The following is a 72,089-nucleotide window of genomic DNA, read 5'->3' on the forward strand; positions in this document are numbered from 1 at the left end:
CTCTCTGAATAAGAATCTGTCAAGTTCTCAAGATTATATATTATTTATCAACTGTCTATCACTCTGATATCAATAATGCATTAGAATAGATAATTCAGACTGTAAAGAATTATCTTTATAAGTTCTGTAATTACTTATAAGATAATTGACATAATCTTCTTCTATACATTGAAGTCACTACTAATGACTGAGATGTCATTTCAACAGATATAAGCTCATTATTTCTTATATATAGATATCATATGAAGGTATTGAATCTTCTAGAGATCACACATTTCATACTGAACTCTCACAGTTCAATTCAGATCACTGATAATATAGTAATAAAGCTCTGAAATACTTGTAATTAAGCAGAAGTCTTTATAATGAGTACTAAAGATAATTAAGAGGATTAAACTAATATTCACTGAGATCTCACTGAGTAATATATGATAGAAGACCTGATGTGATTAAATCTTAAGAATATACAAATCTCACACTCATCTCATACACTGAATTACTGTTATATCAAATATAAGATGATAGAAGTTCTAGACAGTTATAATTACTGTCTTAATATATTATCAGAAATTCATGATATATTTTATACAAGCTTACTCTGCTGTATTATCACTGACCTGTTCTCTTCTCAACTGACTTTTAACTGACAGCTGTTAGAGATTATAGAAGAAGATAATGAACTCAAGTGAGAGATTGAGAATATTCTTAATAAGAGACTCTGCAGCTGCAGCTGATAATATCTTGTAAAATAAGTCAGCTATAATTATCTGATCTGAACTCTGAGCTTCATATTATTCAAGACAGCAGCTCTTAACTGATGAGAACTACATGTCTGCAACTCTATATTACTTCTGAAAAGAGAGAACTAGTGTAGCAGACTGTGTCTGATCAATTATATAGACTATTCTGTTACACTTCACAGATTCCTATCATTTTAATTCTAGGTTGCTAATTCTCAGCTGAAAAACCTACAGAATTTCTATTCTTTCACTCCGAAGCTTCATCGCGTACACATATAAATATTCACTTTAATCACTGATTTTCACACTTTCTCTTTCTTTTCTTCTTTAACATTTTTTACTTTGTTATATAAGATCTATATATTATACTGATCTATTCGGTGTAGGCTTCTTACAATTCTTATACTTTCTCTTTCTTTTCTTCTCTAATGTTTTTCACTTTGTTATATAAGATCTATAAATATTATACTGATCTATTCAGCGTAGGCCTCTTACAATTATGATGACTTAAATAGCTGACATCTTCATTTATTTATAAGCTATGATTATTATCTCAACTCAGGTATTACTTCTTATTACTTATTTTACTGTCAGATACAGAGAGTATGACAATTACAAAATTTAGTAATGCTTTTTTAATTAATCTCATATCATCTGTAAATATCATACTTCTTCTCTTATTTGACACAGTTACACTTGAACTGCTTTCAGACTGCAGTCTTGAGCGTGTGAACTGCTAGAGTAAGATACTATTTAAAGCTTATTAAGCTTAGAAGAAAATCTTTGACAGTTGTTAAGTCAGTTACATGAGCTATATTCACTTTTTGAAGTGAAGTTCATATCTTTAAAATATCAAGATTTAAGTGAGAAAACAATCTCATCATTCTGCAGTATCTGAATTCATATGTTAATTATCTTTAAAAGGTAGTTCTGAGTTAGAAAGAAGCTGAGCTTTAACAGTTATTAAGTCAGTTACATGAGCTATATTCACTTTTTAAAGTGAAGTTCATATTTTTAAAATATCAAGATTTAAGTGAGAAAACAATTTCATTGTTCTGCAGTATCTGAATTCATATATTAATTTTCTTTAAAAGATAGTTTCAGATTAGAAAGAAGCTGAGCTTTTATAATTATTATAGATTCAGAAATCTTTAAGTCATAGTCATTGAGAACTTTGTCAGTTGTGTGAGTAAGATTGATTTTTGACTCTTCAAGTGCTTTGTGATATTCAATCAGATATATGATAGTAAATTTGATCATTGATACAGTTTAGAGCTCATTAAGCTTAAAAGAAAATCTTTGATAATTACACAGCAGAATTGAAAGAATAGTATCTCATTGATCATTTAAAATAAAGAAAAAAAGTAAAAGGAAAAGAAAGAAGATATTAAGAGAAAAAAAAAATAAAAATAAAAACAAAAATAAAAGTAAAAATAAAAGTAAAAACAGTAACAGTAACAGAATATAAAGCTACTTCTTAATAATCTCTCTGTCAATCTTACAGTTAACAGAATCCGTCACGTATAAAGAAAAACTCATTGACAACTTCTTATTGAAAAAATGACTTGTATTATACAAGTTAACATTGTGATCTACACTAATAATAATCTGAAGATCTTCTTTAACAAATGATTTCAGTGTATAATCATGATAGAATCTGATCAATCAGTTGTTTATTATCAGCATACTCTGCAACTTCTTCATAATATGATAATAATTATCATCATCTTCTTGCTTATAATACATCATCTCCCGCGATCTTCTAATATAATATTTCACAATAATATAAGACTCTCTGAGAATCTATAATAATATCTATTAACATTTAAGCTTTCTCTAGAAATATAGTGAATATACAGCACAGTATATTAAATTATGAAAATAACAACTATTGCATATCTTTCTAACATCAGAAACAATATATTTATACAATAACTTAAATTCAGTCATATGAAGACAGCATGTGCAGATCTTCTCAGACTTTGTTACATAGTAAGTATCATAATAAGCTTTGAGAATAGTGAACTTAAGCTCATGAATAGACATTCTTGTTTAACTAAACTATTTAATTAGAGATTGATTTATACATTATCTATAATTAAGATTTAACTTACTTTTATTGTATTAAAGAATAGATGAGTGAGTGAAGCAGCAGAAACAGTAGCAGAGACAGTGATAGATAATGTGATAGAGAAATTTTCACATTAATAAGTAGATTGTTACTGATTGAAAGAAAGATGAAGAAAATGAAGTGAGAAGTTTATATTTATACTTATAATATGAGTAAATAATACATGAGTAAGTTAATAATGTCTAGATAAGTATATTTCTATTCACTTCTATAACTCTACAATTCATGATTGATTCAGAAGTTATTAGAAATTATAAGAAGTTTATAAAAGATTTATTATAAAAGATATCTAACTACTTGATAGTATTATTTTCTATAGAGAAGTTGTCTCTTTCTCTCTGAGAAGAAGTTTAAACATGGTTAAAATAAGATATCTTTGTGAATACAATATCTGTGTTTGTACTTCATTCATTAAATAATGTTTATTTAAAGAGAGTTTAAATATCAATACTATTATTATTACTTCACTGCTTGAATGAAGTATGAACTTGAGCAGTTATAGATATATGAACTTGTGAACTTGAAGAAGAATGAACTCAGAGACTTGAAGAAGAAGTGAACTACAGAGTAGTGAAAACACTGACAATAAATATAACTAGAGTAGCAGAGACTTTAACAGTAGTAATAGTAGCTGAAAGAGCTGTAGAGGTCTTAGTGAAGATCTTATTAAGTTACTGTACTTTTTTTACTGCATGTTGAGCAGTTATTCAGGTCAGATTATTGTCTTTCATATATTATACAGCTGTGAGCTGCTGAGCTGCTGTCATTTTACTGATTAAATCACTACTTAACATTTCAGTAGATACTGTAATCTCTGCTATTCTCTTCCTGTTTCTGATTATCTGATGTTGATGTCTTTCTATGAGAATAGCTTCATACACTTTATTTACAGCTGCAATTTGACTTGATAGAAAGCTGTGAAGCTGATCTTTAAATTTATCTTAATAGCTTCAAGTCTGAAGAAGATTGACAGTATCACATAATTTATTTCAATTGAATTCAAAGATAGATGTCTTCTGATGTAAAAGAGCAGCTATCTATAACTGACACTGAGTAGACATAAATTGTGAAGCTGGTACTGAAAAGTCTTAATTATAATAATACTGTTTCTCTGTAAATTTGATACACTAGTTCTTAAGTTCTGACAGCAGAATGATACTGTGACTATTATCTTGAGATACCTTGATAGTGTTTGTAGTAAGTGACTATTTAAATACAGATATATGCCTTGAATTACACCTGCTGCAGCATTTCTTCACAGAAGTATTCATTCTATTCATATCAAATGAGAGTTGATTCTTTTCAAGATAGATCAGAAGAGCTTTTCAGTAGCATAAGTTATTGATAATTCTCTTTCAGTTAATGAAGAGATTGACTCATCTTTGCATTTCATTCTTTATTCATATCTTCACAGTGATTATTCTACATTGACTTTAACTCTGACTTGTTATATTTGATGCAATACTTTTAACATCAGATATGTTTGTCAAGTTTATGAACTGTAATAGCTGACTAATCTGATATTAAGTTCTTTGCTGAGATCTTTATTTCACTAATAGTTAAGAAGATTAAACAGCTTTCTTTTCATAATCTTCAGAGTCAAATGCTCAGTAGAGAAGAAGAATCAAGACATGACTTTTTCAATCTGATTCATGACTCTCTTACTTATATCATTGTTAAATATCTGTAATATTATCTCTCTTAATAGATAATTCTTATACAACAGTACACTCAACATCTGAAATATTTATACTTATACTCAGTGAGATTATTATCATCATAATTTGTATTTTCAATGTTAATTTCATGAACTTCTTAAAGTGAATATTCTGATTCACTTCAGATACTTGAGATGTAAAATACTGAATAATATTATTAATGAAAGAGATATTAGTATTATTAATATTCTATCTATTATTCTGACAGATCTGAAGAAGTATTGATTGAAAATATTACACTGCTTATTCAATCTTAACATGACTATTAATAAAGACAATAATCTTTAAAATATATTAAGATATAATCTTTGCAAATGCCTGTGCAGTGTCTTGAGTGAAAGTAAACAGTTTTATTTTTCTGTCTTTCATACTTTTCTTTAACAGATCTGTAAGAGAGATAGTAATTTATAAATATATATAGATAAATCATGTGTAGAAATTTACAAATTCTAGAAACATCTGTATCTCACAGTATATTTATAACACTGATCAGTTCTCAATAATAAAGACTTAGCTTCTATTCATTGAAATGCTGTTTATCTTAATAATATAATCTAAGAAATCAATTTTCTGCATGTAGAATGAGTATTTTTCAGTGTTTATATAGAGTTAATACTGTCTCAAGTAACTTAACACTTCTTGAATATAAGTATTATATTCTTTCTCTGTTTCTGAGAAGATTAGAATGTTGTCTAAGTATACTATATAGATGATATTAACAAGGCACTACAGTATCTCATTTATATAGATTTAAAAGATGACTGAAGTATTACAAAGATTAAAAGATAAAACAAGATATTCAAAATTACTGTATTTAGTATAAACAGCTGTTTTTCAAATATTGTCTTTATTAACTCTGATTCTATGACAGATATTCTGTATATCAATCTTTGAGAATATCTTTGCTTCAGATAATTAATCAATTATCTTGTTAATTAATAATAATAAATAGTGATTCTTAACTATTATCTTATTAAGATCTCTGTAGTCTATGTATAGATATAGTCTACTGTTCTTCTTAAGTACAAAGAGTATAGATGTCTCTGCTATAGTCTTTAATAAGTATATTTAGTTCTTTGATTATACTTTCTCAAGATATTTGCATAGAACATTCAATTTCTTTATAAACAAGTTGTGAAAAAGTCTGTACAGTGCTATTACATCATGTTCAAGATAAATCTTATATTATATATTAGTATCAGAAAACTTCACTACTTCTCTTTCTAAAAAGACATTCTTATAATCTGTAAAGAGATATTATATATATTCATTTTTAATAATGAATACTGCTGCTAGTCTTGTAGTAAGAGTAATAACTTCTTCATCTATTTTCAAGTCTCAGTTATCTACTATATAGTATATTAACTCTATCTTTTTCTCAAGATTCTTCTAATAAAACTCTTCAGATTTCTCTATTACTATCTCTTTATTAGTAAGATAATACTGTTATATTTGAGTAACTTAGTTAATGAGAGAATTGTTTTCTCTTAATTACAGAAGATCTAAAATAACATTCTTATCTATAATATTAACTATATAAAGAAGTAGACTACTCTTCTTAAAGATTTCTTCTAAGTCTGTGATTATATACTTCACTTAAATTATATTCAAACAGTGATATTTTATTTTATTAGTAAATTTTATATAATTTGATAAGTCTATCTTCTTTCAACTCTTTATCAAAGAAAAGAAATAGAATATGAAGTTAATATCTACTCTGAAGTTAAGTAGGCATCTTATTAATATCTTCTTATTCAGAGTATTTATTATAATTATAATATAAACTCAGAGATATAAGAATTATTAATTCTTTATTTCTTTCTCTTTCTCTTTTATAAATACATTTATTAGAAGATAAGTTAACTTTGAGAAAATATCTTCTTAGTTTCTTTTCTTCTTCAGCTTTGTATAATTACTAGTATAGTAATTATCAGCTTTACAGTTAAAATAGAGATTTTTATCAAATTCTTTTTAATATTTCTTTATAGTGAGTGAAGAATCAGAATACTTAAAATTCTTCTTTACTTTCTTCACACTGAAGCTATCACAGTGCTGTTTAAATTCTATTATTAATTACTTAGAAGAGATCTTATTAATCTTTTTCTTAGAGAATTAATTATTTAAATAGATTTAAGAAGTCAAGTTAATAACCTTAATATAATTAATTAATAAACTCTAATACTGTAATATTATTATCTGTATCTTATAAGTCAGCTTTATAAGATAAAGCTATGTTTTTAATTAATTCAAATCATTGATTAATTTCTCTTAATATTCTTCAAATCATGTATTGAAATCAGAAGAATTCTTATTATCTTATTAATATAATAAGTTGAACTGCTGTGTTACTATAAAACTGTAGTTATAGTAGTCTTTAATTTAATTCAGTAAAAAGTTCTTAAATTCTTCTTAAGTTATTACAGTATTAATATACTTAAGCTCTCTCTTCTTAGTAATTTAAGTAGTTGCAGAGATATCTTCAAGAAGGTTAACAGTGTATATTACTTATATTTTATAAGTATTAAACTGACTCAGATTAAGGCAGAATTTCTATTCAAGAGTATAAATAAAGCTGTAAAATTCAGATAATATATTTCTTTTATATCTTAGAGAATCTCTGATCTTAATCTCTCTATCTTTATAATAGATGTAGATGTGTAGAGACTACAGTAATAATAGAGTAATTAAAGAGCTTATATTAAAATATATAATAAGTTCAGAAATCTTAAATTTCTGTTAAAGTAAAGATATACATACTCTAAAGAATGATGTAAAGTTTCTCTCAGAGAGTAAGATTACATCAGTTTCAGTATAAGTGTATAAGATTATATTAGTCTGTTAGAGCTTAATTAATTTAAACTTATAATCAGATAAAGTAATTTAAATTATAATATAATAGAACTGAAACAGTAACTAGTTAATAGTATTATATAGAGATAGTTATTTAAGAAGCTGTATAAGTAAGCTTAACTATCTTACTTAAATAGTGAGCTTGTAGACTACAGAGTTATTGTAAGAATATTATAGATATAATACTTAGTATACTAAAAAGATTGTATAAGAAATACAGTAACTCTTATATATATTTCAGTAGAAGAAAAATGAATCACTGACTTCTTAAATAAGAAGTCAGTATCTAGCTATTCTATATAGATAATAAGTGAATACTCTTCTCTTATTTCATTAGTGAGAATAGCTGAAGTAATATCTTAGTAGTATCTTACTATTAAGAAAGAGTAATCTACTAATGTTATATAGAAGTAGAGTTCTTATATTTATCAATGAAATCTTTCTATAATATATCTGAATGATGTAATAGAGTAGTTGAAAACCGGTTTAAATGAGATGAAATTATCTGTATGAAAGTAATAAGCCGTGTGAAACTGTAACAGAGTCTTAACACAGCTGAGAGTATGATAATAATTAATAAATTCAATAATGTATTATCTGTATTAATACACTTTATCACTGTTATTAATCTGCAGAAGTATAATAACTGTATAATAAAATTTATATCTTTAAAGATAGTTATAACTTATTATTTATATTCTTCTTCTTCTTGAAATTCAATCTTATCAAAGTTATAGATATCACAGTGAAAAAATTAATATTAATTAAAAACAGCTTTATATTAATTAAATTAGTTAATAATGAAGCTTATATTCTTATAAGACACTTTTTTTAAATTCATGAGTTTTTATTTAACTTATTTATAATCTGACAGATATTTAATGAATTAATATATTTATATCTTACTTACTATAAGAGATGTAGTCTCTGAATCTGTATAATACTATCTTAATATATAGTTCACAGTAGCTTTAATATACTTGATAATAAGTGAGTAAAAATTAATATTTAATTAATGAATTTATATCTTAATTATCTCTTTCTAACTGTTATTTAATACTCAATTCAGCGAAACTCTTATAGTTCTTAATTTCTTCCTATTAATTCTCTTATATAAGATAATATATAAGACTTTGAATTCTCATATTATTATTATTATTATTCTTTCATTATACTCATATGCAAGCGGAGCTTATGATGAGTCCTTGTGTGATGTTAAATACAGGCTAAGTGTTGATTATACAGAAGGAAATACAGGTGTTAAGATCACATCAAGATAATAAGAACATAGAAAATACAAAGAAGTGACAATTAGATACATGCGATAATAACTTCCCAGCCCAGGAACATAGAGCGATTTATTGAAGCGATTTGTACACCTCTGTATTTATTAGAAACCTGAGGTGCTTGGGTTCCGGATTTAATGTATTCCCTGCGGGTTTCGAACTCACACGCCTTGGTTTCCCACGCCAAGGCGCTACCGGGTGGCCGCCTGGGGCTTTGAATTTTAAATTACTTTTATACATATTAACAGCTCTTTGCAACTGCTTCTCAGTGTAATTAGAAGATTTAGACATGATTATAATTAATAATGATTATGTGAAAGGTGTAAAGCTTGTGTGATTGAAAGGTTGCTAGCTTGTGAAAAGTTATATGATGGAAGAATTAGTAAGCCAGATCATGTGACCTGACACCCCCACTCACCAGAGTAACTATACACGATGCTATATACAAAATTCACCTTCAAATCAAGTACAAGTACAAAAAATGACTGGAAAATGTGTAGTAATGAAAAACCAGTCATGATATACATCATTTTTTATCCCTCTATCTCTCTATCTTCTTTATATTCTCTTTTCAACATGTATATTTCAAACAGTTGACCTCTTTAACACAGGCCTTGTAATAATACTTTCATTCCATGGAAGCTTTGACGTGTGTGAGGTTTTTCAGGATTGGAAGTGCAGCAATCTCGGGATCGGTGAGTAGGTCTTCAAGACTGTCTCTCACTGAAGCTTCCCTCACTGTAGTGATATTCCTTGTAGATGTCAGAGAATCATCAGATTCAACTGTGGGTTCTGGGGAGTTCAGTGTATTCTGCACTAAAAAGGTAGGTATTCTCGCGGAGATATCATAGTCAATCCACCAATTATTAGTGAGTATGAGAAATAATGGACACTCAGATTGGATTTCCTCATCAATGAACAGATCATCAATTGATGAATCAGGAATCACTGCAGTCTCTTGACGGGCCGCAGTCAGTAGGCCTGGTGTCGCTGAAGGAATCGCCGCAGCCGCATTGAGTAGAACCTTCAGGTTGTGCGTTGTAGCTGTTGTAGCTGTTGAGGTGGTGACAGAATGATTGTTGACATTCTGTGATTGATCCGTAGAGAATCTCTGTTGACGGAGTTTTTCCAGTTGTAGTTCGAGTTCTAGAACTCTACGCCTCTTCTTCTCTATCTCAAATGTCATCTTGAGATGTTCCATCTGTTGGTCTGATATTGCCCCGCCCGAACGGTAGACATCTGAGTGTCCAATATTCTCATCAAGAGAACCAGCTTCATCAAGCTGTCAAGTAGATCGGGGGGCCGGCCTGACCGTGTCAGAAGCTGTATTCAAACGAGCTTCGAATTGAGAGGGTGTTTCAACAATGGAGCTTTCAAAGGCTTCAGGAGGATGTCCACTGGCAGAGCATGAGTGTGAAGAATCATCATCATCAACTGCAACTGACCCAGTGGAAAGAACATGAGATCGCGAACGTGTATGTGAGCGGGATTGTATTGAATCTGTCATCTTCATATTTGTTTATTGAATCCTTGTCAATATTGTTCTCTTTTTCTTGCTTTTTTGCAAATGTGGTGTGTTTTCTGCAAGTCTCTTTTTTAAGCGAGTAGTAGTATTATTGATCATCAAGATCTCAAACACATCAATACTGATAGAATAAGATGATTTTAACTTCTGATGAGCATATCGAATGAAGCAGTAGTTTAAATAATGAGTATATTGACAAGGAATTCTGAATTGGCAGCGATTTTGCGCAAAACAGGTCTCATAACCTGTGAAAGGTGTAAAGCTTGTGTGATTGAAAGGTTGCTAGCTTGTGGAAAGTTATTATTGACCCTTACGGCCGTTGCGGTTAGCGATCCCACTAGATCACGTGACCCATCACTATATTATGTTCCTGTAGATAGATCTATCAATACAACCTTCAACTATTCTACAGATTATAGCCTGAATGATATGTTTTTCTTTTTAGAACATTGTATCAACATTTTTAATATGAATAGTTTATCTTTTTGAGAAGACTCTCACTCTTTATTAGAGATATTTCATTTTCTCTGAATCTGTCTATCAGTAGATTTATATACTTTATATTTTTAAAAAAGTGTATTCTTCATTGTGAAGAATATCACTTTTTTATTTTTTTTTTTTATATATCTAGAAGAAGCAGAGTCATCTTAATATAAGTGATACATCTGTTACTTCAGAGTTCAGCTTAAGACTCAGAATCACACACTTCACTAGATAACTCATTGATAGAATAATTACTTATTATAAGAAGACTTCTGACTTATAAGATAAGACTGAGATCAGTTTTCATCAGAGTATGAAATTTAATAATGAGATAATGAAGAAGTTTCAGAATAAAGAAAAGCAGAGTTAATATTTATCTACAGAATCTGTTTATTTTAATTTATTAAATTCTTCACTATTTCTCATCTCTGAAATGCTGACTTTTAATAATGATTCAAATCAATCTATCTATTACACTGCAGACAATCTTATGAATCTTATACAGATAATACTACAGAATTAAATGACTGTGACTGAAATTACTTAACATCTCACTACATCTGTTTCTGTATAAAGAGACACTATAAGAAATGAGTTACAGAAATATCAGAAAAAAGTCAAATATGTACTAGATATCAAATCAGTGACTACATTTAATAACTTTAATTATGAAGTCTGACATATTAATATATTAGCTGATGCAGAAGTTATTAATGAAACTGACATTCTATTAAGAACTTAATAAGAATCTTCTTTTACACATCACATTGACTCTGAGAAGTGAAGAATTCATTTCAAGTCTCTATATAGATGTATACTATTGAGTCTTATTAAAAACATTCAAATTACTATTGAAATCTTAAAAGCTGATAATACTGTGACTCTGTGAGATAAGATTAATATTGAATATATAATATCACTGATAGAAGAATGAGTTAATATCTTCAAGAAATTGATAAAATTATAAGTTAAGAAGAATGATTATCTTACTTTTCAGAGATATTTTCACTATCTTATTACTCATCACAAGAAGCTCTGTCAGAGTACTGAGAATGTATATTATGATCTTTTTCTTAACAATCTACAAGATTATCAAAGACTGTTTATCAAGACATATTTGAATGAGTTTTTTTTCACTAATCAGAGACTCATTATCAACATTGATATTAATGATTTCATGAAGTAACTGATTAATTGTACATTTAAGAAGATCATCACTGAGTGAAAAAAGCAGTCTCAGACTGATTCTGTGACTGTGAAAAAGAATAAGAATAAAGATGAGAATAAAAGCATATCTGTATGAAAGTGCACTCACTGCAGAAGACATGAATATACTGTTGACAGGTGTTTCATCTTACACTCTGATAAAAAGAAAAAGAAGGATGACAAGAAGAATGATAAGAAGAAAGAGAAGAAGAATGACTTGATAAGTTCTCAATCAGCAATAAATGCAGTAATTACAAAGATTGAGTTCTATTTCTCTTTCACAGTCACTGAAAAATCATTCTCTAGATCTTGATATTTGAACACATGTATAAGTCTGAATATGATGAATGAGCTTCATTCTTTTTCAAATATCAAACCTTTTAATGATAATATCTCTGTCAATTCTGTGACTGAGAGAACTGAGTTTATTAAGAAGATTGAAACTGTCATCTTGAAGATTGAGAATGATAATATTAACTTGCAGAATATTCACTATATTTCTAATATTACAGTTAATCTGCTCTCATTCATGAAGCTTGAAGATCAGGGATTTCAATTTACATTGTCTTTCACTATTCTCTTATTTTTCATTTGCAGAGCTCTGAACAGTGTTATTTTCTATACAGTTTGAACTGCTCAGAACAACATATATAAGATTGATGAACAGAAGTTCAATGAGAATCTCAATCATCTGAACAAGGCAGTCAAGTATATTGCAATGTCATATGAGTACAATTTTAACTGAAAAGTTAATCTTTCTGTGACTACTGCTACTACTGTTAATAACATTGATTTTACAGTTCTGAATACAGGTCTCAAGAATACAAGAATATCAAAGACTCTTTTGAACTGACACTGTGATCTCAGTCACATTCACACTGATGCTATAATTGCTATGACTAAGAATTCTCATACTGAAGTCATAATTAAAGATTCTAAGACTAAGTTCTTTTGTGAGAAATGTGTCAAGATAGATATAATATGAGATTATTCAAAAACACTGATGCCTAGATCTATTCAACTCATTGAGAAGGTTCATATTAATCTTGTAGATAACAGATATATATTGAAAGACCTCTCTGATCATCTCTTAGAGTTCTGTTAGAGAATCAAATACTGAATGCTTATCATCTGCAATGCAACTCACTATCATTGAGTATATTTTTTAAAGTTCAAGAATGAGGCTGTTCAATACTTTGAGTTATGACTCAGATTCATGAGTAATCTTGACTATACAGCCTCTGCTTTTCTATAGATTAATATTGATGATATTTTCTGATTCACATGTATACACACAGTTATAAATTCATATAATATCAAATGAGAATCAACAGTATTTCATTCATCACATCAGAATGATGTTTCTGAATGTGAAATTCACACTATTATGAGACAGGTTAGAGCTGCTCTTTTGAAAGACAATCTCTCTAAGAAGTTCTGAGCAGATGTTCTAGAGACAGTGATTGCAATAATTAATAATACTCTCACATCTACAGTTCTTTACAACTTGAAATTTTGATTCTCTACTGTAGAGACTTCTGTGATTTCAAGCTCATATAAGATTTCTTGATGTGCACTTATAAATATCTCACTGAATGTGAGGCATTTTCACTGATTGAGTACAGAGGTTTTTATTCACTTGTATAAATCTCAGCAGTCTGTGAATAAGCTCTCTTCACATGCTGATTTCTATTGTATCATTGAATTCAGTGACATATTAATATATCATCTATAACATTCTGAATCTGACAAGATTATTGTCAGTAGTGATGTGAGGTTCTCAATCACTGAAAAATCAGAATCAGTTATTATATCTGTAGCACTCACTAATAATACTGGTAAATCAGAACCTGATATTCATCTGATTAATGATGAAGACACTTCTGATATTGATAATCTGAATTTCACATGATTGTGACCCGCGAAATCGCTGACTACTTATACTTTAAGTCTTATTACAGGCAATCTTCTGAAGTTCTACAAGAATGTCATATCTTGATCAGAAGAAGTAGAAGATTATTGAAAGAAGTTTATATAATGCAAGATTACTAATCTGAAGAGATGTAATACATGAAGTTTGATTTCTAGATCTGATATTCTGAGAGATGAACTGATTACTCTGAGCTGTTAAGTGTTTCTTGAGAAAGATAGATCTGTGAATCTGAATACTAATTTTAATAATATTCTTAGAAAATCATATTGAGTGATTTATAATAACTGACTTAAGAAGAATTCTAGAGAAGAGATCTATACTTCTGTCATCACTGATACTGTTAATTGTATTCTTTTTACAATAGCAGTACTATGCAGTTGAATACTCTGTTAAGTGAATATAGTAATAGTATATCTGTATAAGTGTCTCACTAAGAAGATCTATATAAGATAACTCACTGAATTTGAGACAGATTCACTGAAAATGCTTGTCTATGTAATTGAGAGTAGTCTATACAGTCTGAATTCTGTGATGAAGATCTGATATAATTACTTAACAGCTCTGTTAAGCAATCTTGAATTTACAGTCAGTACTTATAATCTGATACTCTGATATCATACATTCAGATGTTATCTCTATATAATAATCTACATTGATGATCTCAACATTATATCTGAAGCTTCTGAGAATGCTGATTGACTAGTAAGTATACTCAGTGAGAAATTGAAAGTCAAGAATCTATGCCAGTCAATCAAGTATTTGAGTATAAAGATTAATTGTTCAGATAAGAAAATTGATTTAATATATTATTAATATATTAAATATCATATTAAAGATTTCTATCTTGATAATACAGCTGTTATTAGAATATCAATGAAGAATGAATTCTGTATTAATAATTTCTCTATATCTGAAAAAGAGACTGATTTCATAATTCAGTGATATTAACATGATGTGAATTACTTGTAATATCTTGCAGTTAAAACATATTCTGATATTACTCATACTGTCTTACTACTCACTCAATGAAATGTTGATTCAACATCTCAATGTTGAAAGACTCTATTATATGTTATATGTTATTTGAAAGAAATCATAAATCTGAGCATTTTCTACAGACATAATCTGTATAAGAGATCTGTTTCTTCTATTTCTACTAATCTTTTCATTATCTCTGATTTCTCTGATGATTTCTATCTACTCTTTAACTACTCAGATTCTGATTAGATCAGTCTCTTGAATAATGATAGAAAATTAACATTCAGCTGCATTTTTAAGCTCACAGATAGCTCAATTTCATAATATTCAGTGAAGTAATCTTGTATATTACTAAGTTTTAATAAGGCTTAATATATAACTCTTAGTAAGATGATCTGTGAGATAATATAAATCTGAAATCTTATGATTAAGCTTGGCTTCATTACTACATCTCTGATACAGATTCTTGCTGATAATAAGAGTATTATAAATCTTATAAAGATAGCAGTTATTACAGTCTGAAGTAAATACATTGATATATGTTTTCATTTTTCATGTTAACAGTTGAATCAGAGAGTCATTGATTTAGAATACATTCTCAGCACTCAGATAACAGTGAATAAACTCACTAAATCTCTAAACACTGTGATATTTGCATGATTCATGATTTTACTAGGTCTTACAGATATAAAAGTTGAAAATGTTTAATTTTACATTTGTATTTAGTTTTGACAGACTATCTTGATGATTTGAGTGTTTTTGTATGTGATTCTTGTTATCTCGAGAGGGGGTGTTGGCCCTTATGACTGTTGCGGTTAGCGATCCCACTAGATCACGTGACCCACCACTATATTATGTTCCTGTAGATAGATCTATCAATACAACCTTCAACTATCCTACAGTTATATGGTGGAAGGATTAGTAAGCCAGATCACGTGACCTGACAGATTATTTGAAGATGAAGAATGAAGATATTGAAAATATTTTCTGTACAGTGTGGTTTTCCGTACACTGTGGCGCACTCACTACAGAGAGTGAGTAAGCATGGCACGGTTACTTGATTTTCAGACAGCTATTGCCCTATTGCGATCTGCATAGCAAGTGGATAGGCAATGACGGAAAGGTTGGCTCGCATTTCTGATAAAAAAGAGACCTTTCCAGCCTATTCCCCCGTCTCTTCAGAAGGCCAGGTAATAAATTGGCTCTTCGGTCCCAAGACGGCAGGTGGCCCAGCAATAGTTTCCTTGACCTTTGTTTCCACTGAATCTGGCCATGCTGAACTAGCACCGTCATTTGTAAGCCCGTCGGCGGGTGAAACTCTCGTCACATCGAATGAACGGATATGCGGAGTATATCCATGGCTGGACCGGTGCTGCTTATTTAGGGATAGCTGTGGGTTTTTCACAGCCACTGTGATATGCGGCTCATCTTTGACATATTTGCCCCTGGTTCGAGTTGACGGATGGATGTAGGAACTATGGCGGGGAAATAAGCTTTACTGATTCTATTTTTGAGTTGATTTAACTTACCGAATGAGGACTCTGGTGGTATTTGGGTCTGTTTGGATAGCTGTTTCATATGCAGCATGCATTAGCGCTCGAGCGATAGTTTCGTTTTTGGGCCGAGCGATCTTCCATATATACTCTATTGTCTGCGAAGCCATAGCTATCTGACGTTAAGCAACTGGAGAGCAAATTGTACGAAATCAATAGATGAATACGGCGGGGGTGAGGAGGATTGGGGAGGGTTAAAATACCGCGTCAAGGAAGAGAAAGGATGAATTTTTGTATGCAGCTTCTTCAGGATATGACTAATGATATCGATAAGAAGCGTTACGTAGGTGGCTAGTGCTAAGAAAGGCCATTTCAGATTTTCGCTTTCCATCGCCGATTCCCTAAATGCGACATCATGATCTCCAGCCACAGACACTTTCCTATCAGCGGATTGAAATTTTTCTTATTCCAATTTACACAAAACCAGCACAGGCTTCACAGGTTTTCATTGACTTTGGCTACGTCTCTACATAGGGGTCACACGTCCATGGCTCGCTCCACATCCCCACCATCCGCTCAGAATATATACCATCCGGGGGTAGATCTGGAAGATTTTGAAGGGTATACGCATGGCGGATTCCACCCAACCCTTATCGGCGACACATTTTGTGAGGGACGCTACACTGTGGTCCACAAGCTTGGCTTCGGCGGCTACTCAACTATCTGGCTTGCACGAGACCGACGAAACCAACGATATGTATCCCTGAAAATACTGACTGCAGAAGCATCACGAGAAAGTCGTGAGGATGAAATACTTCAAATATTAGCGAAGGGTGACTCGACCCACCCTGGGAAGAGATTTGTTCCTTACCTGTTGGACCGATTCTCTTTCGAAGGTCCCAACGGACACCATCGGTGTTTGGTCGGAGAGCCTGCTGGTTGTAGCTTGGCTAAATCTAAGGAAGATAGTACGAATCTCATGTTTCCACGGGATGCGGCAAGGTCGATTGCTGCTCAGTGCTTTATGGGAGTGTCTTATTTACATGCAAATGGTGTATGCCACGGAGGTAAATGAAATCGATGGTAGAATCCTAAATTTTTGACTGCAGATACTTATGCAGAACAGATCTTCATCTACATAACTTACTCTTGCGTGTCCCAAACTTCGATAGTTTGAGTGCGGATGATTTATACAAGCGTTTTGGAAAGCCGTACGAGGCTCCAATTCGACGACTGGACGGGAAACCTAACAAGCCACACGCACCTCCACATGCCATTAATTGCATGGCTTGGAATATGCCTGCAAATGAAATTGCAGAACCAGAGATTGTCATATCTGATTACGGGACATCGTTCATTATATCCCAAACACCCTCTCCGACGCTTCACACACCGATCCTTTACGCGCCGCCGGAGGAATTCTTCAACGAAACCATCACTAAACCCACAGCAGCCGACATATGGACGCTTGGGGTTAATTTATATGACGCCATGGGCGAGCGTCCACTTTTCGAAACTTTCGCTTGGGACCCAGACGATATTATCGCGGAGATGATCAATACGCTTGGGCTACCACCCCAGAGGTGGTGGAACACTTGGGCCAAGCGCTCTGAATTCTTCGAGGCGGATGGTTCATGGGTCACCGATTTTCGGCGTATTTGTGACCCTATTTTCCGACGCCTTCCGAAGCGCATCTGGGATATGGGCCGTGGCGACACACCAGACACCTGTGAGTGGGACGTTCCTGGCGGCGAGTTTAATGCATTAGAGTGTCTTTTTCGGGCAATGTTGTCATTTGAACCGACCCAGAGACCGACCGCCGAACAGCTCTTAACATTTGAGTACACTGTGAAGTGGGCGATGCCGGCGTGGGAAAATCAGATGAAGAGATCTTGTACGCATTCCATGGAGAAGAGATGACGAGCCACGGGTTTTCATGGTCCCATAAAAGCATATCAAGCCTGGTGTGAATACATTCTCATGCTTTACAGCATTCAACAAAGCCTTCTAACTTGGAATGTATATTACATGAATGCAGAGATTGCTTACAGGCGGATGGCTAATAATTTTCAACCAAACCTTGAGCATGGGGTTCACTTTTCGGAGCAACATTCACACTTTATCTCCTAGGCGGGTGAGCGATTACGAGGGTTTTTCTGGCAGGTTCAGCCCTGGAACTTATAATGTTCCGTACCGAAGAGAGGCCTTGTTCGTTCATACCATACGGGAAGAACGTAGGGTTAATTTACAGTGATTACACTGTGGATCCACCATTCCACCCGTGTCACGTGTCGCTGATTGTAACACATGTTTCATCATTATATTCAGTAACATGTCACTGAATATTAAATATCAAGATAATATTGAGACAGTGCAGAACTTTCTAATATTATCATGATTAGACTGACCGTGTGACCGTGTCTGAGACCAGGACCAGATTTTTTGATAGTCTCATTACCAATTCGACTGATCCCATTACATGGTTTTAATATTAGATAGTAGTTTCATACTGTTTCAGTGAGTCTTACTGTCTACTCTTGTCACATTTTTCAAATGAGATCATGATTTCCACTTCTTAATTTAAATTATTTTTATTACTTTAAATGACTTTAAATCTCATTTGAGTGTTATCAAAAAGTGTTACTTTTTAAAAAATTAAAAATAGTCTAAAAAAAACTGTAAAATGTCTAAAAATAGTAACTTTATATCAAGAATGAGACTAAATGAGATTAAATGAAATCACTTTCTCATTTTTTTCAAGTTATGATTTCATTTTAAGATCTGATATATAGTTACTTTACATGTTTTTTTAATAGATAGTCTCAGCAGAATTCATATCAAGAAATGTATGAGATCAGATTAAATGAGATTAAATGTGAAATTCATGATCTCAGTGATCAGTCTAATCATGATACTACTTAGTAATTATGTAATTAATAGATATTATTATCAGAATACTATTAGAATACTATAAGATACTGTATACTATTCTGTCAGTGAAATCAATATTATTAAGCTAGTTAGTTATCTATTACTCAGTATAATAATAACTATTTATTAACTATCTATTCTATTTAAAGAAATAAGATATCTTAATTATAATATAAATATCTTATTACTCAAGACTTATATATTAAATAATTATTATTTTTATAAGAGATCTACACTGAATAGATCAGTATAATATTTATAGATAGACTGACTACTGAGATTATAAATTTCATATTTAATTTCATTTAATCTGATCTTATACATTTCTTGATGTGAATTCTACTGAGACTAATTATTAAAAAAACATGCAAAGTGACTATATATCAGATCTCAAAATGAAATCATAACTTGAAAAAAATGAGAAAGTGATCTCATTTAATCTTATTTAGTCTTATTGTTGATATAAAGTTACTATTTTTAAACATTTTAAGGTTTTTTTTAGACTATTTTTAATTTTTTAAAAAGTAATACTTTTTAATAACACTTAAATGAGATTTAAAGTCATTTAAAGCAATAAAAATAATTTAAATTGAGAAGTGAAAATCATAATCTCATTTGAAAAATATAATAAAAGTAGACAGTAAGTCTTACTGAGATAGTATGAGACTACTATTTAATATTAGAACTGTGTAATGAGATCTGTTAAATTAATAATAAGACTATCAAAAATTCTGGTTCTGATCTCAGACACAGTTACATACTCAGTCTATTTATAGATCTTATATAACAAAGTGAAAAATGTTAAAGAAGAAAAAGAAAGAGAAAGTACAAGAATCAGTGATTAAAGTAAATATTTATACATATATATAATGATGTATGTAATAAAGCTTCAAGGTGAAAGAATTTACATATGTTCATAGTGACTGAGAATCAGTGATTGAGAATGACTGAGAATTGAAGTATATATATTTAAGAATAACTGATTGAAACATACATGTTCATGATAGCTGAGAATCAGTAATTGAGAATAGAGTGGTAAAAATCTATAGAGAGTAACAGAATAGTCTATATAATTGATTGAGTACAGCTTATCACATTAACCTCTCTCTTTCAGAAGCAGTTTTCATCAGTCAAGAGCTGCTATTTTAGATAATACAGAACTCAGAGTTCAGATCAGTTAATTATAGTTAACTCATTTTATAAAATATTATCAGCTACAGCTGTGTAATCTCTTATTAAGAATATTCTCAATCTCTGACTTAAGCTTATTATCTTTTTCTATGATTTCTGATGACTGTCAGTTGAAAGTCAGTTAAGAAGAAAGCAGATCAGTGACAGTGTGATGAAACAAGCTTGTATAAAAGACATTATGAATTTCTGATAGTATGTTAAGATGATAGTGCCCCGGTGGCCGAATGGTTAATGCGGCCACCCGGTAGCGCCTTGGCGTGGGAAACCAAGGCGTGTGGGTTCGAAACCCGCAGGGGATACATTAAATCCGGAACTCAAGCACCTCAGGTTCCTAATAAATACAGAGGTGTACAAATCACTCCAATAAATCGCTCTATGTTCCTGGGCTGGGAAGTTATTATCGCATGTATCTAATTGTCACTTCTTTGTATTTCCTATGTTCTTGTTATCTTGGCATGGTCTCAACACCTGTATTTCCTCCTGTATAATCAACACTTGGCCTGTATTTAACATCACGCAAGGACTCATCATAAGCTCCGCTTGCATATGAGTATAATGGAAGAATAATAATAATAATAATAATAATTAAGATGATAGTTATAGCTATCTAGAACTGCTATCACTTTATATCTGACATGATAATAATCTAGTGTATAAGATAAATATATGATTTATATATTTTTATAATTCAATTATATAAGATATTCTATTTTATACTGCTCTGCAGAATCTTGTCAGATATTAATTTAATCTTCTTAATTTTATTTTATAGTTCTTATAAAGATCTCTGCTCAGTTACAAGTATCTCAGAGCTCTATTACTATATTATCAGTGATCTGAATTGAACTGTAGAGATTCAGTGTGAACTGTGTAATCTCTAGAAGATTTAACACTTTTATGTAATATCTGTATGTAAGAAAAAATGAGCTTACATCTGTTGAAATAATATCTCAATCATTGATAGTAATCTCTGTATGTAGAAGAAGATTATGTTAATTATTTTAGAAGTAATTACAGAACTTATGAAGATAATTCTTCACAGTCTCAATTATTCACTCTGATATACTATCAGTCTCAGAGTAATAAGTAGTTAACAAATAACATATAATCTTAAGAACTTGACAGATTTTTATTTAGAGAGTGCTTATGATTTGACAGCTCTGATCTGATACTATAGATTATAACAATTTATACATCTGATAGAATGAGGTCTGTAGAAAAGCTTTGATAACTTATTTAGTATTTATCTTATTACAAGGTTTCAATATTATATCTTTACTCAATTAATTCACAATGATTAGAATGTTTCTACAATTCTTACTTATGAAAAGATTAATAGTGAAGTCAATTATCATATCTCATCAGATTCTATCAGAGATATTAAGTGATTTCAGCAGGTCTTTTCTATAGTTCTTTTATAAGATGATGAAAGAATAATAGTTGCAGTTTCAGACAAAACATCTGATACTATTTAATATCTCAGATGAGTAGAATTCTCAAGAGATTATTTAGTACAGTTATTCACAGTCTGAATAACTAATCATATATGAATCATGCATCTCTTGTATTATTCAGATATGTAAGAGTTCAGAGTGAGAGACTCAGTGTTATTTATAAAATTGTAAAGTGTTATTATCATTGATTAAATATTATAAGATGTCAGTTCTTATACATAGTTCTGAGAGAAATCAGAGTGTCTTTTATTATACTGCTTCAGTGAGTGCTTGAAGAAGTTTATCAGTTTAAGCTGCTGTATATTATAATTTATCTATGGTTCGGAAGAATGTACGACTGTCGGATAATAACGCGGCCGCTTCCGAACTTGCTTACAAATGTAAAGGGGTCATAGCGGCCACTAATTAATTTAGCAGATAATATATAAGAAGTCAGTGTACGTCTGTAATCATACACTGACTTAAGCAATCTTTGAATCACATCTGATAGCATGTCTAAAAATCAGTGAGAAGTGCAGACTTCTTCAGAGCATGATAATTTCATCTATGAAGTGATTTATAGTTATCATATCAGTGTAATTCTAGAACATCTCAAAAGATAGTATATAAAGAGTAGTGAGCAGAAGAGAATCTGATTAATACTACTTCACTTATTAAGAAAAAACTTCATACTCAGATGAATGCCACATATACAAATGAATAAGATGTGAGAAAGAAGATGAGAGTGATGAACCAGATTCAAAGAAGTCTGCTTTCTACTCAAAAGAAGAATAAAAAGAGAGAGTGATCATCACTGAAGTCATATAATAATAATAGAAATCATATAATAATATAGTGATATAACAATAGACATTATACAATTAATAAGAAACTACTGAAATGAATATCTTCTCTAGTTAATATAAACAACATTCTTCTCTGCTATCTGAACTGAAAGATATACAGAACCTCTCAGAGAGTTTACTTAAAGTAGTAAGAAAAACAGCTGAAATCACTGAACTGAAATCAAAGCTTCATACATGTATGAGAATTCTAAACAAGATTGAGGCCTTGCATACACAGTGACAGGCTGAGATGAAAGTTAAACAACAAGTGATATTCACAGTAGATTAAGTATTCATTATAAAGAGCTTCATTAACACAATCACTATTATCAATAAGAATAGAGAAAACCAGGTCTTAGATCTGCAGTGAGAGATCAAATATTTACACAGATAGATAACTACACTGAATCTGAAGATTTCATCACAATTATTCATAATCTCTTTAGAAGTGTACATATCATCAGAGATCACTGTACAGAATGAGAATTATTATTATTATTATTCTTCAATTATAGATGTATACAGTCAGAGACTATGATATCTACCTGAGAATCTTTAGTTCTCAGGGTTTTTCCTATATCTATAGAGTCAACTATTATACATTTATCAATTTCAAATATGCAAAATCAGAAAATTCCAGCTCAGAATACAAAAACTGTTTACAAATTACAGTATTTCAACACCTTCTGATAGTTTGAAATCATTTGAAAATATTATGATAAAAGAAAAGAGAACATAGTCTTAAAGATAGACATATTAAATAGATAGAGAAAAGAATAGAAGGAAACAAGTACAGTAAAGAGAGACTATAACAAAACAAAATTATTAAAAGATGATATATAGCTGTTTTAACAGACTATATCTAGTCAATTTCTACTGCTTCATATTCAGATACTTCTGAATTCAGTCATTTTCTTGTAGCTGCTCTAGTTTCTGATAGAAAGTCTATTAAGTATTTAGTTCCTATCTCAGTTGAGAATAAGAACCTCATATTTAATTGATTTAAATCATACTTTTTCTTTAATCTGACTCTGAGACTATTGTATAATGCACAATGCATTACAATATACTCAGGATTTTCATTCACATTGCAGAATGAGCACTCTGTTGAATCAAATCTATCATCAAATCTTTGTATATAAGATTTGAAATAACCATGTTCTAGTTTCAGCTGAATTATAGATGAGAATATTTTCTTTTTACATTTAATTGAACAAGATTTTCACTTTGGTTTTATCTCAAATCTTGAATAATGTATACTCTTCTTTTGTTTCTGCCAGCTTTCATTTCACTTATTTAAACAAGATTCTTTTATATTTCTCTTTATGAAAGACCAGGACACTGTTTTTTGAATAGATCTGCTTAATTCTGAACCCCTTTTTACAGCTGAATCAGTCAATTCATTGCCATGAATATTCATATGAGTAGGAACTCAATGCAGATAAATTATCAGTTTTGATATTCTTCTCTTTTGAATTTTCAAAACAGAGTTTAAAATCAGTTCAAGATTTATTTGATCATTATAAATCTGACTATTTCTAAGTCTTTTTAAAGCAGCTTGACTATCAGAGAATATTCATGTCTCTTTCAAATCATTTTCTCTTTTATAAGATTTTATTTCAATAAGTTTGAAAGCTTTCACTATTTCAAATAGTTCAGCATCAAAGACTTCAGATTCACAGCCTAAATTTCAGAAATCTGAGATAAAATTAATATTATCTTCAGTATAAGTAATGCCTGTGTCTAATCTATTCAAATTCTCATTTTTTGAGTCATCTGAGTAGATCAGAATAGAGTCTTTTATATTAATTGTAGAGATCTTCTTCAAATGCTGTTCATATTCTCTCTCTTTAGATAGTTTACTTATTTGTAAGTCTATGAGAGATTCCAGCTTTTCTCTTCAGAGAGATATCTTCTCATGTTCAATTTTCTCAACATTTAATGAAGAAAATTGATTCTTAATAAGTGAACATAGTCTATACAGTTGAGAGAGCATTTTCTTTAAAGTATTATTCTCATTCCAATTAAGAAATCTATTCCAATCCAGTTCATTTCCTGAGTTAACTGATGAAAATGAAGAAGAGACTCTTTCTCTGATTATATGATTTGAGCTCATTTTCATGACTCTCAGAGCATAGTTCATACAGGCCTTTTCAAATTGAATAGCAGAAGATAAAATTGAAGCTTCAATTTCCATTGCTTTAATAGAAGATGACTTGAATGCTTTCAGAATTCTTCTCAAAGCTCTGTTTTATAGACTTTGAAAGAGTTCAGTGAAGTTTCCTTGATTATTTCATCAAACTTGAACTTCATAATCAGCTACTGAGATAATACAGGCTGTGTATAACTGTCTCATAGCCTGAAAGAATAGACCTCTCTTAGTATTTGATAGTCTGATTATACTATTCAGTAGTCTCTCTGCCTTGATGATTCTTTGTTGAATATGATATTTAAAATTCAACTTGAAGTTTAATCATACTTCTAGTCATTTGACATTTAAACCGGGTTTAATCTCTTTATTCAAAAGAGTTAGACTTAGTTCTTTCTCATTAAATCTGGAAAAAAAGTGAATTAGCTCAGTTTTATTCATATCAAATTAAATTAGATTGATATCTGCTCTAATAAAGATTTTCTTTGCTGCTTTCTCAATCACTTCTAAATTCTCTTTGATTGTCTTTGAACTGTAGAGTAGATCAATATCATCTACATAACTTAAAGATCTCACTATTTTCATCTCTCTATTCTTGAATAGATATGCAGTGTATATTGCAAATAAAACAGATGAGATTGAAGATTCTTGTAATACTTCTATTTTTATCTCAGTTTAATCTTGTTTTCTTTCATCAAAGAATAGTTGTATAATTCTTTTAGATATCAAACAATTAATTCATTTTATTAGAGAAAGTGGCAGTTTTAACATCTTCAAAGTTTGAATCATCTTAGACTTTGACACATGATCAAATGCACCTTTTATATCAATAAAAACTGCAGTTGAGACCAGGTCTTCATACTTTGCTACTTGAACATCATGAATAACTGAGAGAAGAGTATCAATTGCAGAACATTGTTTTCTATCTCTCATTTATTCATTAAATAGAAGAGAATCACTAATAGAGCTTATAAAAGATAATCTAGTAGCTATTATCTTTTCTAGAATTTTTTTCAAACAGTTCAACAGAGATATTACTCTATATGACTTAGAAATTGAAGTCTTTCTATTAGATTTTGCAAGGATTACTCCAGTAGCTTCTCTCCAGCATTCAGAATGATAATCATTTTTTAAGAGATTGAAAAAGAGCTCAAAATATTCATTCTTCAAGTAGGAATATGTGTTTTGAATAATTGAGTGATTAATTGAATCAGGCTCTGCAGCAGTTTTAACTGAACTTGAGAAAATAGCTGACTCTAATTCATCTTGAGTAAGATCAGGTCATTCCCAGTCATTTTTATCAATATAGTTAAGAAGTGATATATTCTCTTCCTCTTCCTCTGAATCTGATGAGTATTGAAAGAGAGTTCTTATAAAAGCTTGACATTTTTTCTCAAAAGAGTTTGCTGTATATAATTCATTCTGAAATTCATATGCTAAGGTTGAAAGCTTTGCTACACTTCTTGTTTTAGTATAGTTGAAGGCTTTGAAAACTTCTTTTTCTTATACTTGTTCAAGAAATTTGTTCTAGTAATCTGTTTTGACTTTTTTAATATCTGAAAAATATTCATTTTGAATAGCTTTGAACTCTTCATTAGATATTAAGTGATTCTTTCAATCTCTCTTAGCAGTGACTAATTGCTTTCTTTTAGAAGTGATATTCTCATTTCATCAAGATTTGAAATACTCAGAAGACTTTTTCTTTTCAATATTTTCTTCAATACTTGTTAGAAGAATAGATGTAATCAGCTTTACTCTATTCTCAAGCATTTTATTTAATATATCTTGACTTTGATTTCAATAGAGCTCACTCTGTCTTTCAGATTTCAGCTGTTTTACTCTTTCTTCAACTGCTTTTCAATCAGCTTTTTCAAAGTTATACTGATTAGAGAGAAGAGGATTTTCACTTCTTTGTTTTTCACTCAGTTCAATATCAAATTGAATGATTCCCTGACCTTGTGATTCGGAAGAACGAACAACCGTCGGATAATACCGCGGCCGCTTCCGAACTACTAGCGTACGCGTACGAGTGTAAAGGGGCCATAGCGGCTGCTAATTAAATTAGTGTACAATATTACAATATATAAGAAACTGGCGTACACCTGTAATTGTACACTGGCTTAAGCAATCTTTGAATCACATCTGATAGCATGTCTAAAAACTGGTGAGAAGTGCAGACTTCTTCAGAATGTGATAATTCTATCTACAAAGTGATTTATAGTTATCATGTCAGTGTGGTTCTAGAAATCTCTCAAAAGATAGTGTATAAAGAGTGGTGAGCAGAAGAGCATCTGATTGATACTGCTTCACTTATTAGAGGAAAACTTCACACTCAGGTGAATGCCACATATGAGACGCGAACAGATGAGGTGTGAGAAAGAGAATGAAAGCAGTGAACCAGATTTAAAGAAGTCTGCTCCCTACTCAAAAGAAGAATAAAAGAGAGGGTGAACATCACTGAAGTCATATAATGATAACAGAAATCATAGAACAATATAATGATAGACATTATACAATCAATCAGAAATCACTGAAATGAATACCTTCTCTAGCTGATACAAACAACACTCTTCTCTGCTATCTGAATCAGAAGATATGTAGAACCTCTCAGAGAGTTTACTCAAAGCAGTAAGAAAAGTAGCTGAGACGGCTGAACTGGAATTGAAGCTCTGTATACATACAAGGATTCTAAATAAGATTGAGGCCTTGCATACACAGTGATAGACTGAGACAGAAGCTAAACAATAATTGACATTCACTGCAGATTAAGCATTCACTATGAAGAGCTTCACTGACATAATCATCATTATCAATAAAAATAGAGAAAATCAGATCTTAGATCTGCAGTAGAAGATTGAATATTTACACAGACAGATAACTACACTGAATCTGAAGATTTCATTATAATTATTGACAATCTCTTCAGAAGTGTACACATCATCAGAGACTGCTATGCAGAATGAGAATCTGAGTATGAAATATATTAAGTCAGAAGATCTGCTGAAGTTATCAAGCTTCAATGATGACTAAAAAAATAATACTCCAATCAGCTGACTAAGTCAGATGTAATTATATTATCAGATTGAATATGAACTCACAGACAGACAGTTAATGAAATTTTAACAAGTCTTAAGATCTGCTACATTTCTATATAGAAAAGCAAAGTCATTATAAATGACTGATGAAAAGATAAATCTTGCAGATCTGAAGTGATATTCATTCTTATAAATATGAAATGAGTTTTTCAAATGAATCTTGCATAACTTTGAGAAAGTGAATATGTGAGATAAGTATTATGAATACTTCACTGAGTGTAGATAAGTGAATAATCTTATATCATACTTCACACACTTCAGCTTACACTATCTTGTATTAAATGAAGAGCTTTTAATATCTTTCTGTTTATAGATCTTCATTCATGATCTTATATCTGAGTTGAGAGTGAAATGAAAATGCTTAATCTCACAGTCAGACACAGTGAAGAAAGCATATAATATTCTCATCATACAGAAATAAGTGAGTCAACTGTGACAGAAAATACTGCAATTGAGTATATCTCAGCAGAGAACAGATAATCAGACTTCTATAACACAAGTCACACATCTGAATGTGATGAATCTAGATCTGAATGTCATTGCTAAAGCACTGAATTCTCTGAAAAAGAAATCCTCTGAGTGAAAATCTTGATATTATGAGTATTAAGCTTGCTTCAACTGCAGATGTCAAAATCATGATATAAAAGATTACACTCAGTATGCACAGTTAAGAGAAGTAAGAGAGTCAAAAAACTAGCAGGATCAGTGAGCTTAAAGACACTCACTGATATTCTATGAAAAGCCTTCAAAGTGAAAGAGATGTCTGTGTTAGATGACTCTCTGAATTCTGCAAATGTAAAGAAGAAGCAGGCTTCTGAATGAGATGCAGATAAGAATGATAAAGTGAACACTCATCTCAATGTCTTGAGACCTGAAATGTTAATGTATAGAGAGCACTTGAATAAGAATTAAGAGATGGCTGTAAAAGTGTTAACAGATACAGAAGCTTCTATATAATATATTGATAATCATATAATCTGAAGATTGAAAGAGGTCTGCTGAGTGAAGAATTCCTGATACATAAGATTATCTGATAACTGATATTTGATATCATCTGTAAGAGTAAGAGTTTCCTTGCACTTCAGAGAATGATCTTGCTATATTTGAGTGCAAGAGCTGCAGAATGTGAAATACAATCTTATTCTCAGACTCAACTGATTTCAAAGGTTCAATTCACAGATTCAATGACATACATGTCACATACAGTTGACTGATAGGAAGAAAATGATTCATACAATTCTATCAACTGATATGAGAAGGACATTTCACGCCTCTGATATAGAAGGATTAAATCTGCTTATATATTAATAAGCAAAGAGAACAATCTGTAAGACCTTATTCAAAAGCATTCTGTATGTCATACAGAATCTGAAAGCAGAGAAAATCAAGATAAAGAATATACAGAAGAATAAGTGTATGAAGAAGCTTCTGAAGAAGCATGAGAAGGTCTTCTGAACAGATCTTTCATCAGAATTGCTGTCAGAATGAGGATTTGTACATGAGATTAATACAGGGAATGCAAAATCAGTCAATCAGAATGCATATTCTCTGTCACAAACACATCTTGAAGAACAGAAGTGTCAGATCACTGACCTTCTAGAATGTGATCTTATACAATTCTCATCAAGCGTGTAGGGCTTTCCAGTTCTCTTTGTGAAAAAGACAGATGAGAAGTGATGAATATATATCAATTATCAAGCACTTAACAAGCTTATAATCAAGAATGAATATTCACTGTCACAGATTCAATAACAGTTGAATACAGTTGAAAACACCTAATATCTATTAAAGATCAATCTTCTCTCAGAATACTGACAGATCTGTGTAGATGAACTGTCAGTTCTGCAAACCACATTTAATACACAATGAGAAAAGTTCAAATTCCTGATAATACTATTCAGTCTGATAAATGCATCTATCATCTTTCAAACAATGATGAATACAATTCTTTATAAACAGAATGAAACCTCATGTCTTGTATATCTCAATGATATTCTAGTCTTTTCAAACTCATACAATGAATATCTGAAGCATCTCAATGAAGTGCTTATAACTCTGACAGAGCATAAGCTCTACATCAAATCAATCAAGTGTGTGTTTGAAATGAAAGAGTTGAAGTTTGTAGAACATGTAGTAGATGATAGCTGTATACATCTCATCTCAGAGAAATTGAATGTTATAGTAAATTAGTCACAGCTGAGAAATGTATATCATGTACAACAGTTTCTTAAGTTAATCTCATACTACTGCAGATTCATCAAGGATTTTGCATGAATATCTGCATCACTCTCAAATCTCTTAAGAGAAACAGATGCAAATCTGTGAAAGAAGAAGTTTTATTCAATCATCTGAAATGCTGTATATGAAGAGGCTTTTCTCACACTGAGAGAATGTGTAACAACATTCTCAGTGCTTATTTAATCAGATTATAATAAATCTTTCTACATTGAGACAGACACATCTGAATGAGCTATTGAAGACACTCTTCTACAGATGAGCAAGAATGGCAAGCTGCACTCAGTGATATATGATGGTAGAAAACTATCAGATATCAAGCTCAATTACTCAGTGTATGAAAAGAAATTGCTAGCAATCAAGCACACACTGACATTGTGAGATAGATATATTAACAACAGACATACAACAACAGTGATCATGAATCATAAAAGCCTTATCTATCTACAATCAATGATAAAATCTTCTAAATACTTAGTATATTGAATCTCAGAGTTTCAAGTGTACAATCTTCATATTAAATACTGAAAAGAATCAGACATCATGATATCTGATGCAATCAGTCACAGACTCAATTTCATGAGTGAGGATTCTGCAAACCAGGTATAAGAGATATTTGTGTTAAATGTGCTGAGAGAATGCAAGGAATCAGAATGAGTGAACACCATGATCTCTTACTTAAAGAATGACAAGATATCAGATGACAAGCATCTCATAAGAGTAGTAGAAGAGATGCTTTCAAACTTCAAGCTGAGTAAATTGAGAAATGAAAACAATGTTATGCTTTATCATGATCTAGAATACACAGAAGCTCTCTATCTAGAATCTTTATTTAGACATAACTTAGTAACTCACATGCATAAGGAATTCAGCCACTTAGAAAGCCCTGAACTCATGAGTGTACTTGAATCAAGAGTATACTGGTCAAGCATGACTGAGAACATTCAGACATACACTTATAAATGCCTGAATTGCCAGGTCACAAAAGAATCTAAGAAAGGATTAGAACATGAAGAAGTATAACATCAGATGAAGTGTAAAATACAATTATTCAAACAATGAAAGATGAACCTCATAGACATATTACTGTAAATGTCAAATGAAAATTGATGAATAATCACTGCTATTGATTACACTACTGACTGGCCAGTTGTGAAAGCAGTTTCAGAGGTGACAGAGAAGATGATGATGAAGTTTCTACATAATGAGATCTATGTTAACTATGAAATGCTGTGTGAGATTCTAACTGATAACAGTGTGAATCTCATAGAAGAAGCAGTGAGGCATTTCATGAGCCAGTTACAGACAAGACATCATAGAACAACATCATATCATCTGTGAATGAACAGAAAGATGAAACACTTAAATGAAATCTTAAGCAACATGCTGATGAAATATCTAGTGAGTAAGCCTATGAGACTATGAAATGAATATCTCAGGCAGGTGCTATTAACTACACAGATTCAACAGCATGCAGTCTTCAAGCATTCACTATTCTACCTGTTGTATGGATTGCATCCATGTATTCCGGAGAATGCTTCGGAAAAGGTGGGGGAGAGAGCAGTTGCAGATGCAGCAGAAACAGCAGTTACAGATGCAGCAGTAGCAGTTGCAGATACAACAGTCACAGACACAGAACCAAGATTGAAAGAGATCAGCCACACATATGCAAAACCTAATGAATTACTTCTGAATCAAGCAATTCAATCAAAAAGAATACAAGACTCACTTGTTAAGAAATTGAGTCTCAAGATGAGAACATGAGTTCTCATACACAATAAGAGTTCTGAGAAGTTTCAACTTAGATGATTTGAGTCATATAAAATACTCAAATCACATTCTCTGAAAATGTACACATTGAAAGAATCAGAGAGACAGATCTTATATAACTTAATCAATGATTCACAACTTGTGAAAGTAAAGATGCAAGATCTGAGCAGATTATGATTATTCACAGCACTATCATCAGCATTGAAAAAGAAGAAGCTTATAATTGAAAAGCCTCATGAAGTAAGAGAAATCATAGACACTTACAAATCAGATGATCTTACTTATTTCAATCTTTTCATAATTATAAGAAAAGGTTGAGAAGAAATGAAGAAATCAGATGAATATCACACTTCAATAAGTAATGAGACTGTAGCTGATTATATGATAACATGCTGCAGACTAGACTGACCGTGTGACCGTGTCTGGAACCAGGACCAGAATTTTTGATAGTCCCATTGCCAATTCGACAGATCCCATTACACGGTTCTAACATTAGATAGTAGTCTCATACTGTCCCAGTGGGACTTACTGTCTACTCTTGTCACATTTTCCAAATGGGACCATGATTTCCACTTCTCAATTTAAATTATTTTTATTGCTTTAAATGACTTTAAATCTCATTTGAGTGTTATCAAAAAGCATTACTTTTTAAAAAATTAAAAATAGTCTAAAAAAAACCTTAAAATGTCTAAAAATAGTAACTTTATGCCAAGAATGAGACTAAATGGGACCAAATGGGACCACTTTCTCATTTTTTTCAAGTCATGGTTCCATTTTAAGATCTGATATATAGTCACTTTACCTGTTTTTTTAATAGCCAGTCCCAGCGGGATTCACGCCAAGAAATGTATGGGACCAGATCAAATGGGACCAAACATGAAATTCATGGTCCCGGCGGCCAGTCTACTGCAGACAGCAGACACAATATAATAAAGAGCAGTCTTAAAGTAGCAGACTTGCACATGAGTCAGATTACAGAAGAAAAAGGAATTCAGAGTTGAATTCAACTGTTTACATCAGTTCAATCACAGAGATCACAGAGGACAAACTATCTGAAATATTCACAGACATATGAAACCAAGCTATCTCAATCTCTGAAGACACTCAGAGATTGAGCAAGATTAGTTTCAATGAGCTGTTCACTGTAGTGGTCTGAGTGAGTGAAGAGAGACAGTATAATGCATGAGACAGAATTACAAAGATGAAAGCTGCTGAACCTAGTCACTGAATGCTGTATTATATAGAGGTCATGTAAGAGTAGTAGCTAGCAGATAAAGAAAAAGTGTAAGAAAAGAAAAAAGATAATGAATTGATCATCAACTGTAAGAATCAGCTGTAAAAGACAAATGTTATCATACACATCTTATTCATTTTCATACATCACATATTTAATCTATTTTCAATGTCACACCATCTGAAAAACATCAAAAACCAAGGAAATCTCAAAACTTGAGATCTGTAAGAGATTTGAGAACTGTAAGCTGCTCTTACAACAACACTGTACATGTCTCTGATTTCTCTATCACTCTGTGTACAACATTAATGTTATTTATCACAAGATTGACTGGAATGCTAATATAGAAATGCATATATATATATGAAGAGAAATTGAAGAAGAGTGCAGAATCTGCAGGATCAGAAGTCAGAGTAGAGAGAGCAGAGACAGAAGAAATAGAAGAGAGAGATGCAGAACTAAATAAATAACAGAAGTCACTCAGAGCTGAATGCTTATAATCTGATATACACACAACCTTCTCTGCAGAGGAGAGAGAAGAAGCAACAGAAGAAGCTTGAGAGTGAAAGAGAGTAGTCTCAGTAATGTTATTATCTTTGATTAAAATGACCTCTGGTGCTGGAGTAACTAAGAACTATTATTAGCATATAAAACTGTAAAAACAGAGATAACAATTACTGAACAAACATCTACTGATCTTAGAATTGTACATGCAATTACAACACACACAAGACTTCTCAGAAAGAGAGAGAGAGACACAGAGAAATGCAGAAAGTAGAATACAGCATATGAATAGCTCATTTTCATAACAATATCTCAGACAAGATATATGAGCCTCATATCTGTGAGTGTAAAAGAGTACAACATTCACATTTCTATTTCTGAAAACACAGATATCTTTTGCCTGCACTATGAAGTTGAATGACAAATGTTAGAGAATAGACTGATACAGATCTATCATTCTGAAGAAATTCATTAGAGTGAATATTTCTGTAATATTGAACTTTACAGTTGTAAAAAGTTTCTTAATATCTGTGAATATCATGACTTTGTACACAGTAAAACTTATAATGATTTTTTCTAAAAACAGAAAAATCAGCATCTGAAAGAAAAGATGAAAAAGAAAAAGACTTATAATCTTAATACTGTTGAGAGAGAAGATGATTCTCTGATATGAATAAATAATTATCTTATCATGAATATTTAAAACAAATATAATAATCAGTGTTCATGACTGAGCTTTAGATAGTTGTATCATATACAGTCTTCATACAATAAATTATTCTAGAGATTGACAAGAAGAGTGAGAGTTTATATACTGAGAAATGTGATTCACTGAGCCTATGCAACATCTCCTTGAAATGAGAAGAGCTAGTAAGAAAGACAGAGATGATAAAATCAGAAGTAGCAGAAGTAGAGGTCGCGGAAACAGAGGTAGTGAGAGTGGGAGAATCAGATACAGAGATAAGTGTAGAAGATTGAGAGAGAGCAGTAGAGAAAGAAGTGATAGAAGAAGCAGAGAGAAATACTAAAGACTTAGTTATATATAATACAGACAATTTCTTCATTATTATATTCTTTAAGTTCTCAATCAATGATTCAACATTGAGTTCACTATCATCAGCAGATGCAGATCTGTCAACATATGAAGATTCTATATGAATAAAAATAAACATATCAGCATCTGCATTTATGCAAAATTGTGTCAGAAAACATGATCAGAAACTCACTGAGAAGAGAAATAATTAAGAGTGTATGAGAAGATGAAGAGAGCATATGAGAAGATGAAGAAGATATGTTATTATTCATGATAATATGTTGTTCTGATAATTATTAGAAGATAAACAAGTTCTGATCATATTTTACAATGTGTTACACTTACTGCTAATGAACTGCTTGATATAAGCACTATAATAATGCTTGTTATAAGAACAGAGAGTCATTGTCAGAAATATGTACAATGTGATAGATGAACAGATAGAAAGAGTTGAATAGAAGAAGAAGTAGAAATCTTAAATAATAATAACATTTGATGATGATGAAATGAAGAAGATGATTGAAGAATGAGAAAAGTGAGTGAATGAGTGATGTAATATAGTGAAAGTTTCTTTGTAAGAACATACACAGAATGCTAGCTGAATCAGGAATAGGTCACATGATCATGAAATGCTAGTGGTGAGCTAATCCGCATGAAGCTAGGGTGTATAACATGGTCACATGGGCATGACTGAATCTGGTGAGGGAGGATGTGGTTCAGAAGAATGAATGACTGTTGAATAATACCACAGCCGCTTCTGAACTACTAGCGTACACATACAAGTGTAAAGAGGCCATAGCAGCTGCTAATTAAATTAGCATACGATATTACAATATATAAGAAGCCGGCGTACACCTGTAATCGTACGCTGGCTTAAGCAACCTTTGAATCACAACCTGATCCTGAGGTTTCATTTGAATCAATAAATCAGTTTATAAGTCTTTTTTCAATTAGATTTTATGACATGAAAGTTAGATCTATAATAGATTTCTGTTTCATGTCTTTTCTAAAGAATGTTTGTTGATCAGACTTGTTAACTAAATCTATTGAATGCTCAAAAGTTCATTCAACCAGTTTATCTGCTCTTACTGCTCTTGTGCACTCTGAGTTTCATCAGGGATGATGTGCATTGAAGTCTTCTTGTGGCGGGCTGCGCCCGATCAATCATATAGACTATTTCATTACACTCCATAGGTTCTTCCATTCCCGATCGCCGATCCGCGGCCGCTACGAACGCGCGTAGCGTACGCTCCGATTCTCGGCCATTCCTGATTGCTGATCCGCGGCCGCTATGAACGCGCGTAGTGTACACTCCAATTCTCAGCCATTCCTGATCGCTGATCCTCGGCTGCTACGAACGCGTGTATATTCTTCCGCCCTGAAGCTCCACCACATACACCACCACATACGCGTATAAATATTCACCTTGATTGCTGATTCTCACACTTTCTCTTTCTTTCCTTCTCTAACATTTTTATCTTTGTTATATAAGACCTATCTATTATACCGATCTATTCAGTGTAGGCCTCTTACACTATAAAAACATTCATTGTCTCCTTATTAGGAATGATTATTCATCAAGAGATATCCGAATGCGTAACAACACGTAAGAAATAGAGAAACAGTCACACAGTTAAGCGGACACTCAGATGTATAAGAATATAATTACACTTCTTCAGATTTCACAGATATCATACATCTGACAATTGATATAATCATGTCTAACAATAATATGAAACTCTTGAACATAAGTATAGATACAGTGCCACAGTGGCTCTGAGCAATATTGAAACTATAATAACAATAAATAGCTGATATGCATGCAACTCAATAACATCAATATAAAGAGATTCAATGATTATCATAACAAGAAACTCATGCAATCTCAATATCTACAGAATTAAATATAAAAGTGCTGAAAGAATGCTTAGATACTCTTATATATTTCAATACTTCTGACCTCACTCTCTACTCATCATGAAGAATGAAGATGCTTATAAAACTAAGTATAGATGAAGATGTCATCAGTTTATTAATTAATCAAGATTGATATATCAATGAACAATTGAAAGATTGTGTGAAACAGAAGTTTTATTCATGAATAAAAGTATGTGAATCAGTGTTATAAATATCTGATAATATTATAAGATATCTTGATATTCTGTTCTGAGACACTGCTATACAATAGAAAGTATTAGATTAATTACAGAGTATCTGACAGAGAAATACTTCTCTTACAACATTTATCTCTGACTTCAATATTAAGATTCTAGAAGCAGATGATCAGTCTTGAGAGAATTGAATAAAGATTAGTATGCTTAAGAAGACATTGACTTTCAAACTCTTACAGACTCTTATGAGTGTAAATAAAGACTTAACTTATGAAGACTTCTGCATACAGCTTTAGATAATGAATGACTATCTTATTAAGCTCAAGAATATACAGAACAGTGGCAGAAGACATTACATCTCAATAACTTATATACCTGCACTGAAGAATAACAATAATGCAGATGCTATGAATTGAGTAAACTTGAATATCTATATATAAGCAAGAATCTTCACTGTCTGAACAGGCTTCTGAGTTTCTGAGATCACTTCTGAAGAAGTCACTGATTGATATTAATATAGAGTGTGTATCAACTGTAACTGATTAGAACATATTGCTTTTAACTGCTGATCAATCTATGTGTCTTCATATTTAAGAGAAGAATCAGTGCCTTCTCATTTGAAGAAGAAATCAGTGTCTGTTCATGTCAACCATGTTGTATTAGAGAAAGATTCAGAGAATGACTATGAGAATGTCTCAGTGAAACAGAGAAAAGATTAGCTTCTGTTCAAATTCATAAACAGAAGCTTGAAAAGGTTGAATGATAATAATTTGAAGAGAAGATGATAATAAATGTACTTCTTGTATTCACTGTGATTAATAACATGTATAATATGAAGGTCATGATAGACAGTGATCTATGTCACTATGTAATGATAAAATCTTCAGTTGTAAGATGTCATAATCTTCAGTGTATTTCTCTATTAAAATCCTGACTTCTCGCAGGATTTGATGATTCAAAAGACATTTGTACTCATTACATGATGAAGCTGATCATAGATGTAGAAGAACATCAATATGAAGATGTCTATGCATATGAAGTTAATAATCTTGATTATAATCTTATATTAGAACTTGTCTGACTATCTGAACAAGGTATCTTATTGAATGCTTGAAACAGAAGCTTGATATTCTCTAACAATGATAGAGTTTATGAAGATGATATTCACAAGATTATGAATCTGACACAGATCTCTGTCAACATGTATGAAATACTCTGAAAAAGAAGTCATTATCAAAATCACTGACAGAGTCACTGATAGTAAGATTATATATCAATCTATTTCATCAGTCTGACTGATATTAAAAAGACTCTAGAAAAGTTATTCTGTATTATAATAATAGATTCTTGTATAAAACTCTCTCAACAATATCATGAATATCTAGATGTCTTCTGATAAGATAATATTATAAATATACTCTTTTTATAAGATTCTGAAGTGAATCACAGTATCAAGTTAGAGAAAAAGAATGATAAGAACTCTGAACTGTTATAAGACCTTCTTTATAACATGTTCTGAGATGAACTTCTTCTTCTTTAAAAGACACTCAATGATCTGTTGAATAAAGAATTCATATGTGTTAGTAACTCTTCTGCTGCAGCCTCTATTCTCTTTGCAAAGAAATCAGGTGAAGAACTCTGATTCTGTATAGATTATCAAGATCTGAACAGATTGATAAAGAAAGATTCATATCTCTTATCTCTCATCAATGAAACCCTAGCATGAATTGAGTGAGCTCAATAATTTACAAAACTAGATATTATCACTGCATTTCATAAGATTTGTATTACTGAAGAAGATGAATAGCTTACAGCATTTCAAACATATTATAATCTCTTTGAATGAATAGTTACACTCTTTGAACTAGTTGATGATCTCTGTACATTTCAGAAGTATATTAACTGAGTACTCTGAGATTTCCTTGATAAGTTTGTATCTGCTTATCTAGATAACATTCTCATCTTCACTGATGAATTCAGAAAAGAATATCAAGAACATGTGCAAAAGATATTACAACAGCTATGAGAAGCAGAACTACTGATAGATATTAACAAGTGTGATTTTGAAGTCAAGAGTATCAAGTATCTGAGTTTTATTATAGAAGCTGATAAGGGAATTTGAATGAATTCTGAGAAAGTCTCTGTCATTCTTGAATGAGAAGCTTCATATACTGTGAAAGATGTATAAAGCTTCATTGAATTTGCTAACTTCTATCAGTGATTTATATGAAACTTCTCAAATATCATGAGATCACTTACAGACCTTACTAAGAAAGACTCAGTATTTCAATAATCAGTAAATGTCAAAGCTGTATTTACACAGATAAAGAAGATATTCATTAATACCTCTCTGCTGATAACATTTGATCCTGATCATGAGACAGTTATTGAAGCTGATTTCTCTGACTATGTGATAGAAGAAGTGATATTGTAATATAATAATGAAGATATTCTACAACTATATGTCTTCATATCTAAGAAACTGAGTCTCACTGAATGCAATTATGAGATCTATGACAAGAAACTTCTCATAATTGTATGCTGTTTAGAAGAATAAGACTCTGAACTTTAAAGTATCTTCAAATTTGAGATAGTCACAGATCATAAGAACCTTAAATACTTCATAACTATCTATAAACTTACTGAATAATAGATATGATAATCTGAGTTTCTAAGCTGCTTTCATTTTATGATATACTACTGTTCTAACAGTCAGAACTTGATAACAGATATTCTCTTACAATGAGAGTAAGATATGCTATCTGATATAACAGATACTTGCTGAATGAACTGAGAGCATCAGCTCTTAAATCTGAAAATATTAATTAATTAAGATAGAATGACTCATGGCATCATACATGCTTCTTCAATTAGAACTGATATTGATATCTTCACTTTCTCTACACTGAATGAACTATGGCATACAGCAGCTCAGACTGATGAACTTCTTCAGATTCTCACTGAAGCAGTATATCAAGAAGCACTCTGATTTCTCTCAGAACTATATATCAGAACTGATATCTCAGAATGCTTAATTAATGATAATAATACTCTATAATTTCATGAATGATGCTGAGTCTCTCACTCTGCACTCTTACACACTTGAATAATGCAAGAGATGCATGATTCATGTATAATCAGTTATCTGAGCTGTGAATAACTGTATAGAATGATCTTCTGAGAATTCTACTGACCTGAAATATTAAACAGTATCAGACACTTTGTCTGAAACTGCAATTACTATTCTTCTATTATCTTATAAAAGAACTGTAGAAAAGATCTACTGAAATCACTTAATATCTCTGATAGAATCTGATAAGATGTAGTAATTGACTTCACTGTTAACCTATCTAAGAGTAAGAGCTGCAGAAACATTCTGATTATCATTGACTGGCTAAGTAAGAATATAATATTGAAATCTTGTAATAAGATGAACACTGAATAAGTCACTGAAGCCTTCTTACAGAGTTCATTCTATCAGATATATGAATTGCTGAGATTGATAGTATCAGATTAAAACTATCAATTTATGAGTACTCTCTGAATAAGAATCTGTCAAGTTCACAAGATTATATACTATCTGTCAACTGTCTATCACTCTGAGACTGATGATGCATCAGAACAGATAATTCAGATTATAAAGAATTATCTTTGTAAGTTCTGTAATCAGTTATAAGATAATTAGCAGAACCTTCTTCTACATACAGAGATTACTATCAATGATTAAGATACTGTTTCAACAGATGTAAGTCTGTTCTTTCTTATACATGAGTATCATATAAAAGTATTGAATCTTCTAGAAATCACATAGTTCACACTGAATCTCTGCAGTTCAATTCAGATCACTGATAATATAGTAATAAAGCTCTGAGATATTCATGACTGAGCAGAGGTCTTCATAATAACTGTGAAACAAGATTAAAAAGATTAAATCAATATTCAATGAGATTTCACAGAGCAGTATAAGATAGAAGATCTTGTGTGATTGAATCTCAAGAATATATGAACTATACATTTATCTTATACACTAGACTATCATCATATCAGGTATAAAATGATAGAAGTTCTAGATAGTCATAACTACTGTCTTAACATATCATCAGAGATTCATAATGTATTTCACACAAGCTTGCTCTGCTGTGCTATCACTGATCTGTTCTCTTCTCAGCTGACTTCTGACTGACAGTTACCAGGTATCATAGAAGAAGACAATGAGCTTGAGTGAGAGATTGAAGATATTCTTGATAAGAGAACTTATAACTGTGACTGACAATATCTGATGAAATGAGTTAGCTATAATCAATCAATCTAGACTCTGAGTTCTGTGTTATCTGAAACAGCAGCTCTTGATCAATGAGAACTGCTTCTGAAAAGAGAGGGCTAATGTGACAGGCTGTGCCTGATCAATCATATAGACTATTTCATTACACTTCATAGGTTCTTTCATTCCTGATTGCTGATTCACAGCCACTACAAATACACATAGTGTATGCTCTGATTCTCAGCCATTTCTGATCATCAATCCGCGGCCGCTATGAACGCGTGTAGTGTACACTCTGATTCTCAGCCATTCCTGATCGCCGATCCTCAGCTGCTATGAACACGTGTATATTCTTCCACTCTGAAGCTTCATCACATACGCGTATAAATATTCACCTTGATTGCTGATTCTTGCACTTTCTCTTTCTTTCCTTCTCTAACGTTTTTATCTTTGTTATATAAGACCTATCTATTATACCAATCTATTCGGCGTAGGCCCCTTACACTTCTGCAATTATAGAGTTTTTTAAGAGAGTTATATTCAAAAATCCTCTATCAATTGTTCAGGTATTGTTGTTTTCTTTCAATGATTTTTCATTATAGATATTTATAAGTTGAATAGTATCAAACTCATTATCTTTATCTATAATGTCATTCACTAGAATGTCAGAGTCAGATATAATATCAAATCTCAGATTAAATTGATATCTTGATCTTTTTCTTTCATAGATTACTACTCTTGATTTTATCTCAGATTTTTCAGAAAGAAAGCAGTAATAACTTGAATGAGAAATGATGTACTTTTACTCAGTATCAAAGTTTGGTTCTTGAAGAAGTACAAAGTCAACTTTTTGTTCAAATGCAATCTGAAGACAAGAATAAATGCAATTTGAGTTTCTATTCACATTGTTTTGAATAAATGTGATTTTTGAAGAGTTTTTAAACTTTTTTTGTTGTTTTTGTTGTGCATTCATACTAAAAGAGAGTGAAGATATAGTAGAATCTAATCACTATCATCAGATAGTAGATTATAACTATTTTGAAAAGCAGGAATCTCAACTGCTTGCATTCTATCTAGTTTATTATCAGAGTCATTTCTAAATTCTCTAATCTTAACAGGTGTTTGAGAATTCAAATTCTGTTTACATTTAGCTGGAGAATTGAAGTTTGAAGACCTAGATAGTTGAGAGTTTCTTCTTTTTAAGCTTGCAGTTGTGAATTTACTGGCTTGACTTTTCTCTTCAGTTTTAAATTCACTTTGAGCTTCATCTTTTCTTCAGTTCTTCTGAGTTCTTGAAGTAAATACACATTCTTTTGAGCTAGATGCATATTTTTCTTTGCAATTGAAGCACTTAAGCAGAGTATGTTGACATATTTCACCTCTTTTTGAGCATGTTTCACATTTATGCTCACTAGTTTTGTGATCTCTAGCACAGAATGCGCATTTTGAGTCTCTGAAACAAGAGATTGCAAAGTGTTCATATCTTTGACAGTTTGAACACTGTGTTTGAGCTTTGAGATTCATTCTTGAATCTTTGTATTCATGAACTCTCATTTTCAAACCTGCTACTCTTACTTCAGAGATTCTTGATTGTTCAAGTGTTTTTGTATACACTAGAACAGAGGCATTTCTTCTGCTCTGTCTGAACTCAATTGAATTAAGTCATACAGGCTCTTTTCTCAGTTGAATAGAATTGTATTCTTCTAATTCATTTTTGAGAAGCAGCATTTCTTTCTCACAGTCAAAAATTTCAACTGGAATATCATGAAGAATGAATTTGTCTCACTTTTCATCTCTTTCAGATAGAATTGTTGTATTCAGTAGAGATTCTATTGCTGATTTCCAGAGATTCTTATTCTGAATGAGGAATTCTGCACTGAATTCAGGCGTTGTAGTCAAAATAATAGAGTTTTCAAAGAAAGATGACTCAATTGAAGCTATGACTGGTTTTTAAACTTCAATATCAGTCATTAACTGAGAAAAGAACTGCTGGTTAATTTCATTTCTAATTCTGAAGATAAGATTTGAGTTTAGCTTGTTTTTTTGCAAGCTCTTCTGATTTAAGACTTTGAGAATAAGTCTTCTGTTTCTGAAGATTTGAAAGTTCTTCTCTTTTTGCATTTCTTTTTTTTCCTTTCTATGAACAGAGATCTGAGAAATATTCTTCTCAGTTTTCTCAGAATTTTGAGCAGATTTTGAACTAGCAGGTTTGAAGATAGCAGATTCTGCTACTTGAGCATATGTTTTCTTCTGATTTGAAGAGAAAGATGAAGAAGTAGAAGATGAAAAAGAGTCAGTGACTGTACTGAAAGATTTCAATGTTTTTTGAATTGTGTTTGAAATTCCAAGTTTGAACTTGATCACTTCTTGTAGTTGTCTAGTCTGAGTATGAAGAATTAACAGAACTTCTTCATTCTCCTCACTCAGACACTGTTTTTCAAGAATTTTGCTTGCTTTTTCCAGTTCCTGTATTTCAAGAACTTGTTGTTTCTCTATTTCTTCCTTCTTTCTTCTCTTTAGAATTTCAATCTCAGAAACAGTATCTGGGAAAACATCTTTTTCCACATCAACTGAGTGTACTCTGAACTCATTTACTCACTGAATGAAAAGTGGTCAGACTGTTTCAATTGAGAGATTTATCAGTCTATTTTCAAATGAAAAGTGGGTCAGACTGTTCAATTGAGAGGTTTTTTAATCTATTTTCAAATGAAAAGTTGGTCAGACTGTTTCAGTTGAGAGATTTATTAGTCTATTTTCAATTGAAAAGTTAATCAGACTGTTTCAAAAGAAGAATGAAAGACTTTTGTGTATAAAACATCTGATTTTTTTCACACTAGTTCAGTAACTAGGTTAGATTTTTGAAGAGAATCTAATAAACTAAAAGTGATTTTTAAGATAAATCAATAAAATCTTTACAAACTCTTTCTTGAGATACAGTGAGGAAAAGTATGATATCAATTGATAATAAATCAGATAATATGACAGTTTTTGAGAGAAAAACTGACAAAAAATAAGTCAATTTTTTGCAGAGAAATTGATTAAAACTATTCAATTTTATTCTAAATCATTCAATTCTTCTCACACAACAAGTGTGCAACTCAAATCAGTCAATAAAGAGTGTAAAAGAGAATTAAGTATTAATGAAAGCTCTTCAGCCACTGAAAAAGTAATTCTTACTTAAAAGAATATGAAATTATGACAGAAAACAACTCTGTTTTTAATTCTTTGTAAGAATATTGTATAAAACCCAGAGAAAAACACCTTACTTTTTCAAGAGAAGTAAAAAACTATTTCTAAGATCTTTTTTTTTATTGCATTAACTGCTGTAGAAGAATGAGATAGAAACTGCTAAGATATACACTACTATATACTCTCTATCAAGACTTTCCCTCTTCAGGGTCTTGATATTATAGAGAATATAAGTCTGTTTCTATATAATAATGTAAATATTGTCAGCGGGATGTAGAGGAACTGGTCATTTATATCTCAAAATAGAAGACTTTGTCAATGATTATATCAATATAGAGTTAATTCTCAAATTCAATAGAAACCTAGTATTGCTGTTCTCAATCCCTTGCAGAATCTATTGAATATTGAGGTATTAAAACTAGATTTAATATATCTCACTGTGCAGGGATCAAAGGCTCAGTCAGACCTTGAGGTATACTGATTTTATAGTTGTCGTGTCTGCTGATTATGTATCAAGTACAGTTTCTGAGGTAGACTGGCCGCCGGGACCATGAATTTCACATTTGGTCCCATTTGGTCTGGTCTTATACATTTCTTGGCGTGAGTCCCACCAGGACCAAGCCTCAAAAAAATCTGAAAATGGACCATTTCTGAGAGAAATGATGTGAAAAATGACCAGATTTAATTCAAGAACAGTGAAATGGAAGTAATTTTTCAGAATAAACTGTGAAAGATGATCATTCTTTCAAAATCAGAATGAGACTGAAACTGAAGATTAAAATCAGTCTCATTCAGTTCATTCAGTGATTGCTTATATAATCAGAATTTGGTAATAATTATTGATAATGCTCATGAAATAACTAAATACATTCTTGTATAAGTTTATTCTTCACTTTCTCATGAAAACTACACTTCTCTGATATACTGTAATCAGAGGTATTAAACTGTCTGATAATTCCATGTTTTACAATCATGAGTTTCTTGATTATTTCTCCTTGTAATTGTTCTCAGTGATAGTGATAAATATCTTGACTTGAGTTGAACTTTCACTTCATTCTCATCTCTGTCAATGAAATTGTCAGAATATTATATATCATCAGTGCAACAGTTGAATATGTACTCTTAACAATTTTTTATAACTCTAGAATTGATTTGATGTGTAAATTCATCAGATCATCTTGAAGATAGCAGTCAAATTCAGTTTTATAAGCATGTAGTTTTACCTGATTTTCAGTTGCAATCAATGTATGTAAGTTCTGTTTCAAAGTTAGTATTATAGTTCTATGTGATATGAAGTGTTATCAAAGATTGTTACTTACTAGAGAATTGTATTTCACTGTCTTCACATCTTGAATATCTGCTTGTTCAAATCTCTGATAGTTGACATTGTAGTAGTCTCAGACTAATTTAACATATGAGTCTTATTCCTTCTCTGTTCAATCTTGAGAAGTGTAGATGTTAACTCAACAGAAGAGATCTAGTAGAGCTGCTACAGCATAGTACTCTGCAAAAGATTGTTTCATTTTGCTGTAGTAATATGCCAGTTTATTTCTTACAGTAATAATAGCCTGCACTATAGCATCATCCCAGACTGAATTTCTTTTTAAGTGATTCAACTGCTTCTCAAGATGAGTAAATAAACTGTTATACACTCATCAGACTGACTGCAGCATTGATGTACAAGTGATTGAGACTGTCTTTATTATCTTATAAAACTGAAACAGTAAATCAATCACATATTTCAACTGAGTTCACTTCATATCAGAAAGTTTCAATATCTGAATCTTTTTCTGATCAGAGTGTTGCACTCAATGATCAATTGTCTGACATAATTGAAGAGTCTGAACAGTTATCTTATATATTGAACTTCACTGTGTTCTAACATTCTGTATCATATTCAGTGATGTGACTGATTTATTTATTTGTTGAATATCATGGAATTGTTGTTATTATTTAGAAGAGATACAAATTGCATTAGCAATGTTTTAAATCTATGATATTTAAATTATTAGTCAATCTATTCAAAATTAACAGTAGCATTATCAAAAAGCATTATTAAAAAGCAATATCAAAAAGTGTTATCAAAAAACATTATCTTTTGTAAAGTGAATGCAAAAGTTACTTGAGTAATCACTTTCATCTCATTCTTATCTCAAGAATCAGCCATCTCATTATTCTTCATCTCAATGTTAAGATTCTTTATCAGTGTTTGCATCACAAGTTGAACCACATCAGCAATGCAGGGAATATGACCTTGTTTATCATTTCAGAAATGCAAAGCCAATTTTTGCTTCAAGCTCTTCATCATAGTGTAGTTATTTACAGCATTGTCAGTTGTAATTGTAAGAAGACTGAGACTAGACTGACCGTGTGACCGTGTCTGGAACCAGGACCAGAAGTTTTGATAGTCCCATTGTCAATTCGACAGATCCCATTACACGGTTCTAACATTAGATAGTAGTCTCATACTGTCCCAGTGGGACTTACTGTCTACTCTTGTCACATTTTCCAAATGAGACCATGATTTCCACTTCTCAATTTAAATTATTTTTATTGCTTTAAATGGCTTTAAATCTCATTTGAGCATTACCAAAAAGCGTTACTTTTTAAAAAATTAAAAATAGTCTAAAAAAAACCTTAAAATGTCTAAAAATAGTAACTTTATGCCAAGAATGGGACTAAATGAGACCAAATGGGACCACTTTCTCATTTTTTTCAAGTCATGGTTCCATTTTGAGATGTGATATATAGTCACTTTGCATGTTTATTTAATGATTAGTCCCAGCGGGATTCACGCCAAGAAATGTATGAGACCAGACCAAATGAGATCAAACATGAAATTCATGGTCCCAGCGGCCAGTCTAACTGAGACTAATATTTCAATAGTCATTTTTAATCACAGTTATTAATACCTCTGTTATATAATCCTCAGTATGACTACTGATCAATGATTCAAATTCAATTAATGTTTCTTGATAAGTTCAGTTCTCATCAATGTAATAACATGTAACTCTTATAAATGCAAGATTGTTTGTACTAGTTCATGCATTCACTGTAAGAGACACTCTTCAATGATTCTTCAACTCTGATTCTAGATATTGCATATTGACTTTGTAGTGTGTCTTGAGATTGAACTGAAGACAGGATTGATGTGAAATATGAAGATTTGAATTAAGCATTTGAAGAAGTGTTCAGAATTCGGGGTTTTCAATTGATTGAAGAGAAAGATTCAGAGATATACATATATAAAGTAATTGTTCATGGAAGTTATCAGATGAGAGTTGTGAAATCAGAGTACTGACACAGAGTTATTTTTGCATGATTTTCTTCAAATTAGAAAGTTAGTGTTATCAAAAATTGTTACCTGATAGAGCAACTTATCAGCTCAGTAGTAATTTTCTGATTATTTTTCTTTTATTGTCTGCATTCTGATGACTTCAGATGTCAGGAAATTTCTTCAGAGTTATGATCAGTTCATGATGAATGTTTCTGAATGAAGTTGCAGTGATTGTAGCAGAGAGATGACTCTTCAGTAATCTGCAATGCAATCTGTTGATAATTATTTCATAGTTCATCTCAATATTTGTGTTAAGTTTTTCATAAATTTTGTGACCTGGAATCAGATGTGAAGAATGAAGTGATCATTCATCATGATTGAAAGAGAGCATTCTGTGTTGAATTGTAAATAACATAGACTTTGTGATTCACAGTGATTTCTTGAAGAGTTTGTGAATCTTCAATAGAAGTAAAAGAAGTGAAAGAAGTGAATTCAGAAGACATGATAATAATTTGAGAAAGATAATAATTTATTTTCAATAACTGATCACTGATGTGTGTAAGAAGAATTAATATAAGAGAAAATAATCTTGTTTCTTAGCTTAGTTATAATTTTAGTACTAACTCAGATTGAATATTATCAATGTATAAAAGTAAATAAACAATCTTGATTAATCTCTGTCATATTTCTTGAAATATATTAATATTGTAAAAGAGAGTGTTACTAAATTACATTATCAGATAATATCATTAAAAATATATTAATATTGTGAATATCAATGTTGAAAAAATGTTGATACTTATACATTATAGTGATTTGTGAATCATGATAGTTAAATATATATATATATATATATATTGTTTCTGACTTGATTACAACTTGTACAATAATTTTTAAAAACTCAAAATTAATTTCAAGTATTAATAATTATGAACTTACAACTAACTAATATAAAAAGAAAAAAACTTTTTCTACTTATTATCTTTCTTCTCTTTCTCATTCTTCTTATCATTCTTTATAATTTACTTCTTATTCTTCTTCTTCTTCTTCTCCTCCTCATCTGAGATGATAATCACCTCAAAATCTCTCTTCACTGTCTTCTCAGAGAAGGGTTCCTGCTGCTCCCTCTCAGTCAGGTCAATCTGTGTCTCAAAATCCCGTATTTCCTGATCTGCTGCCTCGGGTTTCATCTCAGTAGCAAGCAGATTGACATGCTCAGAGAGCAGAGCTGTCTTCTCAATATTCTGAATCATGGAGTGTATTTGAGATCTGAATAAGGCCTCAATTCTCTTCTTCTCTGTCAGCTTCTGCTAATCAATTAGAGAACAGAAGTGTTATCAAAAATTGTTATCTCTTAACAAATAAAAAACTTATCAGTTTTAACTTCTTTATCTCTTACTTCAACACTCTCTCAATCTTCTTCTGCTGCTGCTTATTTATAATAATACTCTTCTTCTCTCTCTCTCTCTTCATCTTAGTCTTAAATCATTCTCAGAACTTCTTCTGATCTTATCACTACTGTATGAGACTCTTCACTATCTTCTTCTTCAATCTCTCACAGATGACATTATCTGCATTATTTCTATACTTAGTTCAGTCTAAATCTATCAGAAGTATTACTTAAAATTGTTATCATTCTACTTTCTTACAGAGTCTCTTTAAGGCATTATAACATGTCTTATGATCTCTCTCCTCTCACTTGAATGTCTTCTTCTCCTCTTTCTTCAATCTGTGACAGCGCTCACGTGCCTTGATGATCCGCAGGACTGCAGAATATTTGAAGAAAGATGACATGATTAGTTTCAGTGAGTGTTGAAGAGAAGTGAAGGCAGAAGAGACGGCCAGAAATGATATAATGATGATGATTATTATTATTATTATTATTCTTCAATTATAGATGTATGCAGTCAGAGACTATGACATCTACCTGAGAACTTTTAGTTCTCAGGGTTTTTCCTATATCTGTAAAGTTAACTATTATACATTCATCAATTCCAGATATGCAAAATGAGAAAATTTCAGCTCAGAATACAAAAACTGTTTACAAATTGCAGTGTTTTAACATCATCTCATACTTTGAAACCATTTGACAATATCATGACAAAGGAAAAGAGAACACAGTCTTAAAGATAGACACATTAAATAGATAGACAGAAAGAAATTGAAAGAAAAAGATAAACTAAAGAAAGACTGTAACAAAACAAATTATTAAAAGATAGTATATAGCTGTTTTAACAGACTATATCTGGTTGATTTCCTCCTCTTCATATTCAGATAATTCTGAATTTAGTCATTTTCTTGTAGCTGCTTAAGTTTCTGATAGAAAGTCTATTAAGTATTTAATTCCTGTCTCAGTTGAGAATAAGAATCTCATATTTAATTGATTTAGATCATACTTCTCTTTCAATCTGGCTCTGAGACTATTGTATAATGCACAGTGCATTACAATATGCTCAGGATTTTCATTTGTATTACAGAATGAGCATTCTATTGATTCAAATCTATCATCAAATCTTTGTATATAAGATTTGAAATAGCCATGTTCTAGTTTCAGCTGTATTATAGATGAGAATATTTTCTTTTTACATTTAATTGAACAAGATTTCCACTTGGGCTTTGTTTCAAATCTTGAATAATGTATACTCTTCTTTTGTTTCTGCCAGCTTTCATTCCACTTGTGTAAATAAGATTCTTTTATTTTTCTCTTTATAAAAGACCAGGACACAATTTTTTGAATAGATCTGCCTAATTCTGCACTCTTTTTTACAGCTGAATCAGCCAATTCATTGTCATGAATATTCATATGAGCAGGAACTCAGTGCAGATGAATAATCAGCTTTGATGTTCTTCTATTTTGAATTTTCAAAACAGAGTTTAAGATCAGTTCAAGATTCATTTGACTATTATGAATCTGACTATTTCTAAGTCTTTTTAAAGCAGCTTGACTATCAGAGAATATTCATGCCTCTTTCAAGCAATTTCCTCTTCTATGAGATTTTATTTCAATGAGTTTGAAAGCTTTCACTATTGCAAATAGTTCAGCATCAAAGACTTCACATTCAGAGCCTATATTTCAGAAATCTGAGATAAAATTGATATTATCTTCAGTATAAGCAATGCCTGCGCCTAATCTATTCAAGTTCTCCTTTTTTGAGTCATCTGAATAAATCAGAATAGAATCTTTTATATTGATTGTAGAAATTCTCTTTGAATACTGTTCATATTCTTTCTCTTTTGATAGTTCACTTATTTGTAAATCTATAAGAGATTCAAGCTTTTCTCTCCAGAGAGATAACTTCTCATGATCAACTTTTTCAACATTTAAAGAAGAAAATTGATTTTTAATCAGAGAGCATAGTCTGTACAGTTGAGAAGACATTTTCTTTAAAGAATTATTTTCATTTCAATCAAGAAATCTATTTCAATCCAGTTCATTTCCAGAGTTACTTAATGAAAATGAAAAAGAGACTCTTTCTCTGATTATATGATTTGAGCTCATCTTTATAACTCTCAGAGCATAGTTCATACAGGCCTTTTCAAATCTAATAGCAGGAGAAGGAATTGAAGCTTCAATTTCCATTGCTTTAATAGGAGATGATTTGAATGCTTTCAGAATTCTTCTCAAGACTCTGTTTTGCAGACTTTGAAAGAGTTCAGTGAAATTCTCTTGATTATTTCACCAAACTTGAACTTCATAATCAGCTACTGATGTAATACAGGCTATATATAACTGTCTCATAGCCTGGAAGAATAGACCTCTCTCTGTATTTAATAGTCTGATTATGTTATTCAATAGTCTTTCTGCCTTGACAGTTGTTTATTGAATGTAATATTTAAAATTCAACTTGGAGTTTAATCATACTTCTAATCATTTGACATTTACACTGGGTTTAATCTCTCTATTTAACAGAGTTAGAGATAGTTCTTTCTCATTAAATCTAGAAAAGAAATGAATTAACTCAGTTTTATTCATATTAAATTGAATTTGATTGATATCTGCTTTAACAAAGATTTCCTTTGCAGCTTCTTCAATTACTTTCAAATTCTCTTTGATAGTTTTTGAGCTGTAGACTAGACCAATATCATTCACATAACTCAGAGATCGCACTATTCTCATATTTCTATTTTTAAATAGATATGCAGTGTATATTGCAAATTAAATGGGCGAGATTGAAGATCTCTGTGATACTCCTATTTTTATCTCAGTCTTGTCTTGTTTCATTTCATTAAAGAAGAGTTGTATACTTCTTTTAGATATAAAACAGTTAACTCATTTTATTAGAGAAAGTGACAGTTTTAATATCTTCAATATCTGAATTAACTTTGACTTTGAAACATGATCAAATGCTTCTTTTATATCAATAAAAACTGCAGTTGAGACCAGATTCTCATGCTTTGCTATTTGAATATCATGAACAACTGAGAGAACAGTGTCAATTGCAGAACACTGTTTTCTATCTCTCATTTATTCACTGAATAAAAGAGAATTATCTATAGAGCTTATAAAAAATAGTTAAGTAGCTATTATCTTTTCTAAAACCTTTTCTAGGCAGTTCAATAGAGATATTACTCTATATGACTTAGAAATTGAAGTTTTTCTATTAGGTTTTGCAAGAATCACTTCAGTGACTTCTCTCCAGTATTCAGAATGATATCCATTTTTCAAGAGATTGAAAAAGAGCTCAAAATATTCATTCTTTAAGTAGGAATATGTATTCTGAATAATTAAGTGATTAATTGAATCAGGACCTGCAGCAGTTTTAACAGAACTTGAGAAGATAGCTGACTCTAATTCATCTTGTGTAAGATCAGGCCATTTCCAGTCATTTTCATTAATGTAGTTGAGAAGTGATATATTCTCTTCCTCTGAATCTGAATCTGAATCTGAATCTGAATCTGGTGAGTTCTGAAAGAGAATTCTCATGAAAGCTTGACATTTTTCCTTAAAAGAGTTTACTGTATATGATTCATTCTGAAACTCATATTCTAAGGCTGGAAGTTTTGCTACACTTCTTGTTTTAGTATAGTTAAAAGCTTTAAAAACTTTCTTTTCTTGTGCTTCTTCAAGAAATTTATTCCAGCAGTCTGTTTTAGCTCTTTTAATATCTGAAAAATATTCATTTCTGACAGCTTTGAACTCTTCATCAGATATTACATCATTCTTTCAATCTCTTCTAGCAGTAGCTAATTCTTTTCTTTTAGATGAGATATTCTCATTTCATCAAGATTTTGAATACTCAGAAGATTTTCTCTTTGAAATATTATCTCTAACACTTGTTAGAATAATAGATGTAATAAGCTTCACTCTATTCTCAAGCATTTCATTTGAGATATCTTGACCAGAATTTCAATATAGCTCATTCTGTCTCTCAGATTTTAACAGTTTTATACTTTCTTCAACTGCTTTTCAATCAGCTTTTTCAAAGTTATACTGATTAGAGAGAAGAGGATTTTCACTCATTTGTTTTTCACTCAGTTCAATATCAAATTGAATAATCTCATGATCTGATTCTGATGTCTTATTTGAATTAATAAACCAGTTTACAAGTCTTCTTTTCATTAGATTTTATGACATGAAGATTAGATCTATAATAGACTTCTGTTTCATGCCTTTTCTAAAGAATGTTTGTTGATCAGACTTATTAACTAAATCTATTGAATGCTCAAAGGTTCATTTAACCAGATTATCAGCTCTCACTGCTCTCTTGCATTCTGAATTCTATCAGAGATGATGTGCATTGAAGTCTCCTGCAATTATAGAGTTTCTTGATAGAGTTATGTTCAGAAATTCTCTATCAATTGTCCAGATATTGTTATATTTCTTCAATGACTTTTCATTATAGATATTTATAAGCTGTATAGTATCAAACTCATTTTCTTTATCTATAATATCACTCACCAGAATATCAGGGTCAGACATGATATCAAATCTTAGATTAAATTGATATCTTGATCTCTTTCTTTCATAGATCACTACTCTTGACTTTATCTCAGATTTTTGAGGTAAAAAGCAGTAGTAGCTTGAGTGAGAAATGATATATTTTTACTCAGCATCAAAATTCAGCTCCTGAAGCAGTACAAAATTAACTTTTTATTCAAATGCAATTTGAAGACAAGAATAAATGCAATTTGAGTTTCTATTCACATTATTTTGAATAAATGTGATTTTTGAAGAGTTTTTAAACTTTTTTTGTTATTTTTGTTGTATATTCATACTAAAAGAGAGTAGAGTAGAATCTAATCACTATCATTAGATAGTAGATTATAACTATTCTGAAAAGTAGGAATCTCAACTGCTTGCATTATATCTAGTTTATCATCAGAGTCATTTCTCAATTCTCTAATCTTAACAGAAGTTTGAGGATTCAAATTCTGTTTACATTTCACTGGAGAATTGAAGTTTGAAGACTTAGATAATTGAGAGTTTCTTCTTTTTGAGCTTGCAGTTGTGAGTTTACTGACTTGACTATTCTCTTCAGTTCTAGATTTACTCTGAGCTTCATCTTTTCTCCAGTTCTTTTGAGTTCTTGAAGTGAACATACATTCTTTTGAGCTAGATGCATGTTTTTCTTTGCAATTAGAGCATTTAAGCAGAGTGTGTTGACATATTTCATCTCTTTTTAAGCATGTTTCACATTTATGCTCACTAGTTTTGTGATCTCTGGCACAGAATGCACATTTTGAGTCTCTGAAACAGGAGATTGCAAAGTGTTCATATCTTTGACAGTTTGAACACTGTGTTTGAGCTTTGAGATTCATTCTTGAGTCTTTGTATTCATGAACTCTCATTTTCAAACCTGTCACTCTTACTTCAGAGATCTTTGACTGTTCCATTGTCTTTGTATATACTAGAACAGAGGCATTTCTTCTGCTTTATCTGAACTCAATTGAATTTAGTCACACAGGCTTCTTTCTCAGTTGAATAGAGTTGTATTCTTCTAATTCATTTTTGAGAAGTAGCATTCCTTCTTCACAGTCAAAAATTTCAACTGAAATATCATGAAGAATGAATTTATTCCACTTTTCATCTCTCTCAGATAGAATTATTATGTTTAACAAAGATTCTACTGCTGATTTTCAGAGATTCTCATTCTGAATAAGGAATTCAGCACTGAATTCAGCCATTGTAGTCAGAATGATAGAGTTTTCAAAGAAGAATGGCTCAATTGAAGCTATAACTGGTTTTTGAACTTCAATATCAGTCATTAACTGAGAAAAGAACTGTTGATTGATTTCATTTCTAATTCTGAAAATGAGGTTTGAGTTTAGCTTATTTCTCTGCAATATATCCTGATTTGAGACTTTGAGAATAAGTCTTCTATCTCTGGAGATTTGAAGATTTTTCTCTTTTTACATTTTTTTCTTCACTCTTCTATCACTAGAAGTATGAGCAGTATTCTTCTCAGTTTTCTCAGAATTTTGAGCAGGTTTTGAGATAGCAGATTTAGAGACAGCAGGTTTAGAGACAGCAGATTCAGCTGCTTAAGCATATGTTTTCTTCTGATTTAAAAAAGAAGAAGAAGAAGAAGTAGAAAAGAAAGCAGAGTAAACAGAAGAGTCAGTGATTATATTAGAAATTTTCAAAGTTTTTTGAACTGTGTTTGAAATTTCAAGTTTGAACTTAATCACTTTCTGTAGTTGTCTAGTCTGAGTATGAAGAATTAACAGAACTTCTTCATTCATCTCACTCAGACACTGCTTTTCAAGGATTTTACTTGCTTTTTCAAGTTTCTGTATTTCAAGAACTTGTTGTTTCTCTATTTCTTCTTTCTTTCTTCTCTTCAGAATTTCAATCTCAGGAATAGTATTTGAGAAAGCATCTTTTTCCACATCAACTGAGTGTACTTTTGAACTCATTATTCTTACTCAATGAAAAGTTGATCAGACTAATTTAATTGAGATATTTATTAAACTCTTTTGAATTGAAAAGTTGATCAGACTGTTTCAATTAAGAGATTTCTAAGTCTGTTTTCAATTGAAAAGTTAGTCAGACTATTTCAAAAGAAGGATAGCAGACTTTTATGTATAAAACACCTGATTTTTTTTCACACTAGTTCAGTAACTAGGTTAGATTTTTGAAGAGAATCTAATAAACTAAAATTGATTTTTAAGATAAATCAATAAAATCTTTACAATCTCTTTCTTGAAATACAGTGAGAAAAAGTATGATATCAATTGATAGTAAATCAGATGATATGACAGTTTTTAAGAGAAAAACTGACAAAAAATAAATTAATTTTTTGCAGAGAAATTGATTAAAACTATTCAATTTTATTCTAAATTATTCAATTCTTCTCACACAACAAGTGTGCAACTCAAATCAGTTAATAAAGAGTGTAAAAAAGAATTAAGTATTAATGAAAGCTCTTCAGCCACTGAAAAAGTAATTCTTACTTAAAAGAATATGAAATTATGATAGAAAACAACTCTGTTTTTAATTCTTTGTAAGAATATTGTATAAAACTCAGAGAAAAACACCTTACTTTTTCAAGAGAAGTAAAAAACTATTTCTAAGATCTTTTTTTTTGCATTAACTGCTGCAGAAGAATGAGATAGAAACTGCTAAGATATGCACTACTGTATACTCTCTATCAAGACTTTCCCTCTTCAGAGTCTTGATATTATAGAGAATATAAGTCTGTTTCTATATAATAATGTAAATATTGCCAGTGAGATGTAGAGAAACTGGTTATTTATATCTTAAAATAGAAGACTTTGTCAATGATTATATCAATATAGAGTTAATTCTCAAATTCAATAGAAATCTAGTGTTGCTGTTCTCAATTCCTAGCAGAATCTATTGAATATTAAGATATTAAAACTAGATTTAATATATCTCACTGTGCAGAGATCAAAGGCTCAGTCAGATCTTGAAGTATACTGATTTTATAGTTGTCATGTCTGCTGATTATGTATCAAGCACAGTTGCTGAGGTATCTTTTTGTACTTTTCTGTCAGAGGTAGGCCAGATTGAGAGGGGTGATATGAGAGTGAGACTCAGTGTTAATGTCTAGATACACTAAAGACAGACCGCGGAGATTGCACTTCAGAAGTGATTGTTGATTATATACTTGATATTATCACTGAGATATCTTTTTGTACTTTTCCATTGAGGATGAGCCAGATTGAGAGAGGTGATACAAGGGTGAGACTTGGTGTTGATGTCTAGATACACTGAAGACAGACCGCGGAGGTTGCTCTTCAGAAGTGGTCATTGATTATGTGCTTGATATTATCGCCGAGGTATCTTTTTGTATTTTTCTGCCAGAGATGGGCCAGATTAGGAAGGGCGGTACGAGGGTGAGACTTGGCATTGATGTTTTGGAACATCAAAGATGGACAGGGTTTTCGCGGAGGTCGCTTCTCAGATATCTCCACAACTACAGATCAGGGATCTTCCAAAATCAAGAAGATTGGTGCATATGGCTAGGTCTCTTCACCTTACAATTTGTATGGCAATTTGGCCCGGGGTTGTGGTGTGGTAGGGGAGAATGGGGGATAATCCCACGCAGGAGTTCCGAACAACGTCTGGTTCACATTTGGCTGGATAACTCCACCACCACACGGGGTATGCGGTCGGCGATGGGGTCAAAATGCTCGTATGATCGAGGGCTTTTCGATGGATCTATCGGCGGGTTCTTATTCGAAAAATCGAGCGAGTTCGTGGTGAAGCGGTTCGTTGACTTGATTAATGATGATGATAATAATGATAATAATGATGATGATAATAATGATAATAATGATGATGGTGATAGTGATGATGATGATGATGATAATGATAATAGTGATGATGATGATGATGATGATGATGATGAAAGAGAGAGTGCATTGAAATATATTACTAACTTATCAAATATAAAGAGACTCAAAGAAAATATTAACAGCTTTCAGTGATGTACAGAAACAGCTACAGTATTGTATAGCAACATTATCTTCATTCAATGCATGCACTGTTGATATTCTTTATATGCAGTTATTATATAATCTGTATCAGAGATACATGCAGAAAACAGATCTTTGTTACTAGAATAAATGATTACAGCAATTCTCTATTTTCATATTATAAAGATAAGTTATTCTCATTTCTTTCTTCTCTTTTTTCTCTTCTTCAATCAATCACTAATTTCAAGCTGATATGAAAACTATTAAAACACTCTCAGAAACTCTCAAATTTAAGAGTATAGACTAATCAAATTTTAAATATAGAAGAAATTAAATTATCTTCTACAGATTCAATTACTCATCTTCTCTTAAATAAAACAGCAGTCATGTTCTCTCTACCTCTCTCAATCAAACAAAATATGGCCTGTGAAAAGTGAGTATCACATCAGACCATAATGATCAACACAGCCTCAGCATGCAGAGCTGTATATACACAGTGTATGCTGAACTGAGAGACTGCATGAGTTGCAAACCAGCAGCAGCATCTCAGAAAGAGCTGTGCAGTGTGAGAAAGTCACAACTCTCAGCTATATATACAGAGAATGAATCACTGCAGTAAGTGTATATGTATTAAAGTAATGCTTTTTAATAATACTCAGTCTCTGATATGATGAAAATAGAGTCTCTCTGTGAGATCTGTTTCTATCAGAAGTTTGAAGATCTTATATTTCTCAAGATCATCTTCACACATCTTATCTGTGAAATTGATGAGAAGAATCATTGATTTCAGTATTCTGTTCTTGATATCATTCAAGTGATAGCAGAGTTCACTCTGATCACACTTTTTAAGTGTATGTTTTCTAATTATTCACATTTATATAGATATATACTGATTATTTATTAGATGATATTAAGATAATAACTTATTACAGCTGTGTTACTCTCACTATAAGAGATACATAATTAATAATAAATATTATGAAGACTATGAGAAGTGAGTATTTTAAGAGTACTATAGCTCTGTGATCTTGATTTTTTTTTATTTTTATTTTTTATTTTTTTCTTTTTCTTTTCTTTTTTTTTATTTTTCTTTCTCTTTCTATTTCTTTTTTTCTTTCTCTTCTTTTTTTCTTTCTCTTTTTTTTTTTTTTTTTTTTTTTTTTTTTTTTTTTGTTATGATTTTTTCTTGTTATTTTGTTTTTTGTTTTTTTATTATTTTTTGTATTGTACATTTTTTTTTTTTAATTAAAATGATATTAATTATAATCTGTGTTTAGAAAAGTAATAATATTTGATAATACTCTCTGTTGAATTTTCAACAAATGAGCACTATGTTATGATATTATGTAAGTGAGAAATGATTTCATAATCTCATTTAGTATCATTTTCAATAATGAGATCAGAATGAAAATGTGACTAAGAATTCAAATATATTCTTTATCTGAGACTAGATTTTTATTTGAAAAGTGAATCTGAGACCTTTAATATTTGAAATAACAGGATTTGAAATCAATGTGATGAACACAAACCATGATCAGGAGTAATGCTTTTAGGCAACGTGACAACTGTAAAGTTTGGTCCTGGTCCCAGACACGGTCACACGGTCAGTCTATTCTGAGGTATCTTTTTGTACTTTTCTGTCGGGGATGGGCCAGGTTGAGAGGGGTGGTACAAGGGTGAGACTTGGCGTTGATGTCTAGATACGATACACTGAAGACAGACCGCGGAGGTTGCACTTCAGAAGTGGCTGTTGATTATGTGCTTGATATTATCGCCGAGGTATCTTTTTGTATTCTTCTGCTGGGGATGGGCCAGATTAGGAAGGGCGGTACGAGGGTGGGACTTGGCGTTGGTGTTTTGGAACATCAAAGGTGGGCAGGGTTTTCGCGGAGGTCGCTCCTCAGATATCTCCACAACTACAGATCGGGGATCTTCCAAAATCGAGAAGATTGGTGCATATGGCTAGGTCTCTTCACCTTACAATTTGTATGGCAATTTGGCCCGGGGTTGTGGTGTGATAGGGGGGAATGAGGGATAGTCCCACACAGGAGTTTCGAACGACGTCTGGTTCACGTTTGGCTGGATAACTCCACCACCACACGGGGTATGCGGTCGGCGATGGGGTCAAAATGCTCGTATGATCGAGGGCTTTTCGATGGATCTATCGGCGGGTTCTTATTCGAAAAATCGAGCGAGTTCGTGGTGGAGCGGTTTGTGACAGAATGAGAATCTGAGTATGAAATATATTAAGTTAGAAGATCTGTCTGAGTTATCAAGCATCAATGATGACTGAAAAAATGATACTACAATTAGCTAGCTAAGTCAGATACAATCATATTATTAGATTGAATATGAACTCATAGACAGACAGTTAATGAAATTTTAACAAGTCTTAAGATCTGCTGTATTTCTACATAGAAAAGCAAAGTTATTATAAATAACTGATGAAAAGATGAATCTCACAGATCTGAAGTAATATTCATTCTCACAAATATGAAATAAGTTTTTTAAATGAATCTTATACAATTTTGAGAAAGTGAATATATAAGATAAGTATTATAAACACTTCACTGAGTGTAGATAAGTGAGCAATCTTATATTATACTTTATACACTTCAGCTTACACTATCTCATGTTAAATGAAGAGCTTTTAACATCTTTCTATTTACAGATCTTCATTCATAATCTTACACTTAAGTTGAGAGTGAAATGAAAATACTTAATCTTACAATCAGGCACAGTGAAAGAAGCATACAATATTCTCATTATATAAGAATAAGTGAGTCAATTCTAACAGAAAATACTGCAATTAAGTATGTCTTAGTAAAGAACAGATAATCAGACTTGTATAACATAAGTTATACACTCAGATATAATAAATCTAGATCTGAATATTATCACTAAAGTACTGAATTCTCTGAAAAAGAAATTCTCTGAGTGAAAATCTTGATATTGCAAGCATCAAGCTTGCTTTAACTGTAAATATTAAAATCATAATACAAAAGATTGCACTTAGCATGTGCAGTTAAGAGAAGTAAGAGAGTTAAAAAACTAGCAGAATCAGTGAGCTCAGAGATACTCACTGATATTCTATGAAAAGTCTTCAAAGTGAAAGAGATGTCTGTATTAGATGACTCTCTGAATTCTGTAAATATTAAGAGAAAGCAGGCTTCTGAATAAGATGTAGATAAGAATGATAAAGTGAATACTCATCTCAATGTCTTAAGACCTGAAATATTAATATATAAGAAGCACTTGAATAAGAATTGAGAGATGACTATAAAAGTGTTAGTGAATACAGAAGCTTCTATACAATATATTAATAATTATATAATCTGAAGACTGAAAGAAGTCTGCTGAGTGAAGAATCTCTGATATATAAGATTATCTGATAATTAATATTTGATATTATCTGCAAGAGTAAGAGTTCTCCTGCACTTCAGAGAATGATCTTGCTATACTTGAACATGAGAGCTGCAGAACATGAAATATAATCTTATTCTCAGACTTGATTGATTTCAAAGATTCAATCTGCAGATTCAATAATGTACATGTCATATGCAGTTAACTGATAGAAAGAGAACAGTTTATACAATTCTATCAACTAATATGAGAAGAACATTTCACATTTCTGATATAGAAGAGTTAAATCTGCTTATATATTAATAAACAAAGAGAACAATTCACAAAATCTCATTCAAAAGCATTCTGTATATCATACAGAACTCAGAAGCAGAGAAAACCAAGATAAAGAATATACAGAAGAACAAGTATATAAAGAAGCTTCTGAAGAAGTATGAGAAGATCTTTTAAACAGATCTTTCACTGAAATTGCAGCTGAAATGAGGATTTGTACATGAGATTGACACAGAAGAGACAAAATCAATCAATCAGAATGCATATTCTCTATTATAAACACATCTCAAAGAACAGAAGTATCAGATCACAGACCTTCTAGAACATGATCTTATACAACTCTCATCAAGCACATGAGACTTTTCAGTTCTATTTGTGAAAAAGACAGATGAGGAGTGACTAGACTGACCGGCGGGACCATGAATTTCACATTTAATTCCATTTGATCTGATCTCATACATTTCTTGATGTGAGTCTCACCAGAACCAAGCCTCAAAAAAATCTGAAAATGAATTATTTCTGAGAGAAATGATGTGAAAAATGACCAGATTTAATTCAAGAACAGTGAAATGAAAGTAATTTCTCAGAATAAACTATGAAAGATGATTATTCTTTCAAAATCAGAATAAAACTGAGACTGAAGATTAAAATCAGTCTCATTCAGTTCATTCAGTGATTGCTTATATAATCAGAATTTGGTAATGATTATTAATAACACTCATGAAACAACTAAATACATTCTTATATAAGTTGATTCTTTACTTTCTCATGAAAACTACACTTCTCTGATATACTGTGATCAGAGATATTAAACTATCTGATAATTTTATATTTTACAATCATGAGTTTCTTGATTATTTCTTCTTATAATTGTTCTCAGTAATAGTGATAAATATCTTAACTTGAGTTGAACTTTCACTTCATTCTCATCTCTGTCAATGAAATTGTCAGAATATCATGTATTATTAGTACAATGATTGAATATATACTCTCAACAATTTTTCATAACTCTAAAATTGATTTGATGTGTAAATTCATCAAATCATCTTGAAGATAGTAATCAAATTCAGTTTTATGAGTATGTAGCTTTGCCTGATTTTCAGTTGTAATTAATATATATAAGTTCTGTTTCAAAGTTAGTATTATAGTTCTATGAAATATGAAGTGTTATCAAAGATTGTTACTGACTAAAGAATTGTATTTCACTGTCTCTATATCTTGAACATCTGCTCATTCAAATCTCTGATAGTTGATATTGTAGTAGTCTTGAGTTAATTTAATATATAAGTCTTGTTTCTTCTCTGTTCAATCTTGAGAAGTGTAGATATTAACTTGATGAGAGAGATCTAGTAGAGCTGCTACAGCATAGTACTCTGTAAAAGATTGTTCAGTTTTACTGTAGTAATATGCCAGTTTATTTCTTACAGTAATAATAGTCTGTACTATAGTATTATCTCAGACTGAATTTCTTTTTGAGTAATTTAACTGCTTCTCAAGATGAGTAAATAAACTGTTATACACTTATCAGACTGACTGCAGCATTGATGTATAAGTGATTAAGACTGTCTTTGTTGTCTTATAAAACTGAAATAGTAAATCAATCACATATTTCAACTGAGTTCACTTCATATCAGAAAGTTTCAATGTCTGAATCTTTTTCTGATCAGAGTGTTGCACTCAATGATCAATCATCTGATACAATCAAAGAGTCTGAACAGTTATCTTATATGTTGAACTTCATTATGTTCTAACATTCTGTATCATATTCAGTGATATGACTGATGTATTTATTTATTAAATATCATGAAATTGTTATTATTATTTAGAGGAGATACAAATCATATTAGCAATATTTCAAATCTATGATATTTAAATTATTAGTCAATCTATTAAGAATTAACAGTAGTATTATCAAAAAGCATTATTAAAAAGCAATATTAAAAAGTGTTGTCAAAAAACATTATCTTTTGCAAAGTGAATGTAAAAGTTACTTGAGTAATCACTTTCATCTCATTCTCATCTCAAGAATCAGTCATCTCATTATTCTTTGTCTCAATGTTAAGATTCTTTATCAGTGTTTGCATTACAAGTTAAATCACATGAGCAATGCAGAGAATATGACCTTGTTTATCATTTCAGAAATGCAAAGTCAATTTTTGCTTCAAGCTGTTTATTATAGTGTAGTTATTCACAGCTAGACTGACCGCTGATATCATGAATTTCATGTTTGGTTTCATTTGATCTGATCTCATACATTTCTTGGCGTGAATCCCGCTGGGACTGGCTATTAAAAAAACATGTAAAGTGACTATATATCAGATCTTAAAATGAAATCATGACTTGAAAAAAATAAGAAAGTGATTTCATTTAGTCTTATTTAGTTTCATTCTTGGCATAAAGTTACTATTTTTAGACATTTTAAGGTTTTTTTTAGACTATTTTTAATTTTTTAAAAAGTAACACTTTTTGGTAACACTTAAATGAGATTTAAAGTCATTTAAAGCAATAAAAATAATTTAAATTGAGAAGTGGAAATCATGGTCTCATTTGAAAAATGTGATAAGAGTAGACAGTAAGTCTCACTGAGACAGTATGAGACTACTATCTAATGTTAAAACCATGTAATGGGATCAGTTGAATTGGTAATGAGACTATCAAAAAATCTAGTCCTGGTTTCAGACACGGTTACACAGTCAGTCTATTTACAGCATTATCAGTTGTAATTGTAAGAAGACGGAGACTAATATTCTAATAGTCATTTTTAATCACAGTTATTAATATCTCTGTTATATAATCCTCAGTATGACTACTGATCAATGATTTAAATTCAATTAATGTCTCTTAATAAGTTCAGTTCTCATTAATGTAATAACATGTAACTCTTATAAATGCAAGATTGTTTGTACTAGTTTATACATTCACTGTAAGAGACACTCTTCAATGATTCTTCAACTCTAATTTCAGATGTTGTATATTGACTTTGTAGTGTGTCTTGAGATTGAACTGAAGACAGAATTGATGTAAAATATGAAGATTTGAATTAAGCAATTGAAGAAGTGTTCAGAATTCAGAGTTTTCAATTAATCAAAGAGAAAGATTCAGAGATATATACATATAAAGTAATTATTCATGAAAGTTATCAGATAAGAGTTATGAAATCAGAGTACTGATACATGATCATTTTCACATGATTTTCTTCAAATTAGAAAGTTAGTGTTATTAAAAATTATTATCTGATAGAGTAACTTATCAGCTCAGTAGTAATTTTCTGATTATTTTTCTTTTATTGTCTGCATTCTGATGACTTCAGATGTTGAGAAATTTCTTCAGAGTCATGATTAGTTCATGATAAATATTTCTGAATAAAGTTGCAGTGATTATAGTAGAGAGATAACTCTTCAATAATCTGCAATACAATCTGTTGATAATTATTTCATAGTTTATCTCAGTATTTGTATTGAGTTTTTCATAAATTTCATGACCTGAAATCAGATGTGAAGAATGAAGTGATTATTCATTATAATTGAAAGAGAGTATTCTGTATTAAATTATAAATAATATAGACTTTATAATTTATAGTGATTTCTTGAAGAGTTTATGAATCTTCAATAGAAATAAAAGAAGTGAAAGAAGTGAATTCAGAAGATATAATAATAATTTAAAAAAAATAATAATTTATTTTCAATAACTGATCACTGATGTGTGTAAGAAGAATTAATATAAGAGAAAATAATCTTCTTTCTTAGCTTAGTTATAATTTTAGTACTAACTCAGATTGAATATCATTAATATATAAAAGTAAATAAATAATCTTGATTAATCTCTGTCATATTTCTTGAAATATATTAATATTATGAAAGAGAGCATTATCAAATTATATTATCAGATAATATCATTAAAAATATATTAATATTATGAATATCAATGTTGAAAAAATGTTGATACTTATATATTATAGTGACATAATAGTTGAATATATATATATATATTATTCCTGACATTGATAATTGATTACAACTTGTACAATAATTTTTGAAAACTTAAAATTAATTTCAATTATTAACTAATAGTTACAAACTTATAACTAACTAATATAAAAAGAAAAAAACTTTTTCTACTCATTATCTTTCTTCTCTTTCTCATTCTTCTCACTATTCTTCATAATTCACTTTTTATTCTTATTCTTCTTCTTCTTCTTATCTGAGATGATAATCATCTTAAAATCTCTCTCTGCTGCCTTCTGTAACGTGGCGGAACCGAAGCGGTGACTAGTCAGCGGCGACACGTAGAGGTAGTTGTTTTGAAAAGCTGTATGAGTGAGCTTGACTATCTTGCTTGAATAGTGAGCTCGTAGGCTACAGGGTTATTGCGAGGATATCACAGATATGATACTTAGTATACTAAGAAGATTGTATAAGACATGCAGTAACTCTTGTGTATATTTCTGTAGAAGTAAAATGAATCACTGACTTCTTTAATGAGGAGCCAGCATCTAGCTATTCTATATAGACAATGAGTGAATACCCTTCTCTCATTTCACAAGTGAGAATAACCAGAGTGATATCTCAGCAGTGTCTCATTGTCAAGAAAGAGTAATCTGCTGATCTTGTATAGAAGTGAAGTTCTCATATTCATCAATTGAATCTTTCTATAATATATCTGAATAATGTTATAAAGTGATTGAAAACTGATTCAGATGAGATGAAATCATCTGCATGAAAGTGATGAGTCATGTGAAATCACAATGAGGTCTTAGCACAGCTGGAAGTGTGATAATACTCTTCTCTTTAAGAGCATAGTCTCTATGCTCTCAAGATTATCAGATTAGAAATTATCTTTGTTGTATAGCAACAGTTATCAATCAATTGACAGTGTGTGTGCTGCATGTGATACAAAGAAATAGATGAGTTTTTCTGCTGACTGTGTAAATCTTTCTTTTCTCATCATTGTTCAAATCAAATGCATGATAAGTGAGTTTCTTATATATTGATTTAAAATGTGAAAAATATAGTTAATAAGTGACTTACAGATCTTTCAACATATTTCATTCTATATATGAAATTCCCTGCAAAAGTAATGTATTTTAGAGACAAAGCTAACAGTAGTGACAGGATTTTTTGAAAAGATTCTTCTCTCTCTGTGAAACATTTTTCTTCCTCTCTCTCAATTGCAACAGTGAGTGCATGAGAGTATCATTCTTGAAGAACAATCAAGGGCTTATTCTGATGTTTTCTAGTGAGTAATAAATGTCTTTGTGATGCGGCAGCGGCCTCCATGGCTGCCAAGAAAGCCAGGTTGAAGGCAGAGACAGCAGCATCAATGAGCCGCGGGAGCACCACTTCCATTGTCACATCTCCTTCTTCTCCTGCTTTCTTTGTGGCCGCGGCAGTAGTCACTGTGCCTTGCAGTGAGGTGTCATCCCTTCTGCCAGTCAGTTTGTCCATGTCTGATTCATCCCTTACCCCCTCCACTGCTGTTGCAACACTGCCCCCCCCCCCAGCCAATACAGTAATGTATGACCCCGTGTGATCATTTGAAGAGGAACCCAGGGAGAGCTTGATTCTGAGAACAGTGACTCTGAGAAGCTCAATCTGTAGTTCCTCTCCTGCAGCACATCTGAGCCCTGCTCAGAATGCTGCTGAGTTGAGTTCACAGAGTCTCACAGTTTCTTTATCTTCTCTCTGTGAGAAGGCTCTGATGCAGTCTCTGACTGGCATTATTACTTGTCTATGCTGCATCAAGCAGCTGAAGAAGAAGAGGATTTTATGCATTCATTTCTTCTCTCACTCTTATTATTTCTGTTGCATCTGTAACAATGACTTCTATCTCTCTATAAGTATTATCTCACAGAAAGATGTTGTGTCAGTTCTGATAAGAAGTCTAGATATTCAAGCAGTACAGAGTGAGAATCTCAGAGCTTCAAGCATTGATAGATTTCATCAAGGCTGAGAAGATCTCTCTTACTTATCTGCAGAAGAAGATGAAAGCATGAGTCTCTAAGATAGAAAAACATCTCAGAATAACTGATCTCAAGAAGGAATTAGCTGACACTGTTATTGAAAGTGCTGCAGAGATCAATCACTGATTGAAGAGAATCTTACTTCAATTGAAGCAGATAACTGAGATGCTTTGTAAGTTAATAAGTTAATATTTCATATATTTCTTCTGCTCTTCTTCAGCATCACAGTACTAACTTCTCAGCAGATAAAGATGTCAGTGTCAGAGACTTCAATAGTGAAGAATGAGTTTGATGAGAGTGTGATTATTAATAAGTAGGCTCTGAAATTCCTTCTTTTTACTTTTTCAGTGAGCTGCAGCCTCATTAGATTAGCAGCAGTCTGCAGATTGATTAATATTAATCTTTTTATTAATTTCAAATATCTCTTTCTTTTCTTATTAACTGCTTCAGGAATTTTACACTTGTGTAGTCTCATTAAACTTCTAAAAAACTCTTTGAGAGAAAATAGAAGAAGAGTGCTATAGAGTCTATAAGATATCAGCTCATCACTGCAAGATCATCTCTAAAAAACTCTTTAAGAAAAACAAGAAGTCTCAAGTAGTGTTTCTTGCTCAACATCTCTGATATGTAATGAGATGATCTCTACTAGCTGCCTTATAGATTGCAATCTCTTTCTCAGCATTTTTCAAATATTTAAGTGATTTCTACAAATTCTCTGATGATGAATAATCTTCTCATTTAATAAGATATTGAAACTTACTGTAATGTGTTTACTTATTCAATATTTTCTTCATAAGATATTCAGTATCACTCTCAATCTTGATATCATTCAGTCAAGACAGCTCTGTCTTGAGATGTTGCTTATAGAGCTTCAAATAGAAAATGTGAAAAACAGAATGAATTGATTTCAATTCTGTGAATAATTTCAACTCATATATCTGTTTATTCATCACTCTTGTTATTAGAAAAGATTCTAGTCATCACTCACTGAGCTTCTTACATAGTCTCATTGTCTTGATATTCTTTACTGAAAGTAGCACTTGATTCTCTATCAAGAACTTCATTGAAAGATGTTTTCAATTATAGTATTTCATCTATCACTTCTGAATACAGTGAATGCTTTTCACTGTCTTCTCATGAATTTTGTTTAAAAGTTTCAATCTCACTTTTACTTCTAATACTGAGAAATACTTCATTCTCTGTATCTGTTCAACATTCTGACTGTCTATTCTCTTCTTTGAAATGTCATCCGCGATGTCACTGAGTAATAAAGAATTATATTCATAACAAGTATAGAAAGAAGATATCTTTAAGATTGCATTCTTTGCATTGTTATATGCAAATTCAGTGATTAGAAGATGTTTAGATTAATCATTCTGATGATATAAACAGAATGCTTGAAGATGCTGTTCTAGTGTCTGATTCTGGTGTTCAGTCTGATCATCAGTCTGTGAATAAAAAGTGATACTGAGAAGATGTCTTATTGTAAGATAATAGTAAAAAGCTGATCAGTACTTGCTAATGAAGAGGAATTCTTGATCTGTTATTAACAATTTCAGAGCACTGTGATTATGAATAATGATATCTAAAAACAGGTCAGTTAATTCAGAGGCTTTAATCTTTTTATGAGTAGAGATATATCTAGTCATCTTTGTGAAGCAGTTAACAATGATCAAAATTGAGTCATATTCTTTGACTCTTGTTGACTTCAGCAGATCAACTATGAAATTCATTGATAGATTCTGTCATGAGCTCTTTGAAACAGACAGTGACATCAACTCATCATATTGCTTATACTGTAAGATCTTTATTCTTTAACAGATATTGCAAGTCTCAACATACTCTTTGACATCTGTCTGAAGCTTGTTTCAAGTGTATTTATATTTTAGAAGCTTCTCAGTCTTCTCTAATCTGAAGTGCTCTGCATGAGAATCATCATGATGAATTCTCAATAACTTCTGACATATCACTCTGCTATGAGAAATGAAGACTGAATTATTCAGCAGTAGAAGTTCACATTCTTCTAGTTATTAATAACTTAGTTTCTTAGCAGTATCACCCTGCTCAGAGTCTGTCTCTTTCAAGTTCAAACTGAATTCTTTCTTCTTCAACTTCTGAATTCAAGCTGCAGTAGAGACATCTCTCTTCTATAATTTATCAATGAATTTCAAAAGTAGTTGAGTTGAAAGATTGTAGACTGTTTCATCCTTGATCAATTCAATAATTGCAAGATATAACATGAGAAGCTCATGATCTTCAGTATCAGTTTCTCACAAGAATCTGAGTTCTCTTTCATCTTCTATACTGAGTTGCACAGCTGCCTCTCTGACACTGTTTCTGAGCTTTAGAGAATCTCAATCCTCTGCAGTCAGCTTCTTCTGCAGTGATGACAGAGATTCTTTTGTAGAATTCTTCTCCACATTAACAATATTATAATCAGGTCATCTAGACAGTGTGTCAGCAGAGTTAAGCTGATCTGAACAGTATCAGATATAGAAATCATACTCTGAAAGCAGCTCTGTTCACCTGACTTGACATTCTGTCAAGCTCTTTGTTGTCAAGAAGTAACACAGATTTACATGATCAGTGAGAACTTATACTGAGTATCTACTACTCTGAAGATAATGTCATCAGATCTTAAAGAATTTGACAATTACTAACATCTTCTGATCATGAGTATCATACCTTCTCTGCATGAGTGATAATTTCTTGAAGAAGAAGATCACTGATCTTCATTCACAGTGTCTTATAGACTCTGTGAAAAAGTCTTCTCTCACAGACAATTCATTGTCTGTTTCCTCAGAAGTGATTATTCTCTGATTCTTTCAATGTTGAAAGGTCTTCAGTGTCAACTGTGAAAAGATTTCACAGATCTCATTCTCAGATACATCAGTCTCACACTGACTGAATAAGTCAGGATTAAAGTGATTCAGCATTGTAGCATCTGTAAAAGCTTGTTTCAATTCTGCAAATGCCTGCACAGTGTCTTGAGTGAGAATAAACAGTTCTATTTTCCTGTCTTTCACACTTCCCTTCAACAGATCTGTAAGAGGGGCAGTAATCTGTGAATATGCATAGATGAATTGTCTGTAGAAATTCACAAATTCTAGAAACACCTACATCTTGCAGTACATCCGCGGCGCTGGCCAGTTCTCAATGACAGAGACTCAGCTCCTGTTCATTGAAATGTCATTCACCTCAACAACATAACCTAAGAAATCAATCTCCTGCATGTAGAACAAGCATTTTTCAGTGTTTGCATAGAGTTGATACTGTCTCAAGCAACTCAACACTTCTTAAACATGGGTATCATGTTCTTTCTCTGATTTTGAGAAGATTAAAATGTTGTTCAGGTATACTATGCAGAAGACATCAACAAGGCCCCGCAGTGCCTCATTTATATAGGTCTGAAAGATAACTGAAGTGTTACAAAGATCAAAAGATAAAACAAGATATTCAAAATTACTGTACTTGGTATGAAAAGTCATTTTTCAAATGTTATCTTCATTAACTCTGATTCTATGATAGACATCCTGTATATCAATCTTTGAGAATATCTTTGCTTCAGATAATTAATCAATCATCTTGTCAATTAATAGTAGTGAATAGTAATTCTTAACTGTCACCTTATTAAGGCCTCTGTAGTCTATGCATAGACATAGTCTATCATTCTTCTTGGACACAAAGAGTATAGGCGTCTCTGCTGAACTCTTTGATGAATATATTCAGTTCTTTAATTGCACTTCTTCAAGATATTTGTACAGAACATTCAACTCCTTTACAGATAAGTTGTAAAGAGACCTGTACAGTGCTGTTACACCATCTTCAAGGTAAATCTTATATTGTATCTTGATATCAGGAAACTTTGCTGCTTTCCTTTTCAAAAAGACATTCTTAAAATCTGTAAAGAGACATCATGTACATTCATCTTCAATGATAAATACTGCTGTCAATCTTGCAGTGAGGGTAATGGCTTCTTCACCTGCTCTCAAGTCTCAATCACCTGCTATGCAGTATATTGACTCAATCTTTTTCTCAAGATTCTTTCAATGAAACTCTTCAGATTTCTCTATCACTGTCTCTTCATTAGTGAGACAGTATCATCACACCTGAGTGACTCAGTCAATGAGAGGATTGTTTTCTCTCAATTATGAAAGACCTAGAATGACATTCTCATCTATAATGTTGACTGCATGAAGAAGCAGACTGCTCTTCTTGAAGATTTCTTCTGAGTCTGTGGCTACACACTTTGCTTGAATTATGTCAAAACAGTGACATTTCATTCCATCTGTAAATTTTGCATGACCTGATGAATCTATCTTCTTTCAATCCTTCATCAAAGAAAAGGAATAGAATATGAAGTTAACATCTGCTCTGAAGTTAAGTAGACACCTCACTGATACCTTCTTATTCAGAGTATGCATTGTGATTGTAACATGAACTTAGAGATGTGAGAATTGTTAATTCTTCATTTCTTTCTCTTCATTATCTTCTGTGAATACATTTGTCAGAAGAGGAGTTGACTTTGAGAAGATGTCTTCTCAGTTCCTTCCCTTCTTCAGCTTCTTGCAATCACTGATATAGTGATCACCAGCTCTGCAGTTGAAACAGAGATCTTTGTCAAATCTTTTTTAATGTTTCTTCACAGTGAGTGAAGAATCAGAATACTTAGAATTCTTCTTTACTTTCTTCACACTGAAGTTGTCACAGTGCTGTTTAGATTCTGTCATTGATTGCTTAGAAGAGGTCTTGTTGATCTTTTTCTCAGAGAATTGATTATTCAAATAGATTCAGAAAGCCAGGTTGACAAGCTCAGTGTGATTGATTGATGAACTCTGATATTATGATATTGTTATTCACACCTTGTGAGTCAGCTTTGTAAGATAAAGCTGTGTTTTTAATTGATTCAAATCATCAGTTAGTTTCTCTCAATATTCTTCAAATCTTGCATTGAAATTGGAAGAATTCTCATCATCTTGTTAATGTAATGAGTTGAACTGCTGCACTGCTG

General features: G+C 31.4%; 6 protein-coding genes and 1 pseudogene across 7 annotated transcripts; 3 read left to right on the plus strand and 4 right to left on the minus strand.

Moving 5' to 3' along the window:
* Positions 1-9,353: 9,353 nt before the first annotated feature.
* On the minus strand, positions 9,354-10,238 carry BDCG_16195 (uncharacterized protein; the record flags this gene model as incomplete). Its single annotated transcript, XM_045425452.1, has 2 exons — positions 9,354-10,007; positions 10,038-10,238. The coding sequence occupies 2 exons, from the start codon at positions 10,236-10,238 to the stop codon at positions 9,354-9,356; spliced, it is 855 nt and encodes a 284-aa protein (XP_045279276.1).
* A 5,774-nt stretch (positions 10,239-16,012) lies between these two features.
* Positions 16,013-16,513, minus strand: BDCG_00718 (uncharacterized protein; the record flags this gene model as incomplete). The annotated part of the gene is made up of 2 exons (XM_045416227.1): positions 16,013-16,325; positions 16,380-16,513. 2 exons carry the CDS (start codon positions 16,511-16,513, stop codon positions 16,013-16,015), a joined length of 447 nt encoding a protein of 148 aa, XP_045272004.1.
* Positions 16,384-18,820, plus strand: BDCG_00719 (CMGC/SRPK protein kinase). Its single transcript, XM_045416228.1, has 3 exons — positions 16,384-16,636; positions 16,720-17,410; positions 17,470-18,820. Exons 2-3 carry the CDS (start codon positions 16,759-16,761, stop codon positions 18,261-18,263), a joined length of 1,446 nt encoding a protein of 481 aa, XP_045272005.1. The 5' UTR covers positions 16,384-16,636; positions 16,720-16,758; the 3' UTR covers positions 18,264-18,820.
* Positions 18,821-20,675: 1,855 nt separating this feature from the next.
* Positions 20,676-20,764, plus strand: BDCG_16196 (annotated as a pseudogene). Its single transcript has one exon. The product of its transcript is annotated as a tRNA-OTHER (tRNA).
* A 27,859-nt stretch (positions 20,765-48,623) lies between these two features.
* Positions 48,624-49,395, minus strand: BDCG_00720 (uncharacterized protein; the record flags this gene model as incomplete). Its single annotated transcript, XM_045416229.1, has 3 exons — positions 48,624-48,911; positions 49,138-49,183; positions 49,301-49,395. The coding sequence occupies 3 exons, from the start codon at positions 49,393-49,395 to the stop codon at positions 48,624-48,626; spliced, it is 429 nt and encodes a 142-aa protein (XP_045272006.1).
* Positions 49,396-56,871: 7,476 nt separating this feature from the next.
* BDCG_16197 (uncharacterized protein) lies at positions 56,872-58,267 on the plus strand (the record flags this gene model as incomplete). The annotated part of the gene is made up of 2 exons (XM_045425453.1): positions 56,872-57,424; positions 58,164-58,267. The coding sequence occupies 2 exons, from the start codon at positions 56,872-56,874 to the stop codon at positions 58,265-58,267; spliced, it is 657 nt and encodes a 218-aa protein (XP_045279277.1).
* An 8,044-nt stretch (positions 58,268-66,311) lies between these two features.
* On the minus strand, positions 66,312-66,563 carry BDCG_16198 (uncharacterized protein; the record flags this gene model as incomplete). The annotated part of the gene is made up of 1 exon (XM_045425454.1): positions 66,312-66,563. One exon carries the CDS (start codon positions 66,561-66,563, stop codon positions 66,312-66,314), a length of 252 nt encoding a protein of 83 aa, XP_045279278.1.
* Between the last annotated feature and the right edge of the window lie 5,526 nt (positions 66,564-72,089).

The sequence above is a fragment of the Blastomyces dermatitidis genome (genome assembly GCF_000003525.1).
Source record: "Blastomyces dermatitidis ER-3 genomic scaffold supercont1.1, whole genome shotgun sequence".
Classification (NCBI taxonomy): domain Eukaryota; kingdom Fungi; phylum Ascomycota; class Eurotiomycetes; order Onygenales; family Ajellomycetaceae; genus Blastomyces; species Blastomyces dermatitidis.

What these genes read in the sequence shown, in the direction of transcription:
- BDCG_00719 (XM_045416228.1), top strand. Translation starts at nt 16,759, where the DNA reads ATGATCTCCAGCCACAGACACTTTCCTATCAGCGGATTGAAATTTTTC. An exon ending in AAATGGTGTATGCCACGGAG is followed by an intron (nt 17,411 to 17,469) that starts GTAAATGAAATC and finishes TATGCAGAACAG; the next exon opens with ATCTTCATCTACATAACTTA.